Here is a 61,572-nt window from a genome sequence, read left to right on the forward strand (position 1 = left end):
CATCTCAAACGACTAGTCGAGATACTCGGTACAACTAATTTCAGATCTTGGCAATCTTTTTTTTTTTTTTAAATCAATACCACAAAAATTGCACCACCCAAAATCACTCACCAACAGACCTGGTCGCAGTCCCCACTGCACTAGCGCTCCGCACCACCACCGTCGCTGGTCACCGGTCACCGCTGTTGTGAAGCAAATCTGGAGCCTCCTCCTTGCACCGCTGTGAAACCCTAAGCCTTGGGACGCTGCTGCAATCCCTGTGAAACCCTAGCTTTGGGATGTTGTTGCCGCCTCTGCGAACCCCTAGCTTTGGGACACTACTCCAGCCACATTTTTCACGTCTTGTCGATTAATTTCTACTGATCGGATCTCTAGTGTGTAAACAAACCAAGGCTCTTTATACCACTTGATGGGAAAAATGCACGCGGAAGCAATACACACAATCATGAATCAACTGCAAAAAAATAAACAACACAAGATTTAACGTGGTTTGGTTGCCAACTGCAACCTACATCCACACGGGCAATGATTAGGTTTACATTATATCTTGTTGCACACCAATTACAAGTACAAAGATATCTTTAAATAGAGATAAATAGAGATAATAAAGGGACACAATGATCAAGCCCACTCACTAAAACATGGTGTCTACTCAGCCCCACCCAATTGGTTCTGGCTTCATACCCAACAGTGTATCCCAAACCTTAAATCACGAGGCAATATGTTGAACGTGTCACAATGAGTGGAATCAAAAGTTTCAATATTAAATATTAAATTTTGTTAGATAAAAGTTTCTAAGGTATAAATATAATTAATTATTCACACATGAACATTAATTTGCTCGAAGTTTTATTATATTATTTTATTATCTTTGTTTAATTATTATTGATAGTTACATTTTTATAAACTTTAATTTTTCTATTTTAATGTATATCAATCACATACACCACGAAGATAATATTAATTAACATTAATTCCCTAGTAACAAACTAAATACAAAAACTTAAATTTTATATTAAGTTCCAATTCCTTTTTTTTAGTAATTTTATATTTTTCATTAATTCTTAAAAATGTTGAAATTCTTTTATTAATGCAAATGTTATTCTCTACCAATTTGATACACCTAATTTTTTTTCTCAACATATGTGAAAAATAAATATTCCACTCCTATCTTTGTCGACTTAAACTTTCTACAACAAGTTGTTACCTCTAGGTTTGTGATCGTTTATTTTAAAAATTAGCATGATTTAATAATTACTTAGTATGTTTTTTTTTTCTAAGTCTTTTACAACCCATTCAAAGTATTTATTACCTTGTAGAATCCCGTTTATAATTTAGTTTTATTACATGAAAAATGTTATGTAAGTTTGAAAATTAAGTTTTTATTAATGTAGTTTTTTCAAGTGACGTAAATAATATATTTGGAAAAAATATTCTTTCATTCTATTTTTGAAAAATAAGTACATCATTACAACTAATACTTAAAATCTATTAATAAATCACAGACATTTGTATTATGATGTCAATTTTTTTAATCTTAGAATATATATTTTGATAAGGGTATTAACTAAATGCATTTTTTTAAAAATGCATCAAACATAAAATAATAAACAAATAGTAAGGTTTAATTTCTACAAGTATAATGGTTTGTTATTTTTCAAGTACATAAAAAAAAATCAATTTCACTTATTATTGTGTTGTTAATATCTGTGACATTGAACAAACAAAAAAATGTAATTTTAAAAATATTTAGTTAAACTTTATCTATGACTAAATAATTGAATATAATCCCTTATATGTATGGGTAAAAATAGAAAGAGGTCAATTTATACTTACTTGCTAAACTAATCAACAAGTTTCAATATAATTGAATTAGTACACGTATTTTCTATATTAAAAATATAAGTACAATTTATATAAAATTATTACTTAATTAAGTTTTAGATACAGTATATGTGGGTAATATATGGGCAGATAAAATCTACCCAGATATCCACAAGAAACTTAAACAAAAGTGTTTATTTATTTAGGTACCAAATTTAAAAGAAAATTTTATTAAATACTTAAAAAAAAATCTATGGCTTAAGAATTTTTTAAATTTAAAATTATTTATAGATAAAAGTGAGTATATATATATATATATATATATATATATATATAATTTACACTTCTATAAAGTTAATTCCTTTTCAAAGTATGTAACATTCAAACCCAAACACAGCTATTTTTCCCCCTTCAAAATATATAAAATAAAGGAGGAAGTTACATTATGCGGTATATATATATATATATTATGTGTATGAAAAATAATAAGTATAAAAAATAATACAACTGCTTAAACAAAATTTAAGTATAAGAAAAGTTAAATAAAATGCATATTTTAAATTTTTTTTATAAATAACCTGTATATTTCATTTAAAGACAGAGGAAAAATATTTAACTCCCCGTACTATCATATTTTAATTTAAATTTTTTTGCGACCATTACTATTATTAATAAAGAGAAAAAATAAAGTATTTTTAGAAATTTTCCTAAATAACATTATTATTTTAAAATGACATAAATAAACTCTTTTAAATATTTACAGATATACTGGTTATTGTTTAGAGATTAGAATTTAATTTTTTGATTTTTGAGATATTAAATTCTAGCTGATAAAAAAAAGATATTAAATTCTAACCTGTAAACAGTGTTTTCCATTAATAATGGTCAGTGTAGATTTTCTAGTACATATGACCAATGTTCATAGATTAGAATTGTAGTGACTTATAAACAATGAATATGTAAATAAAGTTCGAACAAATTTATTTATATAATTTAAAAAAAAAGTGATATGTATGGGAAAAAAATTCCACTTGGTCATGAATAATGAGTAATTTGCTGTATATCCTAATATTGATAAAGGAAACCAGAAAAAAAAAAGATAATGTTTGATACCGTGTACAACAGGGAAGAAGGAATTGAAATATGATGTGAAAATAAATATATCACTTTTTACATATTGTTTTTGTCAAAAACGAATTCGGATATTCTCATTGAATATACTTTTAATCCTCTTAAAAAAAATTATCTTATACTTAAATAAGTATCAACATAAAAATAACAATAAATGCACCCTAATATGAGAATTAACTAGTATGATAATTAATACTATGAAATATGATAACTTGTAATTCTTAAAAAGTTGTTATTTATAGATTTTTTCAATAACGGTCTTTAAATTAATAGTATGATCATTAAAGTTATTTATTTTTTTCATAAACAATCATTACTTATTTAATAGATCGTTTTATTCATAATTATCAAAATATAACAATGAAATTTCAATTATAAAATATACGCACAATTGTTACCGCAATAAACTATAAACATTCCCATTTTTTTACTCAATACAATTTTCATATGCATATATAATGGTTTTTTTTTGTTTTACGTCAATTATCTTATTTAAATCGTTTATTTTTTCATAAATAATCATTTAAATTAAAGACTCGATCGTTTTATTCATAATTATTAAATATAACAATAAAAATTCAATTATAAAATATACGTGTACCCATCGCGATGCACTATAGACATCTTATTTTTATTACTATAGATACAATTTTTATATGCATATATAATGGTTTTTTTGTTTTACATCAATTATCTTCACCATTATTAATGGTTATCTTGCTTCTACCTTTTCATTTTCTTTCTCTCACCGTATGACGTATAATTCTTTAGAGTAGAACAAGCTTTCTTATCTCCAAATGTAATGGCTTGTGTTTGTGTGCTTGGGACTTTGAGTAGCTCTTGAGTTCAAAATATAATTTGGTGTTTTGAAATTATCTTTTAAGCTTTGTAATTTAAAATATAATTTTTTATTTTAAATTGTAAAATTTAGAATGTATTTTACCTTTTTAAAATTATAATTCAAAATACAATTTTATATTCAGCATGTAAAGTTTAAAGAGTATTTTTAATTAAAAGAATTATGAAGGTGTAAAAAAAAATTATGAAGGTGTAGAAAGAAGAGGCCCACTGAAAATTATAATTTTTGTATTAAAATCCTAGTTCCTCCTGCTAGAGATACATGTAGCCTCTTGTTTTTTCATATACACACGTAAAATTCATCTACAAATTCTATGATGATCTTAGTTTAATGTAAGTATGTTTAATAGGAGTTTTTACAATATTTACATCTTAAATTAAGACCCTTCTGCTAATCACTTTTTCTTTAGTTTAAATTATGACAAATATTATATAAAAAAATATTTAAGATATTTTCAAGTAAATAAAAAGACTATTTTTTTAACCATTCCTTAATTTTGTGGGTGAGAGATTACCATATTCCAATTACATGTTTTTTTCCTGAATTTTTTAATTATACTTTTACATTAAAAAAATCATAATGTTACATGTTTAAGAGAATGAATACATCTTAGAATAAGAGATTAAACACGTCCTAAAAGCAAGTGTAGCAATTTTAATTTTCATGTACAAGTAATTCCAGATGAAAGTAAAATCCAAATATACAATTACACGTTTTTCCTGAATTTTTTAATTATATTTTTTTAGATTTTAAAAAAATATGTTACATGTTTAAGAGAATAAACACATCATAAAATAAGAGATTGGACACAAACACCTTGTATCGAGTTATCAAATGATGATATAAATGCAAAGCAAGTGTAGTAATTTTAATTTTCCAGATGAAAATAAAATCCAAATATGCAATATTTGAAGTAAAATGAAGCATATGTTACGGATTATTCACTTGATGACGTGACATTAGAGTGTGAAAGTGGAGAATTTTAAATGATTTTTGGACAATATATCAAACCCTCAATCTAATTGTAAATGGATAAAATCGATCTAATTTAAAATTAATAAAATTTATCGTCTCATTTATTTGTTCTAATTAACTTTTATTTATTATGTGACTAAAATCTTTCCGAATTCTTGGGAAAACAAAGAGTTTTTCTTATTAACGAGTGATCTAAGTAATTAATAAATTAAAAAAAGTGGTGTTAGTGAAGAAATAAAGAAAATTGTGAAAAAGAGGGAGATAGAGAGAGGTAGTAGGTGTGTTGCGTGGATATAGTATCAGTATCTGTATCTACTAGCATGAAGGAAGCATTAACTGTGCGCGTGCTACAAGCTACTTGATTTTTCTATTTATAGATAATAATGAATTCAAAATAATTTAACAGAGTGTAACATTTACGCTACCTGCAAGATCAATCAGAGCTTAAAGAGTAATAAAGTCTAAAAAATGTATAAAGAGGGAGAGAGAGGGACAAATTCCGACGATAAAAGTAGTAAAAGAAAAAGAAAATCTGCAGACAGCGACGGAGCATAGCCAAAATAATAATAATAAATAATGATTTGTTTCCGTTGTCATATTTTAATTTATAATAATGATTTTTGTTTCCATTTATTAGTTGTTAATTGGTTAACAATAATAATAATAATAATTTAAGATGATTAATCAAAAGTTGGGTTGTTGCTACTCTCGAAAACCCAAGGACAATCCACTCTTTATTATCCTTTTTTTTTTATATTTGAGAGCACTCGCGCACACACTGACTCGGTAAAATTGAATTAGGGTTTCATTTTCTTCTTCACCCCACTGTCACTGCGCAAACCCAGTTCTTCCCTTACCCTCTCCCTCGCTCCTCATCTTTTCCCGCCATTTCCCGCGCTTCGTTTCCCCTGATTTTGAATACTAGCCGTTAGATCTGCCATTTTTCATTTTTTTTATATTTTTTTTTCGTTTTTTTCGAAAACTTTCGACCGTTGCTCTAGCCGGAGTGAACGGGAAATGTCTGCATCTGAAGCGGAGAAGAAGGTGGAGGAAGAGAGCGAGGAGGTCAAAGGGGGAGAACTCTTGTTCTGCGGTGCCACGTGCTGGGATATCATTGGCCGGCGCAAGGGTGCCGTCGACGGCAACCTCGTCTCTCCCTCGCGCCTCCGTCCTCTTGTCGGGGTTGATATTCGTTTCGTTGCGTCCGGTTGCGGTAACTTGAACAAACTCGTTTGTTTGTTTTTTTGACGTTCACTTTTTAAGAACTTACTCTGTTGTGTTATGAATTATTGTTTTAAAGTGTGTTTTCGTTGGCGAGAGTGCAGTCTCGTGTCATTGCGTTGCATTGGACGTCGAAGGGCGCTGCTATACTTGGGGACGGAATGAGGTATGTTTATGCACACGCACTTAGGTGTTTACGTTATAGAAGTTTTTGCGTCTAATTTGTGAGATTTGGTGTGCAGAAAGGGCAACTGGGTCATGGAGATATGATTCAGCGTGATAGACCAACTGTCGTGTCTGAACTTTCCAAGTGAGTTCATGATTTGGTTTTGTGAATGCTGATTTTGTTTTGCCGGTTTTTCCCCATCTGGTTGTTATGAATATAGTGTTAGTTCCTTGTCTAGTGTTGTCTATGAGCGTTGACGCACTTTTAGGAAGAAGCAACAATTGTTGTTGCTTTTGGTTGGTTGTCTGTTCTGTGATTGTCTAATGGAAAGCATACACTCTTTTTTCTCTCTAACTTTAATATGACTGTTGATATTTACATCTTTCTATTTATAATCCCTACTCTATATAAGGGTTAATTTTGTATTAATCTGTAGTTTATTCTGTCATTGAAGGCACAAAATTGTCAAAGCTGGATCAGGGAGGAGCCATACAGTGGTTGTTACGGAGGATGGAAATTCCCTGGCCTTTGGATGGAACAAGCATGGACAGCTAGGTTCGGGTTCCGTGAGAAATGGTATGTTTTTGTAGTTATCTGTTAAATTCTGCAGTTTCTGCCAATGCATTTTAATAACACCCATTGCTTGCTTGAATGTTAGTGTGCCCCCATGTTCTTTCTTGGAATTGTTCTGATTTTTATGAGTGGAAATGTAGTCAAGCTTGTCAATATTTGATTATTCAAGGATGGAATGGAGGTTCTGGTGAAAGTTAGTAGAATGAAAAATGTATTCTTCCAATTTGTCCTTATTCCAGAAATCTTATTTTTCTTATACTATTTTATATTTGTGAAGTATTTTATTACTAATTCATGAAAAAAATACATACTATTTTCAAAGAATATCCATGTCACAAGTTGTGAAACAGTTGTGAACTGCAAACTTCAAAATGCTTAGAAGAAAGTAGCAAAAGAGCGAATTGAAACATGGGGGGAGGATGAAGTGCGCTGCTGGAGCTTCGGTACCAAATCAAACACTTTGTAGACCAAAAACAGGGTGATTTGACAAGGTTGATGCAGGTAGATAATGGTTCTAGAACATGGAAGAGGAACTTAATGACAATACTTAAGCAACAAGTAGAAAGAGTTATGGGAAAAAAAGTATAATGTTGTAGTTATGATAGCAACAAATATAAATTGGTTTCTCCTTTTCACAGTTCAGAGGTGAACATAATGGGTTACAGAGTGGAATGAAGTCCACCCAATTCTGTTCTATTCCAACCTATTTGTAAAACCCAAACCATGAAATTCCTTATCATTCTACTCCTTTTCACCCTCTATCATCAATCTAGACAAATAATTATTTTCAGTCTTCTACAAATAAAATTGGTATTGAATTATGGTTGCATTGTGATTAATTATTGGGATGCTGGTGGTAATTCTTGTTGCAACTCACTGCTATATATTGTCCTTCCAACAAAACGAGATTGATAACTGACGTAAAACTTCGTAGATCTTCCAGTTGTACTTTTGTTTGTGAACAGCAAGGATTGCTTTATCTTGTGGAGAATGACAATTTCATTTTCTTTAACGTGTCTTGTACAGAAATTGAGTCTTCACCTGTTCGCTGTCTTGTGTCTGAAGTAAATCATGCTGCTTGTGGGGGTGACTTCACTGTGTGGTTATCTTCCATTGAAGGAGCTTCTATACTGTATGGTTTCTGAATTAAGATTGCATTCTGTTTTCTTGATTCTCTGTCCTCAGGCATGGATATTCTATTTTTGCTTGGAATGCAATTATCGGTGATTCTCAATGTTTTTTTCTTTTGATTTGATTCCCAGAACTGCAGGGCTTCCCCAGTATGGACAGCTTGGGCATGGAACAGATAATGAGGTATGCTCAAGGATGATGTTTTAATTTAATGGTCTTTGTTGTCCCAAGATGTGTGTCCTTATTTTAATTTAAAACCATGGGACGCAGGAAGCTGTATTCTAGTTGTTGTAACTTGTATATGATCTATTATCTTCAGATTTAAAGGCCAGTTGATCAGATGCCGTGTGCTGGGGGCAAATCTTACAATTACAATGATTGAATTTTGATTTGTGTTTCCCTCTTGCTATGATAGGCATATGTTTTGTTTTAACACAGATTTTTTAGTGCTGTTTACTGCATCAATTTTATTTATGTTTTCTTTGAATAATTATTCCAGTATACTTAGTTTAAGTAAGTACTTGCAAGTTTAAGAATAATACTGGATTCCATATTTTAACGTTCAGCAGACTAGATATTTATGCATGCTACTGTTTTTCTGGATTTTATGGATTTAATTCCTTGATTAGTCCTACTCTTGGTTGAAATAATCTTTAATAGGTACTTTTTCCTGTGCTAGTTGCTTGATTTCCTTAATTAACATTTATTTGAAAATAACACTGTTAATTATGGTAGGAATGCTTAATATTTTTTGTAGTTGCATTGCAGATAAGCATTAGAAGATAATTATTATAAAATAATGAATGCTGAAAAAAAAATATAAAATAATGAATGAAGAGGACTGAAACTAATTAGTAATTATGTTTTGCATCAGACATTTGCTAAGTTCATTTGTCTTGTGAATTATCTCACTTATTCTATAGTTGCCTTGCCATCTATGACTGGTGTTTGGCCTGATCATCTTAGTGAGCTTCTTACATGCCAACATGAATTATGAGCATTGTATCACAATTGATGTAATAATGGGTCATTATTAGGGTTTATCATTAAGTAAGTTGTTTTTCTTCTAAAACAAGTTGTTTTTCTTACATTTAATATCACTAATTAAGTTGTTATTCTCCACACTTTTTATTTTTTAATAAAGTTTTTTTTATTCCCATTTGATTCTTGCTTACTCTAATATGCATTCACGTGCATGGAGCCGCCAAGAACAGGAAATTTTACCTAATTTTGCATATATCTGCAGTATAATTCCAAAGACAGCTCTGTGAGGTTGGTTTATGAACCCCAGCCACGCCCTCGAGGGATTGCTGCTCTTGCTGGGGAAACAGTTGTGAAAGTGGCATGTGGAACAAATCATACAGGTGGTTGTTATTCCTTTCTTTATCTTGGTTATATGACCTTGTTTACTATTTTTCCTTTAATGATTTTTTGTTTTGTTTTGGATATTTAGTGGCGGTGGATAAGAATGGCTCTGTCTACACGTGAGTATTCCTTTAGTTACCTACTTCAATGTTTTAGTTCCTTTGAGTTTAAAGTTATGATTGTTAATTATTTGTGTGTGCAGGTGGGGTTTCGGTGGTTATGGAAGGTCTGTGCTTGGTTCGAGATTGGGTTGGCAATGTTTTGAACTCCCAATAAACAGTCAAATACGAGATATTCTTTTTTGAAATGGCTTTTAATATTTGGTCCCTTGTGCTCAAAATTTCATAAAACTATGTAGGCTAGGACATAGGGAGCAGAAGGATGAGTGGGTCCCACGTCGTGTTGATGTTTTTCAGAATAGAAATATTTTGCCACCTGATGCCATTATTTCTGCTGGTTCTGTGAGTTCTTCATGTACTGCAGGTATGCTTCGCACTTGTAACTATTTTCTTCTATTGATACTTGATATTTGTTTTAAATTTGTTTAGTGGTTAGTTGATGGTTTGTTAAAAGAGCCTAACCTTTATGGTCTTTGCATGTGTACTTAATAATTTATAATTCATTACAAAAGGGACTGAAAAAGTCTCGTGTTAATTTTGCCAATGGTTAGATCTATTTATCCTACTGGTTATACCGAGTATGGATGGGGACTTTCCACAGAATGGCTTTTGCTTTCAGTTTCACCTCCTTCTTATTTACTTTCAGGTGGTGGGCAGTTGTACATGTGGGGCAAATTAAAGAACACCGGTGATGACTGGATGTATCCAAAGCCTCTAATGGATTTAAGGTTGTACTTTATTCCATGGTTTGGATAATAATGCTTGGTGCATGTTATTCTTCTTGATAAGTTCTTTTTTCCACCTCTTTTACTTGATGTTGATTAAGTCCATGTTTTATTTGATAAATAGTGGGTGGAATATACGGTGCATGGATTCAGGCAATATGCATCATTTTGTTGGGGCTGATTCCTCTTGCATAAGCTGGGGACATGCTCAGAATGGTGAGCTGGGATATGGACCTACTGGACAGAAGTATGTCTATGCAACTCTTTCTGGGCGGATAGGGGTGTGGGGGGGAGTAATCTCTTATATTTCGTGTTGCCTTAATTTTCATATTTTCCAATCTTGTTTGTACTTGTACTTTAGGTCCTCGGCTGTACCCAAGAAGGTGGATATACTTGAGGGTATGCATGTAATAAGGTAGGTAGTGAGCATCCCATTTTGTTCCATGTTTTCCTGCCTCTTTTTTGTGGATGTTGCGATTCTATTTAAAACTCTGAATTTTAAGTGGTTTTCTTTTGTTTCAATTCTCTTTTGGTAGTCACAATTTGGTTTTGGTTAAGTTATATTCTTCGATGCATCTTTTTATTCAAGTAAGATTTTTATCTATATGGATGAACAGAATGTGAAATGATCTAATGTTTCCTTGTTTTCTAACAGTGTTGCTTGTGGTATGGGTCATTCCATGGTTATTGTTGATAGAGCAAATGTTGCTGATCGACTTGACCAGGTAGCTTTTAAATCTTAGCAGTTCATAAGCTCACATATTTACTGTATCAAGTTCTCAAAGAATCTTTTATTGTATTTTTGGCTTTCTGTAGCAGAAATAATCGTATAGTAGTGAGTGTTGTTCCAAGCTATTTATCTGTTCAATACAGAAACCAGTAGATTCTTTGTAACAAGGGGTTTTGTATTTTGTTAGCATATTATTATATGTCGAGTATTATGAATAGATTTCGGAGGCCATGAGTTTTCTCTAGTATCGGTTTATATTATGGTGCAGTAAATTTACATCAATCTTGCATTTTTATCTCTAAAATGTTGTCCGTGACATGTCCTCTTCATCACAAGTCGGATGTAGTTCATTTTATACTATGTTACAATGTGTAGTTTACTTTATCTTGAGTTACGATGTATACAACGCCTGACATCTCCTTTGTGTGCAGCTTGATATATATGACGGGAAAGCTGTTAGTGAAGGTATGCTACTTGCTATAAATCAAATTAGCTTTAGGTCTAAAATACAATCTGTCCAAAATTCAAAATACCTCAGCATGTATCATTTTATGGCTGACTTAAAGGGGTGGTGGGGTGGAATCCTAATTGCTGTGGAGATATTTTCCTGATCCATCTTCAGTTGATTGACTGACTGTCCAAAAAGAGGACTTTTAACAATCTGGTTGGAATCTGAACTGGTGCTGATTTCATTGTGCTCTCTGCCTGCAGGTAATGAGGCTGTAAATACAACTCCAGTTCCTAAGCAGGCTGCAAAAAAGGGTGCCAAGGCAGCTGACAATTCGAAGAAGAGGAAAAAGTCAAAAGATTCATCCGAGTCAGAAGAGGAAGAGGAAGAAGAAGATGCTGAAGAAAGTGATGATGATAGTGAGGAGGATGAAGTTAATGGTGAGGCTGAGGTGAAAAGGCTGCGTGGTTCTGGTAAAGGCAGAGGTAAGGCATCCAAAACGTCCAGTGCCAAGGGAAAGGGCTCGGCTGGAAAGGGAAAAGGTGGTGGCCGAGGACGCGGTGGAACTTCAGCTAATAAGAACAGTTCTAAATCCCCTCCGGTGAAATCTGGTAAGAGAGGAAGACCCCGGAAATCATAACTTAGTTTTTTGGTTGAAAATTTTGTTCTCTATGTAACCACTAGAGAATTGTAGCGTGTAGTTCATTGGCCGGTGATTATACCCAGTGTTTCAGTACTCAAATTTAATCACTAACTACGCAAATTTTTGAGAAACACGTCGAATTTGCTGACTGTTTTGGAACGCGAAGGCAAGAATTGCCCGCTTGTTATTATAATTTATTCAAGGGGGATGCTTTTATTGCTTCAATTTCTATACAAGGGGAGCTCTTAATGCTTCGATATATATATGATTTCTGCTTACATGTGAGATACTTGTTCACTTTGAGGTGGATTAAGTCGTTTTTTTTTAATTATTTCGTTTTATATCCAAAGCGTGAGTTTTGGCACAACAGTAGAAGTTCAAATCTTACCAATCACCAGCAGTGGTATGGATATGGGCGTCTCAACTGAGTTCCATGCAATTATAAACAGCTCAAAAACTCATACTCAAAAGATATTAATATTTTATGTTTTTGGAAAACGTTTGTGTGCTTTCAATTTAAACATTTTTCATTTTACCTTGTATTGTTGCACCACGCATATTCAAGTTCTGACCAGTATGGGTAAGAGCCACTGTCGATCTACCTTGCGTGAATTGATTGGATGTGGGAGGGCGTGCATAGTTTGCTAGGGAATTGTTTTCAAACACTTAATTTATTAATGAAATCTCAATATATTTTATTATCTTATAACAATAGTGTATAATCATAGTTTAATAATAAATCTAGTTTTTCTATCTTTTGATTAAATACATTCTCGTGTAAGTCTTTACTTCATTTTTCTTCACCCTCAGGTCTGAAGAATCAAGAGGCTTAAATAACTTTTTCTTTCATCTCGTAAGAATTTCCTTTGGGAACAACATTAACAATGGCTGTGGTTGTAGATGTAAATTTTATCCCCCATATTATATTGAACTTTGCTAATGGGTGTTACGCTTATTAAGTTTTTTTGAAACAGTAAATCTTTTCTCAAATAGAATCATGTTTTTTATCTTCTTAACTCAATGCCTATTGCCATGATTTTTGTTTTTAAACTAACATATTATACATCATAAAAATCTTGTAGCTTTATTTAGTGGGTGACAGCTTTATTATGCATAGCACAGGTACTTTTGAATACAAAATTATAAATTTTGATAAAGTCATATACTTCAAGGTAAAATGAAATATAATTTTTAGCTCAAAGCTTTTGATAGTCTTTACAAACTCTTAGAAGCATTTTATTTCTATATTTGTCTTTCGTAATTGTTGAAGCTTTGAAATTCCAAAATTTGATTGAGGTGGAGAATGTAGGGGAATTTGAGTGCAGGAGTTATATCTTGAAAGTATATTCTTGTAGCCTCATCCTCTATGGTTGTGCAGTTTGTAGGTAGCTTTGCTATTAAGCATCCAATCATGATATTCGATTGAGGAAAAGATAGAGATAAGTAGATTTGACTGAAAGGATAAAATGAAATATAATTTTTAGCTCAAAGCTTTTGATAGTCTTTACAAACTCTTAGAAGCATTTTATTTCTATATTTGTCTTTCGTAATTGTTGAAGCTTTGAAATTCCAAAATTTGATTGAGGTGGAGAATGTAGGGGAATTTGAGTGCAGGAGTTATATCTTGAAAGTATATTCTTGTAGCCTCATCCTCTATGGTTGTGCAGTTTGTAGGTAGCTTTGCTATTAAGCATCCAATCATGATATTCGATTGAGGAAAAGATAGAGATAAGTAGATTTGACTGAAAGGGCCTTGTAGGTGTGGCCATAGAGAGTAGTTGTCTTGCCACACTATTGTCTGAGTGATGCTTAAGATAAGTAAATAATGATCTAACTCATCCAATCTTGGTGCTAGGTTCTTTGGAGATTTTAAGCATCTTATTTGTCATTACATCTCATTGTTCAAGTCGGAGTGATAGTATCGTTAGGGTCAATTACGGCATTTGATGTATTGTTCGTTTTGGAGGTCGGTGTTCCGTCACGATTTTGTCTTAAAAATTTGTCTCGATGGATTGACGGAGAAGGGAGTATATAAACTGACATTGGCCTCGACTTTTAAGCGATGTGAGACTATATTGACTTATGGGAGTGGATTCCCTTTAGCTGAGGCGCTAAGGAGCCTCTTCAGTCCCACGATAGCTATTGTTCCGACTTCAAGTCCGAGAAATAGCATTGCAAGTGTCAATCACCGCATCCGAAGTATTGTCCACTGTTCTTGACCTTGACTCCTAAGCGATGTGGACTATATTGATGTACGAGAACATATTTCATTGCTTTGTTTAGTGTTATAATCGGTTTTGTGCTGGAATACTACTGTTTCTGCATAATGTTGTTATAACAATGCAACATTCTAAAATTTGTTTGAGGATTTCGGTCGAACACGAGAGTGTCTGATTTTGGGCTTTTGTTATGGTGAGAGTTGTTGGGCTCTGAAGATGATTCTGAAAAAAAGTGAAGCATGAAGATCCAAAATCGAAAAGCAATGAGGTTGTTGTTGTTGTGTTTAGTGAAGGGTTAATGATTAGTTTGGGAGTGACGGAGCAACGTAGCATGTGAAATATGTCAGGTGGATAAGCTTTAAACTAGAAGAGGCCATGCACATGCACACAAGCTTTTATGATTCACTTGGCACGGTTTCTTCTCTTTATAATGGACGAAGTATTTGACGAAACAACAATGTTGTGGCTGGCTTTGTTGGATCCCATGTGACATTGGGCTCCACCACACCTACGCACTCACCATTAATTGCCTCTCTATAGTTGGCTTCTCATGTGCCCTTCTTCCTAAACGCCATTTCATTCTTCTTCATCACCTTAAATCTTCACTTTTTTTTTTATCTCGACTAGATATTGGAGTATTTCATAATATATAAGTGGGTGCAAATTTCACTTTATTGACGATTTATGGGATTGAGTTAAATTTAAAGTCCAGTTCGTAATACGGTATCCGAGTCATTTTCGGACTTATACTAACAAATATTTGTTGGGCTTATCAGGTCACTCGTTATCGAATCACCCATAATATATAGTCTCACGCACAAGTTGACAATCTCGACGTGAAAGAGTGTGTTGGAGATCTCATGTCGACTAAAGATTATAGTCTTTCATAATATATAAGTAGACGTAAACCAGAGTTGAATTAAGTTTAAATTTAATTTTGTAATAACTTTTTTCGTTCATATCATTATCCTACCAAAAATTATGGATCAACCTTATCAATCAAACCAAATTATTTACTACCAAAACATACATTGCATCTGCTATGTGTGGTAAAAACTTGTGGACCAAACTTGTCCCATATATCCAATAACTAATCATTTTCTCTCTCTTTCATTTCATATCATGCTCTTCCAACTATGCCCATCAAACAACGTACTTACGTACCATCGACTTATAGATAGTGGTTAAATACATTTTTTTTCTTAACATCAATTTCTCTTAGGGTTTCACTCACAAAACCAATCACTGTATGATTGAATAATCATGCTGTTTTTGCTTTAGGATCACCCATTTTCAGATACGCATTAAATAATTACCTATATCAAGTTAAGTTAGGCCAAGTTATATATTCTGGCTAACATACTCCGTCTTTCCATTTTCAACGCAATTGCAATGTAACAAATTTGAATTCAAAATCCTTTTACACTAAACCTGTTTTGTCTTTGTTTATCCTTGTATTTGGTGATCAATTATTTGTGATTTGACAAGTAAAGAAGCAAGATTCGAAAAGTGAAGTTACTAGCAAAGAAAACACTAGTCCTTTTTTTTTTTTTCTTGTCATTTGTCAATTTTTTCAAAGAAGTCACGTACAAATGAAAGGATCGGACACCAAACATGTTATACCATCTTTGAGAATCGTTTCGAAGGAAATAATAATTCTGCAGTAAAAGTATTTGAATTAATATTTTTAATTTATTTTGTTCCTTTAAAAATAAGGTAAAACGTAATTTAAACAGAAATAATAAAAAATATTAAGAGATTTTTTAAAAATATGTTTGCCGCTTTACATTTATTTCCGAATTCAATAGTTTGTATATATTTTAACTTTATTTTTTGAGTTAAATGTTTTGAAATTACATTTATCACAAATCACGCTGATAAACAGTTGACGAAACTAAGCCTTTATGAAGAGTTTTAACTTTCCTTTAAATATAAATTTGAATAAATGTTCACAGCGATTGAAAAGACATATTTTAATATAATTAATTGGATTTATAGGAAGTTTAATTTATTACATTTGATGATTTTAAAAGATGAAGGGTCTATTTCTTGGAAGTTAGGAGAAATAGTGATAGTAACAGCGAAAAATGTTATTTGAAAATTGCCTATTAAAATACGTAGTTTTTTTTCATCAATGACAAATAAATAAATGCAAATCATTTCTTGAATGGTTCAATCTTTATACAAAAATACAAAACCAACTACTAACTAAAATCTTCAAACTAACAAATAAAAACACTAACGAGACACAAAACATAAACTACATCAAACAACTATTCTCATACAATCTAAATGAGTCATACACCAACTAGAAAAAGGAAACGAGACAAAGCGAGATCTAACATTAATTCAAGATCAAACTTTTGCTTGCACCCGTGCACACACTTCAGACGCATCAGTCACTTGTTGAAGATAATAGATTCCTGTAAAAAAAAATACATAGTATAATTATGATTTAGGGTTATGAATGTATCAACACTTAATTTTAAATTAAAAAATCTATTATTCATTAATCAAATATGAGTAAGAGGATAATAGACCTTTTCTAATGTTGCATGATTCTGGTTGGAAGTGTGGGGGAAAGAGAGTAGAGGAGTTGGATGAAGGAGGGACATGATCATAAATAATTTAGTAAATAATTTAACATATAGGGTTGGGGTAGGTGGACCAATGTTTTTGTTTTTTAATAAAAAAATGACATTTTATTGAGATACGCTAACCCTCATAATTTTATTTATATTTATATTTATATTGATTAAGCTTAAAAATAATAGGTTGTTCCATGTTAAGGTGGAATATCATATGCTTTTTATTATGAATGAATTGTGTTGTATTATATGGCACAACAGCCATGTGCTCCTACATATCCAAAAAGTCAAGCCACGTGGCAAGCCAGGACAAAATAGTCATCAATCACCTGCTCTCTTCTTTATTACGTTATAGTCGAATGTCCATAGATACAAATATAGAATCTTATGCCATGTGATCTTCCTCTCTTTCTCTCCACAATTTTTTTTTTCTTTTTTCTTAATCTTTTATTACCATCTGCATTTTAATTTTATTTTCTGCATCTTTCTCACTATGCCAACTACGTTTTGAATTTTTTTTTATTTAAAAGTTGAAGAGTGGACACATCTTTTATCATTTCAGGGTGTAAGTTAATTTGAAAATTTGGAGTGGTGAGTGAAATTTGGAAACACAAGAACCATGTAATTTTTAATAAGCGTAAGACTGATGTGTTAGAAGTGTTCGTAATGGTCCAATTCAAGAAGTCTAGTTTTAGATCGTTTTCTTATTTTAGTTTGTGTTTGAACCCTTTGGCTTGTATGGATTGGTTTGTTGAGGTTTTCGGTGATTTTTACTATGATATTAGTGGTGTTGTCTGTTTGGTAGGTGGGAGAGTGGAGGAGATTAAAGCGCGATTATATAAGGGTTGAACACCCCTAAAATAATTCATATTTATTAATTCGTTTTACTGATGATAAAAAAAAATGTAAGTTAATTATAGTAAAATCAAATTTGATTCATTCATAATCCAATTCACTTATTTTACATTTGTGTGGTAAGTTGGACTAACTCATATAATTCATTAAAATCAATAAAAAAATAATAATTAAGTTTTCAATTTGTCATAAAATTAAATATTTTTAATTGTATTTCTATAAAAAGAATTAAATATTACAAAAAATTATAATTTTATCATTTAATTATTCCATAAACTGGTTAACGTATCTTTACTACGTAATTTTAATTAATTGTCTCCATGTTCATGTAATTTTCATGTGTTAAGAAATATAATTTTTTATATTATTGTTAATATAAAATAATAATTGGTTTTTATTGTTTTAATTGAAAACAATGTTGTTATGTTTTTCGATTCAACAACATTATTTATTGAGATCAAGAAATCACGTCGTTATCATCATTAATGTAATTGATGATGATAATTTTTTATTATCGAATACATTTTTAATGAAAATAATAAAAATTATTTATTGTTTTACATCAACCGTTATATTTTTTTATATTAATCATCAAATTTAATAATTTTTTTATTATGAAACAACCGTTCACCTAATTAATAAAGAAATTAAATGATAAATTCATAAAAAAAATATAAATGATGAGTATTAAATAAATTAATAAAAACTTATATTAAAAAATACTCAAATTTAAAAAAAAAAAATTAAACTTAATTAATTTAAAAATAATATAGTTTGAACATAAATAAATACGGAGTACAACAAAGAATTGTCTTATTTACATCATACTAAGTCTAAAACCTAACTGTTCCTCTCTTTTGGGTCTTCAATTTTTCCTATATTTTCATTTTTTATTGTAGATGAAGATAAAATAGATATTAAAAGTGACAAAGTTTTTATATATTTATCTTATGAAGATTTCAATTTTATTTAATATTTATGGACAAAAGACACTAAGATAATAAAGTTCTTTCTTTGCTATTTAATGTTGATGGGTCACCTCAATAGTTATATTTTGTTAAAAAAATTATTTTTTCATTTTAAAGTTCAAGAATACTGAGAAATTAATATTTAATTTTGTTAGACTTTTCTAAAAAATATGTTTTTAAATTTATATATTTTTAAATTAAGTTGATCAACACATTTAATTAACAACCATATGATTTACTGATAGAGAAAATTATCTTAAGGACTCACCAACAGATCACATTAAATTCATTTGTTCGTTAAATAGGTTAAGACATCTATAGTTAACCACTTTACATTAAGACTTTTAAGTTTTTTGTGTTATCAATTATTATTATCATTAAAGCATTTTGACTCTAAAATTATCTCAGAGTTATCCGTTCTCAATATTTTTTTTGTCTACCCTATATATAAAGTTGAATACATTAAAAGATGCATCATCAATTGGCTTAATGGATATTTATAGTTCATTTTTTACATAAATAGATATTAACTATAAAATGGCACCATTGAATTAGAAAAACAATTTTAGAATATTTAAGTAAGTTTTTTTTTCCATGTGTTTTGAGTTACAAGAAAATCATTAAATAGAAACCACTTTTTTAGAGACCAAAATAATTAGTTACAATAATAACTAAATTAGAGACCATTTTAGAAACTAAAAGAATGGTTTTAAATTAGTTTCTATTTTTGTTAAATAGTTTCTAAATTGATATCTAATTAGCTATTAATGTTTTAACTACCAATTATTTAAATTCTAAATTTGGTAGCAAAAATCTTGGTTGCTAATTAGATACCAATTTAGAAATCATTTAATAATAATATAAACTAATTTAGAAACCAAAAATTTATTTAGTCCCTATAACACTAGTGCAGAAATGTAAAACAAATGTGGCTATTTTAAATTTACAAATGCGGTCATAGAACCGTATTTGATCAGCACGCATTTGTAAATCTGGCATTTACAAATGCGGTCATAGGACCGCATTCATAAATCACATTTACAAATGCGGTTATTTTAAGTAACCACATTTGTATATTATTCTGAATGAGGGATGTGGGTTTGAGGTTTAGGATTTATGAATGCGGTCTTGGTAAAAACCGCATTCATAAATCACTATTTACAAATGCGGTCTTGGTAAATGACCGCATTTGTAAATAGTGTTTTTTTTTAAAGTGCAGTTTGTTTTGTGCAGAAACCATATATTTTAATAACCTGCATAATGATCAAACCCAACCAGACAAATACAGAAATATAGTAATCAATTGAAATCATCAAAATGTACATTTACAAGTGATCAAATTACATATAATAAAACCACTATTGTTTACCTATGCTAGAGTTATAAAAATTAATGAAATATGTGGACCAAGAATCTCTAACATATGAAATGCCTTCCTCATTCATTGGTGTTTCTTCTGTGAATAACTGCATTGCAAAGTTGACATAAATTAGTTTTTAGATATATATATATATATATATGTTCAAGAATTATAAAAATGATTTAACATATATAGTACCTCTTTCCAACCAGTTTTAACACCTAGTCTTATAATGGTAATCATCCATTGCATAATGTAATAGCCACACTCATAGCTTCCTGGTTGTTTATTACACTATAATTCAATAAAAAGTAATATGTTAGTATATTGATAAACAATGATAATAGAGAAAGAAAAAAATTACAAACCTTTACTCTTATGTAGTTCAAATTATTTGAACTGGATCGACCTTTTAGGATGTTATATCCACGCCATGAACTGGTTAATACAAAAAACCTCGTTAGTAGATGATTAATTAGTAACATACAAAGTTAAGTTTATACTATACTTACGTATCAATGATATCCTTAAATTTTGTGGGAATCTTCTTGTGTAGGGAACAGAACCACACAGCAGTCTTATCAACCATTGATAAGACAAGTAACTGCCAATGATGCCTATATGATCAATGAAAAGAGTTAGTAAATATTTAAAACATGAAATAATAATAATTGATGACATATAATTAAACTTACTCATTAATATAAGGGCATAAATAAATTTGTTTTCCCTCTTTTTCCAGGGTGTTAGTGATGTATGCTTGAGTCTCAGTTGAGTTTGGTCCAACGGGATTAGTATATGCAGGATCTAAGAATCCATACATATTTTCCTTCCCCTCAGTGATACAGACTCTATGCAAAAACCTACAAGTTTTTAGTTAAAGCATAATCAATAATAATTTAACATAAAGTAAATTGAATAATAGGTAAAGATACTTACATCATAAAAAATTGAATTATACTTATATTGAGCTCCTGTTTCCCAGATATAAATTCTGATAAATCTGTGTTGTAAATCATCAGTGGCAGTTCAGTGTTTATTTGAAAAAATATATTATCCCACGGAACTGGAAAAGGATCATTGCCAATCTGACTAGCAATGAGACGTAGGGAAGCTATAAGATCGTCAACTGGAACCTCACGCTTATTTTCCAGACTTGGTGGCTGAAAAGGTTTCTACAAGATAAACAACATTTGTATTAAATTATATGTAATATATAAATATAAATAAAAAATAATATAATGAAACGAAATTATTACATGAGGTTCGGGCATAGATCGAATGAGCTCTCTGGGCCAGGCAACGAATGTCTGAAATGCATCGGCCACAGTGGTTACCTCATCTGAAGGTAGTGGAACACGAGCATTAGGAAATCGTACTTTTTCAACTGTTACCTTTGCCACATCAGGGGAGAGAGGAACGTTATGTAAGGTGGTGGCGTTTTTATAGACTTTTCCAAGTGCCACCACCCGAGGAAGTTTGCCGCCCACTACCAGTAGCTCACAATCCTCTGTCTGCCCATTGATATCATCCCTTGATGTTGGAGGAGCCGCACAACTCCCCTTTGTGCTCTTGGGAGTGGGACTAACAAGGGGTTCAATCGGCTCAGCACAAACTTGTTGCGATAGAAACTCTTGTCGCATTCGATCATTCTCCTTTTTCATCTCCAGCCACATCAAATCAGTCTCCTTTCTCATCTCCTCCATTATTTCTTCACGTAACTTAGTCTTCAGTTGAGTTTCGTTCTTGGAGGAGGAGGATGGTTGTCGTTCTGAAACTCCAAAATAAAGTTTAATTCCGACCCCTTGTCCAGCTGCACGAACACGACCAGAGTGTTCAGGTCGTCCAATTGCTTCAACCAGGATATCGTGACGACCTTCAGCAACAAATTTACCGTCAGATTACAAGGAATCCTGCAAGAGTACACAAAAATCATATTTTCAATCATTAATATAATTAATGCTTTAAAAAAATGAAAATAACAAAAATAACTTACAATTTTTTCGATTATAACCCCAGATTGCTCAGAACTTGGTGCACCCGACTTTTTAATTTGGGCCCTCTTCCATTTTACATGGCGAAAAGGTGGTGATGGAGGAGAAGTGACCCCTGTTTCCACATTCTCAGACAACGCCCCCTGTTGAGATTTCTCCTTTTCCACCATCAGTGTTTGCTCAAGTTTTCGATACCCCGAACGAGACATAACGTGCGGGGTAAGATTCTTCAAAGCTATCTCATGAGCTTTCTTCCGACGATCCAGTCATAATTGAAATAAAAAAACTGAAGTAAATAAGATAAACTTATTAATGTTATATAAACAAAAAAGTTACTTCACTTACCATCCAAGCCTCATTTTCACGGCTTTCTCTAAAAAGACGCCATGTCTCTTCATCAATATGTTGGTACTTTAAACATGGATTTTTGTCTTTAAGGTCGCCAAAAATGTATCTCGAAGTCAGTCTTGACTTAAAGGTACGAAATTTGAGTCCGATATTGGATATAATCTTTGATCGAAGCGGTTCCACATCAGGAATTTCAAAGTTTGCCTGCAAAATAACATCAGCAAATTAAAATTAATCAATGAATATTAAAAAGCATTATATCAAAATGTAAAGCTTACCAGAACATCCTCCCAGATCATGTTCCGGTCGGCCTCTGACACCTCATCCCATGAATTAATCAGAATGGAGAGCCTCTCACGAGAAACAACTCCAAGATAGCTCATAAACTCATCTGCCTTAGGACCAAAAGCCACTCCAGTGTTGACGTCAATGTCAACACGTGTCTTCTCACCAGCAGCACGTCTCAATGCGAGACGCTTCAATCTAGTAGGTCCTCTGCTGCCTCGTCCGGATCGAGGTTTGTTTGGGGTCTGATCGTCAGCCATGTCTCTGTTAAAAAAATTAGGTAACAAACATTAGTTAATCTGCATCAAATTAAAATCTTATAAAAATAATACATAAAAATGTAAATAAAAAATGCTTATTTACAGGTTGCATGGAGGTTGAAAGTTCATATGTAAATTCCTTCACTGTGGTCTTTACGGGTTGCATGTACATCATCAACTACATCGTCATCTTTATTAATTATCTTTGGTGTGAATGAACAGGGGTCACCATTTTCAATATCATCTATGGTCTCCCCTTGTTTTTTGCCGTGTAAAACGACATACCAATGTTCTGACGTAGGATCTTTCACGTAGAAAACTTGAGATGCTTGTTGAACCATTATAAATGGCTCATCTCGATACCCTATCTTTCGAAAGTCCACTAGTGTGAATCCTGAATCATCAATTTTAACCCCACTTTTATTGTCAACCCATTTACACTTGAAAACTGGAACGGAAAACTTAGTGTAGTCAATCTCCCATATCTCTTCTATAAACCCATAGTATGCCATTGATCCAAGTACTGGATTTGTATCTTTCGAAGTCGAAAACTGCATTGACTCGGCTTCAAGAGTAACACCGGAATTTTGAACTGTACTCTTTTCATCCATGGACTTCGTGTAAAATATACAATTATTCACTTCGTACGTTGTACATGAGATGACATCAAACTTCAATCCAGCAGCCAACCAGGTCAAGGTCTCTGATGCCGTTGAATCCTTGAACACCTCGTCTTTAAACCAAGGCATGAAAGTTCTATTATGTTCCATCAAGACCCATTTCTCTGCTTGTCTTGGGTTATTTGCCTTCACAATGGCTTTATGAGCTTCTATGTATGGTACAACTTCATCTGTGTTATTCAATATGTACAAATGTGCTTGCAAGACTTCTGATCGAGATTTGTTTACAATATTCACACCACGTAAACATTTACTTGTAGAACGCCTGTGGTGCCATGAATTAGCTGGAACACCTATTGGATTTGCTTTTGTCATGTACTCTGAACAAAATTCAATACTTTCTTCAGCTATGTACCTTTCAATCATTGAAGCCTCTGGACGATAATGATTTTTCACATAAACTTTCAAAATTTTCATATACCGCTCAACAGGATACATCCATCTTAAGTACACTGGTCCACACAATCTAACCTCTCTTACCAGATGCACAACTAGATGAACCATGATGTCAGAAAAAGACGGAGGAAAAAACATCTCCAATTCACACAAGATAACAACAATTTCATTTTGAAGTTCATCTAGTTTTGAGGGATCAATGACTTTACAACAGATGGAAGAGAAGAATGAGCACAAACGGGTTATGGTATGTCTAACATTTTTTGGTAAGATCCCAGGGATAGCTACCGGCAACAACTGTTGCATCAAGATGTGACAATCATGAGACTTCAACCCAATTAACTTCAAATCTTGCATTGACACTAGGCTCTTCACATTTGAGGAATGTCCTTGTGGCACTTTCACACCTTTTAGACATTGACAAAAACTAATTTTTTCATCTTTTGACATTGTGTAACAGGCTGTGGGCAAATATGTACGCTTACCCATTTCTATGGGTGCCAACTCGTCGCGTATGTTCATCTCAATCAAATCTAAACGAGCATTTAGACCATCATTCGTCTTCCCGTTAATGTTAAGAAGTGTACCAATTAAGCTATCACACACATTCTTCTCAACATGCATTAATATAAATTAATTGTTTCCGTAAATAATTTATTAAATTATATATAAATTATAATAAACAAAAATTCAAAATACACAGAAATATATAAATTATTAGTTATTAGTTATAAATTCCAAGTTGTATTAGTTATTAATTAAATATATATTATAATACAAAAAAATAAAAATTCAAAATACTAAATAAAAATTCAAAATATTAAATATAAATTCAAAATATTAAATAAATATTAAATACAAAACCAACCTTTCCGTCGTGAAGAAGCTTGATGGTGATCGGAGTGGAAAACAAAGGCGAAGGCGACGGCAGAAGCTGTGGCGGTGGCGGAGCAAGAAAACAGCAGCCAACACCAATGGAACAGTAACCTAAGTGCCACAAACGAAGTAAGGAAACGAAAATGACAATGGCAACGAAGTGAATAATGAATGATGCGAAAACGAAAACGAAAACGAATGAGTGAAACTGAAACTTACAAAACGCAGAGAGAAGAAACTGAACTGAGCGCAAAACGTTGAAACGAAGAGCGGAGAGGAAAGTGAAAGTGAAAATGAAACTGGCGCGCTTCAAATTTTTAGGGTAAAATTATTTTACAAATGCGGTTGTAGGGTAAGACCGCATTTGTAAATCAATTAAAATGATTTACAAATGCGGTCTTACCCTACAACCGCATTTGTAAAACAATTTAATTTCAAAAATGCCACCGCGTTTTTTACAAATACGTTTAAGCGCTAAGCCGCACTAAATAAATGGTCGTTGTTTTACATTTCTGCACTAGTGTAATGATATCTAGTTTAGTTACTATAGTAACTATTTTTTTTTTTAAATTGGTTTCTATTTGATGATTTTGTTGTAGTGTATTGATAAATTATATATATAAATAAAGTTGGAGTAGCTGTTAAATATTCAATGTTTATTTTATTTTATTTTTTTTTTACAAAAAAGAATTAGAAATCTCTAAAAACATTAAAAATAATAGAATGTTCCTTTGCAACTATTTGTGAGAAGATGGATGAACAACCTTGAAGATAAATCTACATAATTATTACATGTCATATTCTAATTCATCTCATTTTTCGTTTTCAGGGTATAAAACTGCACAACTTTAAGTCAGCATGCATTCTCAAATGCTATTAATGTCTAAATAAACTTTAATCAATACCGAAATTGTGGTAAAAAATGTATTACTCACCTTATACTAAAAAATAATATATATATATATATATATATATATATTTATTAATATTATTATTTTTTTCTTTTCTTTGTGATGATTGACAAACACTCATTTTCCAATTCTCTAGTAAACGATCATCCCCCAGCAATAATATAAATTTTTATTTCAAAATATAAATTAAAATTTGAGAAGAATCAACTACAAATTTAAAAATATTATTTTTTATTGGATGTTTTATAAGTGTAGGAAAATTAAAGGATAAATTTTTCCTTTTTCTTTATATTCCTAAATTCTAATATAACTCTTCTTTAAATCTCAAGCTTCCATTTCTATATAGAAATTAAGCATCATAAAAGGTTGACAAAAACGACATTGAGTGAGAAACTGGAGTCATGATAACCTAAAAGTTACATTATAGAAAAGTTTATCTTCATTAAGTTGCGTATATATCAAGTAAAACCCATTACTATAGCTTAATTAAATAATGATTATAATAACAACAAAGTTAATGCTCTCATAAGTATGCATTGTAAGAACGGTCACATTTAAGAAGTTAAAGTATATATATAGGTTTGATTTTTTTTTTTATATATATTTTTACAAACTAATCTTTAACGAGAAGCGTTAAAAAAACACAATCACATATCAAACTAAATGTGGAAAAAACAGAGAAATTAGAATTCGTGATTTTGTGAGTGAGGAATATTTTTTTTATAAAAAGTTTTTATGTTAGGTATCATTATATTATTTGACATTTCAGCTAGACTGACAGCTCAAATAACAATAATCATTTTTCATCCCATAAAAAAATATTATTAAAGAAAAATACAAAAATATGGAGGGACTAAATCAAAACTCATATTAACAAAAACAATATATAGGTAAACTATATGTTGGAGATCCCACGTCGACTAGAGATTAGAGTCTTTCATATATAAGTGGGTGCAAACCTCACCTCATTCAGCCGGTTTTATGGGGTTGAGTTAGAGTAAAGTCCACTTCGTAATATGATATCAGAACTGTTTTTGAGCCTATCCTAGTGAATATTTGTTGGGCCTATCGTGTCACCTGCTATTGAGCCACTATCTCGGCGTGAGGGGGTGTGATGCAAACCTCACATCATTGAATCCATTTTATGGAGTTGAATTAGACTTAAAGTCCGCTATCTCGGCGTGATGGGTGTGATGGAGATCTCAAATCGACTAGAAATTAGAGTCTTTCATAGTATATAAGTGGATGCAAACCTCGAACCCATTTTATAGGTTGAATTAAGCTTAAAGTCCACTTCGTAATACTATACTTATTAATAAAAAATTATAACATAATAGATAGAAACCAATAAAATGATTCTTTATGAATAAATCTTAAATTAACAAACTTATTAAAAGAGATATTTGATATTGGACGCAACTCCCACGACAATTTATAGTATATTGAGGTAATATTGTTAAAAATAATTTAAAGTATATTGAAATAATATTGTTAGAATTAATGATATGAGTTATTATCTACATCGATTCTGAGCGAAACTATATTGAGGACACCGATAGTAAAACTTATGATCCCTTAGTTTCGTATTAGTCAAAGTTACTTACGGTGTAAAAAACTTGCATTAAAAGGTCTTGTTCCACACGAAAAAGAAAAGAAAAATGAATCGTAAGAATCTGAATTTAGAATGGAAGCTTTACTTTAGAAGAAGGTAAGGGGACCACAGGGCGCTGGATCTTAATGGTAGTGGTAATGGTCCTATCCTAATCCTAATCCTAATGCAGTGCATTTAAAAAACTTCAAATTTCTATAATGCAATTATATATATTATATTAGAATATATAAAAGGTGAAAGAAAATAAAAAGGAGGAGATTGTGTTTTTGTTGATCCATTTTATTTGGGTAGGTGAAGGAGAAGGGAGACGAAGTGATGCGAAGAGAGAAACGGAACGCGGACTCCAAGGCAAAAACAGAAGGCAGATTTAAGGAGGGAGTTGAGGTCCGTATATTTTAAGCTTATTACCTTTCTCTCTTTCTATTTCCATTTTCCAATACGGTAACCAACCGCAACACAAAGCTCCTCTTCTTTCTTCCTTTCCCACACTCAGAGCCATGGGCAAATCTACCTCCTGCTTCAAGCTAATCACTTGCGGTGGCGATGCGCCTGAGAAAGACGACTACCACCAAGTCTCCGAGGTAATTAATTCCTCTCTCAATTCACTTTAACCACTCCAACTCTCTTTCATCTTCTCTCTGCATCTTTGATCCCACATTCTTTCTCTTTTTCTTCTCCAATTCACGCTCTAGGGCTCACTTCTGCATCCTGCTTCATCAATAACTTCATCCGCCTTTGATTCCCTTCTTCTTCTTCTTTTTTTCCCTTTTTGGATAGCTTATTAAATAATCTGATGCGGTTTTTCCATCATTGTGTTTCCTTTTTCGTTTGTCCTTCACTTTCATTATTACCGGTGGATGTTGAGGGAGCTGTTTTTTTTCTCTGTTGATTATTGCAATTATTGTGCTCACCTTTTTAAGTTTGTTTTCCTTAATGTAGAACTTTTTGTTTACATCCTACTCATTGAATTGCCAATGCATGAGAACGATCCCGAAACTGTTGATTTTTTTTTTTAAATCTGGCATCTAGTAACTTCGTTAGGATTGTGACATTTTACGCTTTCGATATGGAGTTACTATCAACTTTATTTTTAGATCTGTGCTTCTTGGCTCATTGTGTTTTCGCTGGATGAAGTGTACGCATTGCACATGTGACTTCGAATAGTTGCACATTGCTTTCTGGTGAATTTCTTTGAGTCAGTGGAAGTTCATCTAAAGGCCTTTTGCTGTTGGCATTATGAATAAGAGTGCATGCCTTAGATGCATTAATCGTTAGATCATTGAAGCTGAATTCGTTTAGGATTTAAAAAAAAAAAAATAGTTCGTTGAATGTCTGTCTCCTGTCGTCTTTTGTGACTGATGATATCTGTCACGTGGAAAAATTGTCTGTATTTCTCTTTGTTTTCATTTTTTCAGTTCCACTGTACATCTGATTAAAAGCTGGATTTGAAGAGAACACTGTAGAAGTATGTTTCACGAGCTGACTTCTCTTTTGCAAAATTGCAAGAGTTAGTGGTTTTCTGCATCTGAACAAGATTGGATCCTTTATGATTGAAGCAGCATTCCGTTTCATTCTTACATTTCAGACACAGAGTCAATGTAGTTTTGAAAAAATTATAGGAAAAAATAAAAATATACATATTTTAACTTGCATAGAGGAAAGTTATTATTTGTAATTTGCTGTTGTTTTCCACTTCTAAGTTCCGTAGTAAAATTATCTGAAAGCTGAAATTAGAAGGAATACCATAAAAACTTTTGAATACCAGAATTTGTTTTCGCGAAGTTAGAATAGTTAATATTTGGCTGCATTTCAAACATCATGGTTCTGTTATGATTGAAATAACATTCCATTTTGGCCGTATGAATTGGACACGGAATATGGGAACTATTTTGTAGTTTTGAATAAACATGTATTAGAAAATGCTTATCTAGATTACCGATAATCAGCAATCCCACCCTAAGTAGGATTTATATTGTGCTGTTTGAAACCGAAGGGTGGGATGTAAACATCATCGTACTGAATCTCTTTTTAGTGCTAAATGTAGGGAGTAGCAATTGCGCACAAAGCTAGGAATGGAATCACCTTCCTGACTTCTTGCATGTAATTCATGCTCCGGAAAAATATAAATTCCAGCAAATAGTCTTGTGGAGGATGTTTGGTCAAAAAATATTTATATTCACCATTTATAGTTTTTACTTTCTTGCTAGCAGTAAGAAGAAACTGAGGTTATCCTTGCTACTGTACCTACATGTATGGCTCCAAGTTTGTTTTTCACACATTTTTTTTAAAACATTATTCCAGGTAAAGGAGTCTAATGATAAACGTGGTTGGAGTTTCCGCAAGAAATCTGCAAGGCATCGTGTGCTTAGCAATACTGTGATAGCAGAGTCTCCATCTTCGGCAAATAAGGAACATTCAGAAAGTACTAATTTTAATTTTCAACCACTTCCTGAACCTAATGTTGTTGAGAAGATTTACACAGCAAATTACTCCGATGAGAAGCCCCAGTTATCCTCCTTTGAAAACTCACAAGTAGCAGAAACAAATGTAATTGAATCTGAGAAGAAGGTAGATGTGAATCCACCAGAGTCTGATGTCATCATCATCCAGGCGGCTATTAGGGGGTTATTGGTATGTTTTACCTTTGTGGAATTTTGCTAATCCATAACCTTGAAAGAAGGAACAATTATTTATAGCTTCCTTTTTTTTGTGTATTGTTCTTGTTGATTTCAGGCTCAGAGAGAACTGCTACAGCGTACGAAAGTAGTGAAGTTACAAGCTGCCTTTCGTGGGCACTTGGTCCGGAGGCATGCTCTGGGAACCCTGCGTTGTGTTCAAGCCATCATCAAAATGCAAGTCCTTGTGCGGGCTCGACGTGCTCAGCAGTCACATCTGGAAAATCCTTTAGATCACAAGGACGGCAAAAAGGATTCCTCAGAAGCTTTGGTACTGTTATTTCAAAATTGAAATTTCTGATTGGCAATTGATTTGTCCTCTGTTCTAATAAGTTTGATGATTCTTGCCCAGTTGTTACTTGTTTAAAGTTGCTTCAACTTGAGAAATGATTAGTCCTTAGAATTTTCCCTCCTTAATACATTGAGCATTCAATACGATTACTGGAAGTCTGGAACACAGGATATCTATTTCATAGTTTAATAGTTGAAGTTCTTTAATTTTTAATTTGCAAGAGCATCATATGATCTGTAGTATCTTCAGTTGATGCTCTGTGTATGACCCTTTATTTTTACATACCTTTGTTTAGGGAAATGAAAATCTGATGACCAAATCAAATGTGAATTACACTTCAATTGAGAAGCTGCTTAGCAATAGGTTTGCTAGTCAGGTATGCTGAATATGGATATGTTTGTTCCCCAGTTCGTAGTTCCTATATTTTTTTATTATCCCATTAAATCTCTTCCCATCTTTTATTTTTTACATTCAAGCTGTTGGAATCAACACCAAAGAACAAACCTATCCATGTCAAGTGTGATCCATCTAAAGGCGATTCTGCTTGGAAATGGTTGGAAAGGTGGATGTCCATATCATCAAAAGATATTGCAAATTGCAATGAAACTAGTTCTCTAACAGAACAGTCAAAGGAAAGCAAGGATAGCGCTTCTGTGTTTCAATTTGAAACGGGTATTCCATCTGAACCCTTTCCCCCAGCTGCTAACACTATACCCACTGTTGAAGATTCACCTCTGCCACCTGAGGATGAAGAAAAGTCGATTACTTATGATCCTAATAACTTTGAGTTTCAAGCAAGCTGCTCCACACCATCTATTGTAAAAGATGACATGGAACAGGTTCCGGCTGAAGAAAAAACTGCATATGATGCCAAAGTTACCTTAGCCGATACCGATTCCTTCCAAAATGACAATTCGGCATCAGATGCAAGTGCCCCACCAGAGCTTTACTCTCTTCGGAAGGGACCTGAAATTGCCCCACCATCTGAACACAGCTCTCTTCATGGGGAGCCTGAAATTGCCCCACCACCAGAGCTTAATTCTTTTTATCAGAAGCCTGAAATTGACAGTGAGCAGAACAAACGATCCATGAAAAGATTTGCTTCAGACCAACTAGAGTCTGAAGGAAAGAAAACTATGAATGGATCAAAAAAGCTCAGTAATCCTGCATTTATCGCGGCACAGTCAAAATTCGAAGAGCTGAGTTCAGTAGCAAATTCAGGTAGGACAAGCAATTTGTCCTACCAAGATTCTGCAGTTGAATCTCAAGGAGACACCTTTTCTGTTGGCAATGATGGTGCATATAAAACAAAAGAGTTTGCATTTGAAAATCCTGCTCTTTATCTTTCTAGGCTTGCTGGTTCTGATTGTGGCACTGAACTCTCCATTTCTTCCACTCTTGATTCACCTGATATATCAGAGCCTGGCGTAATGGAAAGTGAACGAGATGCCAAAGATTTAGTGGAAGGGATTGGTAATATTGAGAACACAATAAACCGTGATGATGAGACCAATGTTTCATCTGCCATCCCAGCTTCTAACCTAGCTACTTCTGTTTTGGATCAGTCAGAGGTTGTGGATGTCATTAGTGGCAATTTGGGTCACTCAGTGGTGGCTGTGGACTCTGGAGAGCCTGCTAATAGTAATACTGAGAAAGATGCATCTGATCTGCAGAGAGAACCAGCAGAGTCTGCTCTGCAAGATTTAAGATCGTCTCCAGAAGCATCACCTAGAAGCCATTTAACTGTCCCTGAATCACAAGGAACCCCTTCAAGTCAAGTGTCTGGGCAACCTAAAGAGAGCAAAATCAACAAGAGTAGATCTGGCAATAAACGTCGGAGTCTATCCTTAAGTAACAAATCTCCTACAACTCCAAATCAAGATTCAGGATCAGGAGGCAGTAGGGAGCAACTGCCTAAAGATCAGCAGAATGGAAAGAGGCGCAGTTCCTTTGGCTCAGTAAAGCCTGATCACATTGATCAAGAACCTAGAGATAATAGTACTAACAGTAATTCTGTTCCCCATTTCATGCAAGCTACAGAATCTGCTAGGGCCAAGATTAATGCAAATAACTCTCCAAGATCAAGCCCAGATGTGCATGAACGGGACGTCGAAGTTAAGAAGAGACTTTCCTTACCTGGTGCCGCTGGTAGGCAAGGATCTCCACGTATCCAACGATCAACATCTAAGGCACAGCAGACTGCCAAAGGGAACAATATACATCCTCCTCAAGGTAAATTTTAGAGTATAAGTAACTTCTTTTGCTTGGATTTTGAAGCTTGAATCTTCTTGTTATTATGAATGGATCATTATTTTTTACTTCATTGAATAGTGTAAGGGTTGTTGCTAGTAAAATTATGATTAATTGATAAGCTGTTATTTTGGCTGTCTATTGCATTGTTGTGGTGTTTGACATGCTAGTAGTGGACAAGCTTCGATCAATTAGGGCTGTGCACTTTGCAAGAATCCAGCCTATGTTTACAGATTATGTCTTGGTTTGGTTTGCCAAAAGTTAATGTTTATATTACTTAAATTTTTGTTTTTGACCATTGGGTTGTTTGGGGGCGGGGTGAACTAGAATGTGAATGACTTTTTTTTATCGGTTTTCGAGGTTTGTTCTTAAAAAATAACGCTGGAAATGCACCACATTTTGAGCTCAACTGGCAATGGAGGCATCTGGTTAGGAAGGAGATCTTAAGCATATTTTCCTTATTAATGAAAAAATGTTGTTTTAACTTTCTTCTTAGGCCACCATCCTTGTGAATATATCATTGCTGCTCTACCTTGAAGATATTTGTAATGTATGAATCTGTGTTTGATCTCTTGTGCTTTCTTTGCCTCACCTTCTTTCTTATAGTAAAAGTCAGAATATTGCTGGTTATTGAGCTAAACATACTGGGGGTGTCCAGTGTCCAACCTTTCTTGTGGAGAACATATATTTTGTTATGAAAAAAGAGAAAAATAAAATCTGCTCTTTAAGTTGTACTACTTACCACTTGATTTCTGATTCTTCCAGAGAGAAAATGGCTGAGGTGAATTGATGGCGGAAGTGTGCTGACAAGCTTCTACAATGATTTGATTTGTTAATTCTATTTGAAGCATAGCTGCTCCGTTTTACATGCTTTTTTTTTCTTTAAATATTTCTTGACACTTTGCATTCTTTGCCTCCCTTTTCTGCTTCCCCAAATTTGAAGGTGCTCAGTTTGGTTGTGACCTCCGGGAACATTCATGTGTAAAAGTGAGTGAGGCTTATATATGTAATGTACATTGTTTGTTGCTCTGGTCATTGTTATTATTGTGCCATACCTGTGAGGCGCACGCGATTTGTAAGTTTCAGAGTTCGAACTTTATGAAATATTTAAAAATGTTTGTTGAATATATTTTTGTTTGGTTTTTGACCCAAATGGAGGATTATGTTACGGAAATAAGCTGAATATCATCCTGATTTTTTCCCTTTTTCTTATTATGACTTGAGTGAGGGGGAAAAAGAGCCAAAGATCAGCTGTAGTCAGACAAAGTCTTTGTTAGCCTGATTCTTTTGACTGAATTGAAAGTGTATCGGAATTTTTCATAAGTAGTGCTGTCAATTTCTCTTAGATGATTTGAGATGTCAAAAAACTATGAGTGAGATTAATTAAACAATTTTTTTGTAGTTTTATAATTTAAAATAAAATTAATTGGTAATAAAGAAAGTATTTAAAAGAGTTTTCTTTCATTAGTCCGAAGATTAAATGAACCAACTATGAACAAATTACAGAAATTTGTAAATCATCAGCAAATAGTAACACTGAACCAACAAGAGAAAGGAACAGAGTATCAGAACAAACATTCTGTTCGCCGAGAGTGTGGTGAAATTGAATACGTAAGATTCATAAGATGTCTATGGGTAGGTGCTCCTTCGAGGATAACAGTGTTTAAAGAACGAATTTCACTAACCACCTTTAAATAAAAGAAAATTTAAAATGAATTATTGTGAAATGATAATTTGTAAAAAAGTAAATTAACTTGTATTTATAATTTGTGTATAAGTTAAATTTAGTTTTGAAAGAATATTTCATTTTCTAATTTTTCTCTCTCAAAAGTATTTATGTAAAAAACTCATCCAACCATACCTGCTTAAAAGGAACTCTAAGTTGAATGTGAGTTTTATAATAATCTTCAATCAATTATTTGAAGTGAAAAAACTCTACCATTTTTAATTCTAGAATGTTTTAAGTAATTAATTTAAAAAATCAATTTTGTTAATTAGATCTCAATTATTTACGATCATTTAACTTTGAGAAAAAGTTATTATTGTAGCTAAAAAATATTATTTGTATAAAAAAATAAGGATAAAAGTACACCAGACTATTCATTAAAAGAAACTAGATTGAAGAAAAAAATAACTAAAAAACTCCAATTTAAAAGAAAAATTAAGTGTCTGGTTAACTCACCAACTATAGCGTATTAAAAGGAACCAAACTTATTATTTTGAAACTTACTTATAATTAAATTGGATTTATTTGATCCACCATTTTATACACCAAATGGAATGAAATAGAGTAAAATGTTTGACACCTCTTATTAAAAGTCATCTAAAAAGTTGTATACGTGTAACTACATAAAAAAACACTGATAAATGTTTAAATATAATGTTGTTAAAGAACTAAATACAAGTAAAAAAAATTAGTTTTGAGTAAAATTTAACGGTGGGAAATTAAACCGATGAACTCTTTTAGTAGCAAGAATTATATTTCTTTGGTCAAATATTGATCTCCCAAAAAAGAATTAAAGTTTATTCCGTTAATAGACTTTTATTATAACTATATGGTAAGTTAACTGATTTTTATTGTAAATGCATGCATATTATACGAGTTTAATCTTTTCCTTCCCACAATAATTAACTAAGAACATTTCTATTATATATATATATATATATATATATATATATATGTAGAAAAATTAATCCCTTTGCCATGGATAATGAACTATTAAAATTAATAATAGTTAATCAATCACCCAAACTTTCTAGTTTTAATATCTTAATCATTATTAAGAAAACAATTAAAAAAGACATGCTAATTATTATATATAAGGTTACCTTAGTAGTAAAAGTGTTCAAGTGACAAACTTTAGTTTCTTTTTAATTTTCATAACTTATTAAGAAGAAAAAAATTAAATACGTAGTTTTATTTTGTCTTCTTATCTTAGACTCTTTTAAAGTACACAACTTTAAGGAATTCTGAACTGTAACGCGAATAAAGCGAATAATACAGTTTAAATGGAAGTTATCTTAAAATACTATCTCAATAATTCAAAATCCAGTTCAAATTTTTTAAAAAATAAACATTTGAAGTAAAATAAATCTAATTAAAACATTTTATTTATAAGTAAAAATATACAAGAGTTTAAAATTAATAAAAAAAATTAAACTCAAAATTCTCTAATTTTTATCAATAAAAAATCATATAAATATATTTAATTTTATCTTTTACATATATAAATTATTGGTAATTTTATCAAACATTTACAATTTAAAATCCACTTGATTTAAAGTCTATGAGACTCAGACACTATTCTTAAATGATATATCTATGTCGGACACACGTATCGATACTAATATTATGACAAGTATCGGTGAAGTGTTAAATTTAAAAAATACTTATTAAATTTTTAATAATTATAACATAATTCTAATACAATTTAAAAAAAAATTAATGTATAAATTTTTATTATCATTATAAAAATAAATAACAAATTTTTTGAATTAGTTATGAAAAATATTTTTTTACTTTAAAAAATCTAAAATATATGTACACAAATTATAATTTATATAATATATAAATTTGTATATTTAATCTTCATATTCTACATTTTAAAAATTAGACGTATTTTTTTTTCTTATTCGTATTTTGTTAGAGGTTAAGGGTAATTTGGGCTGTGACGAGAGAGTGACAATGAGTGAGAAAATAATTAAGTATATTATATATGTAGAGAGAAATATGGAAAAATAAAAAGAGAAAAAGCGGGGGCGATAATTGTCGCTGTATATTCCAATTTGCAAGTTGCGATTTGGTGAGATTTGGGTGAGTGACGAAAATTTGGGGTTGAGAGCTTTAAAGAAGAAGGGCAAGCTGGGAAAGAAAGAAAGAGAGAAAGAGAGAAAAATGTTGTTAGCATGTGAAGAGCGAAGAACTGCGAAACATCCATAGATCGATAGATAGGGGTGCGTGTGGGAATGCGTGTGCGTGACGGTGAGGGCCCTTCCCAGTCATAAATAGCTTTCTCTGGTTAGGGTTTACTCTCCAATCTTTTCTTCCATACTCACACACATTTCCATCCAAGAAGCTTAACGATCCATTCCCTAATTATGCGCCGATTGCAAAAATCCAAAAGAGTTTCATGGGCCTCCGATTTAGATCTTTGTCAGGTAAAATCATCTGCACAATCCCAAATCCATCATCCCTTCCTTCCTTCCCATGCTTAACATCCAATACTCGCTACTCTTGTAAACCCTTTTTTTTTTAATTTATGCCTTTTTGTCTTCCATTAACCTCACTCTGTGTTCTTCTCTCTGTTCGTACTCCGTAATCTACCGTTCATGGATTCCGATTACAATAATCTCATCACTCTTGTTTGCTCCTATCTGTGAATCGAGGGTTTTAACTTTCGAAGTCCAAGTTAACACAGATGCAGTGTAATGGTGTCGGACAAGGCACGGGATTGCCCTAATTGAAATTGTAAACCCTGGAGGACTTTCTCTCTCTAACTTGTTTTCAATGAAAGTTTAGTCATCATCAACATCATAGATTAAATTTTTATAAAATAGGCTTTTAAATGATTGAAGAAAAAATGAAGAAAGAGAAAGGCAAATTGTTTCAGAATACGAAAGGAACTAAAGTGAAGTATCTCTCATGGCATTTGAAATTCCTGATGAGGTCTTTGTATGTCCTGCTTCTTCATTCATTTGAAGCTACTGGTAAGGTCGTCAGGCAATGACAAAAATATCATTTCACAACCTGAGAATTGAGGGTAGTCACAGTATAGTTCTGACAGAGGAAGGAATGGCCTTAACTAAAATTATAAATTTTGGAGGACTTTCTTCATGATTTGTTTTGAATGAAAGTTAACTGGCCATAGATTAAGATGTCTATAAAATAGGTTGTAAATGATGTGAGAAGAAAAAAGAAGAAAGGTTTTGTTTCAAAATGCAAAGGTACTTGAAAACCATCATAAGCTGTATGCTGTCTTGCTTCTTTATTCACTTGAAGCTACTGGTAAGTGGTAAGGTCATCGGCCAATGCAAGAAAGATCATTTGAACAAATGAGTCTTTGGCAAGTGCATCTTTGACTCTCCATGCCATTTGCAATCTTATAGACTGTAGGAGAATGACATGCAAGAGAAAATAATTACCAATTAGTTTTGCTTGAAGAGCTCTATTAAAAGTCACGAAGAAGGTGATAATGTAATTAGCAAAATGCATCTACCAAGATTTTCTGGCAGAAATACAGTATATATTATATCCCTACTGTCCAAATTTTCGTCCACCAGGATAACCTCAAATTCCTGCGGCTTGATGACTAAATTTGATTTCTGAACTGTTTGTATGTTTTAAAAAATTGAAATTGTTGTGTGAGATAGTACTCCTTGAATGTGTAGGTTCAGTTTCGTGGAATGCATTATGTTGTGGAGTTGATGTTTGTTGTTGTATGATTAGAAAAAGCTGTTAATAGCTTACTGCAATCTGTAATTTAATGCATAGTTACATGGAAGACTTCATGTGTAGGGAAAAGAAATTTCGGTACCTATGTTAAATTCCATTTGAAACATAATTTATTCTTGGAGAGTGAATGCCTTGTATCAGCTAGTCAGTCAATTTCTTTGTTTTTTAATAAGTCCCCTTTTGTGCAATTTTTTTCAAAATTTTCAGTTGTACTTTCATTTTCACAGGGCACTACCATCAATATTTCATATAGGATGTCTTTCTGCTTTCCACAAACTTAAATGACACTGGAAAAGTAAAATTTTCCATAATTGGATCAGATCTTAAATGTTTTAATGGTTTGAATATATGTCCAATTATACGTGATACTGCAATTGCACATTATATTTTCAGACATTTTTTAAGTAATTTGGGGTGTAGATATGTGGGATTAGATTGCTTATGCTGCCCTCTAGTGCTTTATTTTCTGAATAAATTTATACTGGTCATCCTAAAGTTGTCTCTATTTTCCTTCTGGAAGGATAACTTTGGGAGTTGTTTTAGTTATTTTGTTAACCTTTCGTAATTGCTCAAGTGAAAAAGGGGCCATTCTTCCGGGTATTTTCTATTTCTTTGAGATGTATCCTTGTGTGTGACTGTTAACTTGTATGCTTACGCTTTCTGTCTATAACAATGGATTAGTTGATTCCTCTGACTTCTTTTGTTCCATTGGTGGTGGTCTGTAATATTCTTGTATGCCGCAATTGTTTCTATAAAAGAAGATAATATTAATTTCAAAGTGATGCATTGATCTGTCCAGCTATTTCTTCTGTGATGTTGGTTTTATTGTTATGATTAAAAGAATTCTGCATAACCCTTATATCTGTACTTTTCAGTTCCTTTTTTTTTCATAGATTATGTGTGGTTGCAATTGTGTCCGTGAGTCCCTGAAGAGTTAAAAAAATAGCAGACCTTTTGTTTCTTCACTGCTATTACTAATTACAATGGACTTTTGTTGTTGTCCAATTGAATTGGTAGAGTTCTGCAGCTTAGACATCTTTGTTGTCTTTCACTCTAAAATTTTGTTATTTTTCTGTTTGAAAGGAGTCTAAAAGCAAGACCTCAGCCACTTCCAACATGGGAGGGCCAAGTCACAGTGATATTTTCTCAAGATGTACTGCTGGTGCATTCAGAATTATCAGAGGAAAAAGGTGACAAGTTTTTGGTTGGCCGGCCTACTAACTCAGATAATAATACCTTTCAGAGTGTGACTATATAAGTTCTATGCAGTCCAAATCTGAGAAGAAGAGGTGGAAAGATATAGTCAGAGATGTTTTGAAACTGCTTGCCCTTTGGATTTAAGAATCTGTTATTTTTCCTAATCAGGGATCATAATTTGGTGTTACCCCTAGTATCAGTCTGTGCACATTGGACAAGGTGTTACTCACTTGTGGGCAGATATTTTTGTGTGTCCAGTTTTAATGAGACGCATCAGTATCTTCCCTAGTACTATGGCAAGATTGTAACTTTTGGTTTTATTAGTCTTTCCATCCAGGGTGGGGTATTCTGGATGCAGTTATTCCTGGAGTCTACAGTAGTAGGCTTTGAAAATCTTAAAGAATACTAAGGAATCGAAGATATTGGATCTTGGCCTTTCATGTACCTATTGGATGAAAAATATGATTGTGTATATAATTTTGGATGGGAATGTGTTTCTGATATGATTGCAACCACTCCGAATGCTACTGCATCTATTAGTTTCATCAGAATATTTTAGCTAACTGTGTTGGTTTTTATGTGGCAACAGTTCACCTTCTATCATAGTTGACTATTCTTAGATGAAATATTTCATGATTGCTTGATTGTGTGTTTATAATGATTAATGTTGTTTTTTTGGATGCGGTAAGTGTAAGTGATAATTATGTCAGTCTGAAGGAGTTTATTTTATCATATTGAGTGGTATTTAATTTTTCTATATTCAAGTTTTTTACTCAATAAGCTCATGTTCAATGACCATATATTTTCGCCTCAGGTTTAAGATGATTTTCTTTGTTCTTCAAGTATTTGCTTTTAATAATCACCTAATTGAGTTGATAGTGTCAATAATCAGTTACTGAAGAATATTCTACCTGATTATTGGATTTGTGAATAAATGTTGGAAGAGTGTCAAAGGGAAAAAGACTAATACTTTTTCATTGAACAGGTTAGGCTATTCTTATCAGAAGACTCCCCTTCACAGGTTGGGTTAAATTCTCAAGATCACCTCCAAGCTAAGGCATCATTGGTGTTGCCTCCAGGTGTATCAGGTTCTGATGACATTCTGCCTCCTGGATTTGAGGGAACTCATACTTCAAGTCAGTTTGAGATTAAGCCATCTCAAATACCAGTTATTAAGTGGATTACTCCTCCAAAGGTAGTTTTTTTTAGTTCTCTATTAAGCATTTTTCCTCTGTAGTTTTCAGTATTATCTATATGTCAAAATAGGTGAAAGAAAAGTAAGAAAAAAGTGGTTCCATGAGTTTGTCTTCGTTATTACATCTTTTTTAGTCAATTTGTTATTCTCCCAGATTGTGCTAAATCTCACATGGCAAGTAGTGTGTGGGGAAGAAAGCAACGAGGTAGAGGATCAACGACAGAGGGAGATGAGAGTACTTGAAGCTATTTATCCTCGCATATCTTCCATTCCTCCAAAGTTTGTGTCTCGTCTGTGCCTTGTACTATAATATTTCTTGGTATCCATATTTCGTCATATAAGATTTTTTCCCCCTGCATGCAGCCCTTCCGTTTCAGTGGATGCTGAAGATTCAAATTACACAGACGGGCAACCTGCTTTGATACCAATAACGCCAATTGAAGATGAAGATGCGGCAGCAGAAGCATTAACGGATTCCTTGGAACCATTTGATGCTTCACAATCTCTTGAATTACCTCCTGGTATATTGAAGAATTCAAACTCTGTTACAAGTACGCAATTTGCTCGTGGTCTGACATCTGATGTAGCTGCTGCATCTGTTGCTTTAACTAACATTGTGAAGAGCAACGAACATGGGAAATTGATCGACCATGACTTACTTAATAATATTCTCAACAATCCAGAAGTGATTGAGAAATTGGTTAGAGATTATGGAGCTACTAATAATTCGCAGAGTGTACATAATGTGGCGTCGTCCGGTGCGGTTTTTTCAAATCCTCCTATTCCTATTAATCAAGGAGAAACCGCTACACCTTCATCGATTGCTTTTTCAGCCACTTCTTCCTATGCACCATCTACTGGAGGTCAGGTGGTACCCGTTTCTACCCAATGGCCTCCTAGGCCTGCAGCCAGTTCAGCTATTGTTTCGTCTCCTGTTGAGGTCCCTGCTGCGAAAGATGTTAACTACTATAAGAGTTTAATTCAACAACATGGAGGAGAAAAACAAGAAACACTTCCATACTCCAGTAAACGTCAGATTCATCAGCCAGTAACAAGTTATGAGCCAACATACAATCAAAGAGCTAAAGTGTCAAAACCAAAGATAATGAAGCCTTGTATCTTCTTCAACAGTTCTAGAGGATGTCGGAATGGAGCCAACTGTGCCTACCAGCATGACACATCATTTCAGCCGCGAGGTAATACCGTGCCAGGGATACAAAGTTCAAAGAGGATGAAAATGGATCATGAGATTAGCAGTTAAATGAACTCTTGATTGGTGGTGTCGATTGCCGTTTAATTTGATGGTGGCGGCTGAATGCAGGTTCATTAACTTTTAATTTTATGAGCAATTGTGAGCCTTGTTTGCTACTAGTTCCAAATGCTGCATGTATAATTTTTTAATGAAAGGCTCCTCTTCATTTTGTTCTCTTTATTGAGAATCTGCCAAAATTACTACTTTTCTTGGTCAATCTTTCGATGATTGTATTTTAGATGGAGACTGATTGCAGGCACCACCAGCTGGATGATGACTCTTTTTTTTCTTTACTTTCTGGCAATATAGTTTACATTTTTGTGGAATTTAATCTGCCTTGACGTTATTATTAAATTTTTTTCTCAGTGTGGAGGACATGAAATTGCCAATTTAAGATTAGACATGGCAGTAAGCAACAAATGTCATAAAAACATAATTCATGGATTATGATATATTTTTATGTATGGGGCGTTTGGATTGTTAAAATATTCTATTTTTATTTATTACTTTCATTTTCCAAAAATAGTTTTTATTTTCAATTTGTTAAGATTTATAAATTTTTGTTTGGTTTTACTTTTTATTTTTAATTTCTTGTTTGACGCACCACTTCTCTCATGTCGACCTCAGCTGCCGTCTCTCTCCGCACCATTATCTTTTGGTTCCTATCGTAAAAAAAATGTGACATCACATTTACTAGGGTTTCGGTAGAAGTTTATGGCCATCTGGATGTGTATCGATCATTGTTGTTAACACTTCCAATATGGTGGTGGTAGTAATGAGAACTTTTCTTTATTTTCTGCTTTTGATCTATGTTAAAACTATTTAATGTTTTTTTTTTTAAATTTTGAATCAAGCATATATTCAACTTTACTCATAGAGTGAAAGATAAAACAAATTCTAAGAAAAACATCCCTTAAAAGGATAAGAACTTATCAGACATTTTGCATCATTTTGTTCTCAATTCTGGCTAACACAATTTGTATACATTTGGTTCATTAAATATATTCATGAAGTATAACAAAACCTTGTATACGTTTTGCATAATAATTGATTAGTGATTTTTTTTGTTTTTATCATAATAATAAAAATAATTAAGCAAGCAATATTAAAAATAACAGATAAAAAAACATTTTAGTTTTTATCCATTTCAATTTTTTATGTAAATCAAATAATGCTAATTTTCTTCTTTTTTTCACTTTCTTATTTTCTAGTATATCAGCCAAATAAAGTGTTAGATTAAATAGGTCATCAAACATATTTTAAAAACTAGGGGTAAAATAATCCTATAAATTTTGCATTATTTTCTTCCTCGTCAATTATCACAAGCACATTAAATTTGTACATGTTTAGATTGCATGTGCCATTAAACACAGACTCTTTCTTCCTACGCCTCCATACCTTCTTATGCCACCCCATACTAAATGTGAAAATATCATTTTATCCTTTTTTTTCACCCCCTTGGATTTGAAATAATAAGTCTATGGACTATGTAATCTGGATATATTCCGGATTACATAATCCATAAGTCAATTTCATATTGAGAAAAGATTTTCGGATTACATAATCCAGAAACTAATAACACATCTAAAAAAAAAGGCTTCCAAATTACATAATCCGGAAGCTAATCTTATGTATAAAAAAAACTTTCAGATTATGTAATCTGGAAACTAATCACAAAATACTTCTGAATTAAATAATCTAGAAGCTAATTCTGATCTAGAAAAAGACTTACTGATTATATAATCTGAAATATTGAAAAGGGTATTTTTGGAATACGAAAAAATTTATGGGTGTAGCACAAGAAGGTATGGAGGTGCAGGAAGAAGCAGCGTTAAACACATCCCGATTATAATGAGTGAGTTGTGACCCAATTCTTCCAAGGCGTAGGATAGGGACCAGGACCACACAGTAAAAGGTCACTGAAAGTCCTCTTTTTTTTCATGGATTTAAATTATCCTTTTAACATGTTAGTGTTTCAGAGCTAATTTAAATTTATAAAAATAGTTTGTGATTGTATAGTTTTTTCTCGATGTATTTTTACAACAATTTCTTAGACTAATAATAGCAATACTTTGTTTTAATTAAACACTCGCTGTTATTAATTGAAAATGATAGAAAATCACCAATTTATATTGGTCTCACTGCTTATTTAATGATTTCCTCACCTTATTTTAGTGAGATTCAGTAAATTTAAATCAATAAGATACAGTGGTAAAAGAGTATTAGAGATAATATCTATCTTTTGGAGAGTTTATTGATTTTTTTAGTTTAGTGCATTGAGTTTGTTGATCAACCAGGCTCCCGATAATAGGTTTAGGCACCTTTATCTACCGAGTATGTTACTGATACAACACAGAAATAAATACGAAGATATGAATAATATAAAAATGTAGAATATGGAAATACACATCTATATATTATATAATTATGAATTATATAATTTGACAATAAAGATTTATGTGCATAAGTATGTTATAGATTATTTTTTGAAATAGAAAGATGTTTTTCATGACTGGTTCAAAAAGATTTGTTTCTTATTTTTATAATTATAATAAAAATTTATATAATAAATTTAAGTTTTTAAAAAATTAATGTATTTTTTCTTTTTAAAATTGTGTTAGAACCGTAATAGAATTATCAGAAATCCAACCAATACTTTTTGAATTGGACACTTCACGGATACGTGTTCTATAAGTATCATATGAGTGTCAGTGTCTGATATGAATATCCAACATCGACACGTCATTTAAGAGAAGTGTCTGAGTTTCATAATTATGTTATCATAAAATATCTACCTATTTAATTTTATCGACTTTTATTTTTTCAAATTCTTTAACTAGCTTTTACTCGCTTAAATAATTTATTAAATAATTTCTTTAAATATAATGGTATAAATAATAAACTTATTTTTGTCTGAATATTATAATTAACAATAAAATTAAATATAATATTGAATATTAATTACAGTAATTATTAATTAGATAGGTTGATAAAGCAAAAATTGGAATTAGGAAACCCTAAACTCATCCATCCCCAGAAGCTTTCTTGGGTTTTTCCTTTTACGTAAAAAAACCATCTTGATTAAGGTTTTGGCGTTCGTTGGTTTTGGATTTTACGACGCCGAGTCGGATAGCACAATGTTGAAGTTCCTGTCGAGAGTGAGAATCGAGTTCAACGCGTTGGATCCGCGAACGGCGTCGTGTATGGAGTTTCTGGCGCAATGCAACTCGCGTAAGGCGAAGGAATCGAACCCGGCGTGCGAAGTGGAGGTAAAGCGCGGTAAGGTAGAGTGCGCGCCGCAGATAACGGTGACGTTTGTGAACGGCGTGGAGGAAGTGTTCGACGCGACGGCGACGCCGGCACAGAGCATAAGAAACTTGATTCTGGAAAAGGGTCAGCAGCTCGAGACAGAGCAGATGTTCCGTGAAGCAGGGGAATCTTGGCCTGTTATCATCCCCGACGAGGAGCTTTCTCAAATTGCACCCCCCACCAAAGTGAGTTCTCATTTTCAATTTTATCTGTTGGTCCTGTAATATTTTTACACCTAAGTAATTTAAGTGAAAAGGCTTCATTAATTTTATTATGTGATACTTCACAATTTAGATTGCGTTTAGAGTGCAAACATAGGTGATATAGTTAACATATACCATAGTCCTTTATGCATTAGAAAGTTCCTCTCTCAGACCCTTGTTTTCGGTAAAAGCATCTATGAGAAGTCTTCAATTCTTTGAATAAATCCTCATACTTGGGGGATTAGTACCTGATTCTAGGTGGGCAACCAAAAAGATGGTGCGTAGAGTTTTGTCATGCCAGTGAATGAAAATTTTGTAGAAGGAAGAGTAGTGATGATTTTAAAGTAAGGTGTGGTTCGTAAAATTGTTTTTAGGTTTGTTAGTTTTGGTTATGAGTGTGTGCACCATAACCGGAGAATTTTGTGGATTCGCGAGTTGTGCTATGAGGGAATGTGTGGTATTTTTTTGGGTGATACAATGGACTTAATGTGTTTTTATAGTAATGGTGTTGCAGATTGATCAATCGGAATACTCGGTTTGGATAAACTTATTCGCAATCATTTGTGAGAAAATTGGGAGTTAAAATGAATTTAGCTTCTTCCATAAACTTATGCACTCAACTTTTAAAGAAATTTTCTCATTTAACTTTTCCAAAACTGAAGTGCATAATTTAATTTTAACATATTGGAGAAATTCAATTTATTTTACCTAATATTCTTCTCCTTTAACTGGTTGTGAGGAAGTTTATCCAAACATTGTCTAAATATGTTAATGTTATCACTGTTGTTTGATGGATTTTTTTTATGTAGTTACTTATGCCTGTACAACTACAGTTTATGTGCTTTGGTTTAACAACTTCTGTTCTGATAACTCAGCAATTTGGTTTAGTGTTGAATTCGACTTTTATTTATTGTCTTCACTACGGCTTCTATCTGTTGTGAATGAAGTATCTATAGTTACAACAGTTCTAATTAATTTGTGTGCTTTATATGCCTTTCTTTCAGCCAAGGAAAGCAGAAGACAAGAAGCAATAGCTAAAAACTGTTGAGCTTATTAACTGCTGGGGATTGTTCTGGCTTTTCTTGTTTCCTTTTGGTAGGCATAGATAAGGCATTGGATTGCTGCTGCTGCGTGCCTTACTGTATTTCAGAATTTAATTATTGAATACATGACTGCATATGTTTTCCATAATCTACCCCTGAATTGCTGAATTTTGAAACTGTAATCCTTTCATGCTTGCTTTTTGCTTTTTTTTTTCTCTGGCTTGCACCTACAGTGTTTCTATGGGAATGCTCTTAGCCTCTATAAAGTTCAATGTTGTGAACATAAGCTGCCAAATGACATCAGATTATTGATTCAGAAGCACAACACGCAGAAGCACAAACCTTTGAAGTTTGGCTGTCAATGTTCTTATACTTCGGGGGATAATAACTGTTTGCATGCGATGCTTATTGGCCCAACTGCTAATAATTTCGTACCATCCCCGTTATTGTTGCTGCTAATGCTAAATCATGATTTTCCTGCTGTGTGAGTGCGTATTTCAAATCTTAAGCACGAATAAGTGTAAAACTGTCCCAAACGGACGGAATTGGGAATTTTTTTTAGAATGAAACTGTTTTGCTATTCTTGAGAGATTCTGTGAAAATGTATTTTGCTGAAATTGATTTGGTATTGTGGGTTAGTCCTTGGGCTCATAGAAAGTTGTCTTCCTTGTTTTCAAAGTATGGATAAAATAACTTTGGTTTTAATACAATTGTAATATATTTAGTCTTTTATAAGTTAATTTTCATGATTTGATTGATCAGAATTTAAATTTTTAATATTTTGGTTCCTCCACGAGAGTAACGAAGCGAAGCTAGATGGTATAGGTTATAGTTGATGGAAAAAGATTAAGGAGTAGAGTGAACTGTATAATTGATAAAAAGAACATGCAAGGTGATAAAGTGTATATATCTTTAATGGAGAAAAATAGGTTTTTATTTTAATTATATTCAGATTTGTCTTTCTCAGTTTAAATTGTTCAAGGTCTCCTTTATCAGGTTTTCCCATTTTGAAATTCAATGAAGAGCATATTAAAGGATTGAGAAGGTTAGTTGCTAACACCACGAATGAAGTAGCGAAGATAAACTTAATTAACTTCAAACAAGACAAAGAGCCTAAAATGAAACGATAAGGTGGAAGGAAGTGGCCTTCAATTCATGAGAGACACTGCGTTTTTCTGTGCACCACTAAAATTAATTGCACGCAGCAGGCGAATAAATGAAGAGCTCACGTGTAATGTAACGAGCAACACACACACACAATGTTCCACTCGGTGTCGCGTTTCTCTCTGACACAAATCAATGTAGTGTTCTTCTTCACTCTCCAATTCCCGTTGTGAAACCAAGCCAAGAGATGGGTTCCGTGTCTCTGAAAATAGGCGACGGAACTGCCAGATTCAGAAGAGCAACCGTGTGTTCCTCCGCAGTTAACATTCTCATGATCTTCTCCGTCATCACCACCAACCTCTTCGCCCTCTTTGCCTTCACTTCTTCCCCAAAAGATCTTCACACACACCACCTTCTTCACAAAAACTTCTCCCTCATCTCCGAACAAGTCACCCTCATTCTACGAGAGATCGATTTGTCGCAAAAGAAACTTGCCCAAATAGAAAAAGACCTCCTCGGCTACGAAAGCATTGACCTTTCCCGAAACAACACTGCCAACGAACTCAAACTCTTTCTTCATCGCCACCACCTTCCTCTGGGCAAAGACTCCAAAACTGGAATCACCGAAATGGTCTCATCCGTGGGCCATTCCTGCGACAAATCCTCGGACTTGTTGTCTCAGTACATGAGTTACAAGGTTTCTGGACCCTGCCTCAATGATTGGAGTGTGGCACAGAAACTCGTTTTGAAAGGGTGTGAGCCTTTACCGAGAAGAAGGTGTTTTGCTAAAACTATTTCCAAGGTGGGTCTTCTACACCCTTTTCCCACATCGCTTTGGGAACCTCCAGTTAACAACACTGTTAACTGGAGTGGTTTAGGTTGCAAGAGTTTTGAGTGTTTGAAGGGTAAGAAACTGAGTAGAGATTGCATTGGTTGCTTTGATTTGGTTAATGGGTATGAGAATCAGAAGTTTGTGAAGTCTAGGAGTAAGAATGATTTTCTAGTTGATGATGTGTTAACTTTGGGAGGTGGTGGAATTAGGATAGGGCTTGATGTTGGAGGTGGGTCTGGGTCCTTTGGTGCTGTGATGGCCGAGAGGAATGTTACTGTGGTTACTACCACTTTAAATGTCGGTGCTCCATTCAGTGAATTCATTGCTGCACGAGGACTTTTCCCTCTATTTTTGAGCTTGGATCACAGGTTCCCGTTTTATGACAATGTGTTTGATTTGGTGCGTGCTGCGAGTGGTTTGGATGGTGGGGGGAGGCAGGAGAAGTTGGAGTTTTTGATATTTGATATTGATCGTGTTTTGCGGGGCGGTGGTTTGTTTTGGCTGGATAACTTCTACTGTGTTGATGAAGAGAAGAAAAGGGTGTTAACTAGGTTGATTGAACGGTTTGGGTACAAAAAGTTGAAGTGGGTTGTGGGAGAAAAGGTTGATAGTCTTGGATCAGGTAAGTCACAGGCTGTGTTATCAGCAGTGCTTCAAAAGCCTGTGAGAGTGTAAAGCTTCGGAAAACAATATGACACGATGAAACAATAATGCTCTTGTTTCTGCTGCCTCTGATGAATAATAAGTGCGTGGATATGACTGTTTAAAAGTAATGGTTTGTATATTATTCGGGTACTGCAAACTATTTTATAGGTGATAACTTGTTAGACATAACTGCTAGCTATTAAGTCTTGATTTTAATTTTGTGCTATGAAGTTCAAAGGATAAATTTTATTAGCTGCATAAGTTCTGCTGTCCATATGGATGTTCTGTGTTAATTTTTCATATTATTGAAAATATTAAGAACCGAGGCATGCTTGTGATGAGTGTTTTTTTTGTTGTCAAAACCTAGTATAATTTCTGAAAAAGCTTGTTTCTGTCTCTTTCACTTCATTGACCCGAATTCAGCCATCTTAACGATTACATGACTTGAAGATTCTTAACTGTGGAAACTGCCTTTGCTCAGTGGATATATTTGGGGTTCAAACCTAGAATTGGAAATTCAAAAGGAAAACAATTGAACTTGGAATTTCAAAAAGCCAATTTTGTCTGCAGCATTTACTTCATCTAATTATCACTTCATTTACTCTTTCATCAAACCTAATTTGTTATCATTCCAAGCAATCTTGGGTGATATCCGAGCTTATCAACAATTGGATGCTTAGAACATCTGAGGTTGGACCATGTTTTGAATTTTCGAAACTGACAACATATTTTTTTTTATCTGTTGTCTGTAAACAATAGTGTATTGGTGTCTGTTGATAAACTATATATAAGGAACATCGTTAATGATTTATAGAACATCAAATAGTATTTGCACTTTTTTTTTTCATCAGTAAAACGAATTAATAAATTTGATTCACTTCAGGACTGATTCAAATTGTAGTTTAACCTCTTTCATCCTCCCAAGAAGTCCCTACAAAACAGACAAATATAAAATCTAAGATTCACAAAATCTACGAATAACATCAACAATCCAACTTCATACAAGTCAAAGAGTTCAAATACCAATTAGGGATAAGTTAACGACCTAAATCGAGACTTAGAGTAAATAAAAGATCAAACCTTGACTTGGACCATTACAATCACTTCTGACACATCATCCTTATCCTTATTAAAAATTACGTTATTCTTCACTCACCACTCCAACCCATATTGCACCCCAAAATTCGTTAACCAAACCTGAAACATTACACATCCCGAACTGAGAAAAAGTTGATGCAGGATCAATGTGGATCATAGTCATCACGCCAAACCACTCAAAACAGGGACACCAAACAAGACAAGCAAATCTGCAGTCGAAAAATAAATGTTAAGTATTCGCACCCTTAATTAAGGAAGAAAATCTGTAGTCGAAAAACAAATGTTAAGTATTCGCACCCTTAATTAAGGAAGGAGGAATACAAGGCAAATGGATTTTAACATACTTAAAAAAAAAAAGCTACACTGAAGGTGTTGTTTTCCATTGAATTTAATCTGCAAAATCAAATAGTTAAAATTAGCTAGGCAGATTATGAATAAATTAATATGTAAATGTTTTTTCTAAGTTCTCGTTTATAATTTATCTATAAGTTAATTTTAATTTATCAAAATAATTGTTTTCTCTAAAATTATCTGCAGAAGAGTTTATTCGAACATTAAAAAACTAAAAATGGCAAAGAGTTTGAGATTAGAGTTACAAGAAAATATTGAATGGAAAAAAATGGGTTAATGATTTATTGGTCTTATTTACAACCATGAGCCAAATAACATACAACCATTGATTCCTTGCAAAACACCACTATTTAGAAGCTTCATCCTCTCTACACTCATCTGCTGAACTTGTGTAAGTCTAAATTAGGCCTATGTAAGTCTAAGTACTTTTAATAATGATTCTAGATATTGTTTACTATTCATTCTTTCTTAATCGTATTTAATCATTAAACATTCATTAACTTTCAATGGGTGTCGAAAAATCGAGAGGCTGAGAGCAAGAATGATTGACTTCTTGACATCTCAGCACTACAATCACTCTCACTGTCACTGGATTTTACACTACCAAATTTTTTTACATGTATTAGTCACGGATACTTAACATGAAAAATTAATTTTTGCTTGATTATATAAATTGTAAATGTAATCACCACAATCTAGCACTTGGATTCCAATAAAAGTAGCAGCAACATGAAATGCAATTTCATCAAATTTTTTGTCCAAATTCATATTTCTAATAAGAGACGATCACAATTTAAATTAATAAAAAATAAATTTTCAAATATAAATTTTGAATAAATTTATTTTTTGTTAATTAAATTAATTTTTTTTTCTTATTTAGATGAATTAGTTAAATGATCTGATACTATTTTTTTCACCATGTGTAATAAGATATTAGTAAAAAAAATATTAATCTTTTAATTTTTAATGAAATTTAAATTTTAAGCGTATTAATAAATTGACTAATGAAATATTTTATTATTATATATATAAATTTTAAAGGTACTATTCTAATTTAAAAAGTGTACAACTTAGTTGCAAGTTTTCCCAAGAGAATCCTCAAATCATGGTTTGCGAAATTTGGAGCTCTATCCAACACTAGGCTTGAAGATAAACCATGATGATGTATCACTTCTCTAGAGAAGAGTTTATCCATATCCACGAAAATGGAATCAAAACCTTTTGTTGTCCTAGGAAGCTCTAATATGAAATTTGTGTCTTCCCAAGGATCATTTGCAAAAGGTGAAGGAGTATAGAGTTCTTGAGACATTGCCTTAGGTGTAGTTTGAAAACAAGAATTGTACCTAAGGTAATGTCTTTGAACCTCTTTTCTCATGGGGGACAAAAGTTTTCCTTTTAAAAACGCTAGAGTTTTATCAACTCTAATTTGACCCATGAGTTCTCCTTCATGAAGACTTTCTCTCTTATGTGTAAAGATAGTCTCGTTGTTACAACCATTGTTTATGAGAATTTGTACACTTGGCAATGGTTTTCTCAATAAGACATGACAAGTTTCTTTAGGCACTACCTCACATAAAAATTTGTTTTTATAGATGCTTATAGATAACTTGACATTCAATTGGTGATATCCTAGCACATATGAGAAATAATCTACTTTATCTTTATCTATGCAAGCTTCTTTTAAAGACTCTTCTTTTTTGCTTATGCTTGCAAGTGTTCCTTTACAAAAGGTAAGGCTTTGAGGTTGTTCAACAAGACACATATTTTCAAAGGTATTTTTAAATCTTTTGTCTTGTTGAATGACCTTGTGGGGATGAACACTCTTCTCCCATGCCTTTTGTTTCTCAAGGGTCTTCTCATGCTTTTCTTTTTCTTTTTCTTTTTCTTTAGCTTCCCTTTCGACTTCCTCTCTTTTCTTTTGTATTTTTCTTTCCTTTCTTTCTTTATGGGAAACAAACAATTTTTCTACCCTTATTTCCCAATCTAGGCAAGCTTCTATATTTTCTTTTCCATGGAAATGGGGTTGGTCTACCCTAACCTCTCTTGGGTTTTCTTGTTCTTTTCTATCTCTTCTATGTCTTCTAGGGGGTGCTTGATAATAATCATTTATTCTAAGGCTTCCCTCCCCAAAAGAATCATGATCTTTAGAGATAGATGCATGAGAATGTAATTTTTTTAAAATGTGAGACTTCTCATCCTTTGCTTTAGTCAATTCATTAGTTTTAGCCTCATTCTCCAATTGTTTAGATGAAATTGATTGCATATCCTTGGAAAGTTGTTTCAAAAGAGATTTCAAGGATTTCACCTCACTTTTAAGAGATTTAGAGGAGTGAGAAGACATGACTAAAGCTTTGTGTTTAGAAATGTTTTACTTTTAAGAAAGAGGAGGGAAGCTAATGAAGGTAGTTTTCCAGGTAAGAGAGGTGAGTCACAATGGACTACTTAAATACCAAGTCTTTGCCTTAGCAAAAAACTATCCCTCAAGACCTTCATACAAATCTTTCTTTAGGTAAATCACTTGAAACACAATGAGAATGTAGAAATCAAATTTTGAATGCAAGAAAACAATGCAAACTATTTAACAAACAAAACAAATAATCAAAGCTTTAAACAAGACTAAACAAAAGCAATTAACAATTGCTAAGCTAGAAAGTTCTAAACTAGTCGGCCCTAGGTGAGGCTTCTTGGACACTTGGAGCCCTTGAAGACACACTCACCATCTAATTGCGTAATTAAAGAAGTAATTAACAAAATTTAAGTTGCAAAGAAAATTAAGAAAACTCCCTTTGTTGATCTTTTTTTTTTTTGCTATTGACACTTCCTTGGTTGTCTTTTCTTTGTTGGGCCCTCCAAGTGTTTGTGGTGTTTTTTGGTAAGTAATTGTTTCTGCCCTTGCCTTTGTTCCTCTTAGAATTAGGGACTTAATTCTCCAATCCAGCACCTATCAAGAAAACTAGACCTCACTCAAGTCAAATTTCCACTCAAATAAGCACCAATTAAGAATCAATTTCAGCACCAAATTTAGAGGCCAAAGAATTAAAGCAAGAAACAATTTAATTGGAAAAATAGTACCACACAAATGGAGTTAAATTGTGACAACTAGAAAGAGTTCCAAGAAATATTAGACAAGCAAATAAAGGTACTCAAATAAAGGTAGGCACACAAAATGAATCCTAAGAATAGAACTAGAATTAGATTTCAAAGTAAAAAACAGCACCACTGGAAAATTGTTGTGGGCCAGAGAACGTGATTTTCCCCAATTTATGCTGAGCTGCCCTTTTAAGATTTGATTCTGAAATTTTATATGCAAAATATTCAAGATCTTAACTAAAATCTGGCGTTGGAATCACTCCAAACGCATGAACCATTTTTTTTAATAAATTTTTCAAATTCAGTGTTCAGTTACGCCAACTGTAGCGCCCAGATTGCACACTGTTTTTAAAATATTTATCATTTTTTTTTCTATTGACTCTTTTGAGCTGATTCTTTTTTTGTCTTTTCTGTAACACCTCAATCTTGCATAATCCAGGGAATCAAAAATTTCCTATGAGGGAAAATAATTTTCTGAAACAAAACAGCCAGCACAGAGTATGTAAAACAGGGGATTCTGGAAAAACTGGAAAAAAAAACAGCAAGAGACCAAAAGATAAACACAATGGAATTAATGTAAAGGAATTTGTGTAGATCTAAACACAAATATGAACTCAAACTAAAAATAAAAGGCACCAAAAGATCAATATCACAGCAGTTTCAAATCAAGCAAAATTACCCAAAATCAAGAAACAATCAAGCCAAACAAAGGACTACTATGAGTTGATGACATTGTGGATGAACATGACTTGAAAAAACATATATGGATTCAGAAATTAAAAGACTCAAAGAGCATAAAATGAACCAAATAAAAGTGCAATAAAGACTCAAATACCTAAAATAAAAAACAGCAACTCAAGGTGTATGGAATCCTATCACAAATTGCACAAGGGTTGTTCAAGATCAATTGAACAATGTGCACCAGTTGGATCTTCCAAATAGCACACCAAATCAAAGTAAAAATTAAAAAACAGCAAGACAATTATGGAAACAAGAGGAACAACATGAAATAAAGAAGAACTCAAAATGAAAAAGACCAAGAACTACTCATCTTTGAAGAACCTATGCTCATGATACCAAATGATGGCAAATTCATGAAGCTCTTCTTGGATGTTGTGAAAAATGGTGCGGAAGCTATGGTTGTAAATGTGCAAGATCCTCCTAGGAGCTATGGTGATCTTGAAGGTGCATGATGTGTATGGAAGTAAGGAGGTTCGGCTAGCCCTTTGGTAGGTGATGAAGGTGAAGATTAGATCCTAGAAACTAGGGAAAAGCAAAGTATGGCACAATATTGGCAGCATAACTTTACTCTCATTAATCTTGCAAAATACAAGGGATGGCTTCTCCTTTTATAAGCCAAGGAGGCCGTAAATCCTAAGCTAAGAGAAGATGAAATGCTTCTCAAATGAAATGAAAATGAATCCACATGGTAGCACATGGGAAAAATACTAAAAATACTCAAAAGTAATTACAAAAGAAAGACATCCAATGATGCTTAGTTTGCCCATATCTTCTATTTGTTGGGCTTGAGTTGAAGCTTGAACTTGTATTTGGGCTTGGGCTTGGGCTTTTTCTATCATGGGCTTGGGCCTCTTCCATCATCCCCTCCCTCTTGAAAAGGATTTGTCCTCAAATCCAATGCTTCTTCTTCTTCATCATTATGTGGATGTATGTGGCTGGATGGTTTCCATCAGTTCACATGGCTACCAAAACCGTCCCTTGATTAGTGAAGGCTTCTAGAAACCTTTGCTAATCAAGGTTAACTCCTCCTTAATTCTAATGTGCAGAAAAATAAACACTTGTCCACATGGCTATGCTATTTACACCCCAATTAAAGCTAAACTACACTTGTTGGGCCTTCACGGAATATGTGCTAGTATGCCACTCTCCCATTCATAGCTTGATCCAAGTCTTCTTATCCTAGACGCTCCTAGCTTGTCCTAGACGCTTCCTAGCTTGGTCTTCTTGTCCTAGAGGCTTCCTAGCTTGCCTTAGACGCTCCTAGCTTGGTCTTGGACGTTCTTGACTTGGCTCTTGCCTTTCATGAAAGGTTGTGCTTGGCCCTCTTCCATCAATAAGGGTTAAGATAACTTAAAGTATTTCATTTAATTTCGTATATACATTATTCATAAATAAAAATTGTATGTTAATCACGTACCTAGATGAATCTATATGCATGATAACTGTTGGGAAAAACGGGTAATTTTCCCACTAAAATTACCCTAACAGAGCTACCCGACAAATAATATTGAATAAACAGAGCAGAATAATAAAAGAGATAAAGAGGAAAAAACACACCAAAAAATTGTTAACGGAGTTCGACCAATTTAGCCTAATCTCCGAGCACAGCCCACTTTTATTATTATGGGAGAAGATATTACAAATTGAGATATTTAACCGTGAAAGAGGAGATGTTAATTTATAACCCTCAAACCTCCTTCCCAAACAATGAACCCATCGATGTGGGACTTGGGATTAAGCCAAAATCAACAAATCTCCACCTTGGCTTAATTTCAAGTTCCACCTAATACAAATCTTCTCAAAATATAACAAAAACAAACTTTGCAGTGCTTCAAATTTGCGCCTCCGAGCGCCAACTTCAAATGTGCAAGATATTAACCAAGTCTAAACAATGTTCAAACTTGGCCCTTGTAACCACCTTGGTGAGCATATCTGCAGGATTCTCCGTAGTGTGAATCTTCTGGAGAACAATCTCTTCTTCGAGAATCTCACGCACAAAGTGATAGCGAACATCAATGTGCTTCGTCCGTGCATGAAAGACTTGATTCTTTGCTAAATGAATAGCACTCTGACTGTCAGAATATAACTCAAGTTGTTTCTGACCAACTCCCAAGTCTTTAAGCAACCCATGAAGCCAAATTGCTTCCTTCACAGCCTTTGTAATCGCCATATACTCTGCCTCTGTCGTAGACAAAGCCACCGTAGACTGCAAGGTAGACTTCCAACTAACTGGCGCTTTTGCTAAAGTGAACAAATAGCCAGTTGTAGACCGTCGCTTATCCAAATCACCTGCATAATCAGAATCACAATATCCAACTATGCATTGACCAAGTGATTCATCTTGCTTAAATGCCAATCCAACATCTAAGGTATTTTGGAGGTACCGTAGAATCCATCTCACAGCTTGCCAATGACCCTTGCCTGGATCATGCATGTACCTGCTAACAACACTCACAGCCTGTGAAATATCTGGTCTCGTACACACCATTGCATACATCAAGCTTCCAACTGCATTTGCATATGGGACTTTCGCCATGTATTCTCGTTCTTCATCATCCGTCAGAGATAAACAGCTACTCAATTTCAAATGAGGAGAAAGTGGGGTACTTACAGGTTTTGTATCTTCGTGTATACCAAAACGTTGTAGTACCTTCTACAAATACTGCTTCTGTGACAGCCAAAGTTTTCCCCTCTCTTTGTCCCTGTTTTTCTCCATGCCGAGAATCTTCTTGGCTTCCCCCAAATCCTTCATCTCGAACTCTTTACTCAACTGAGCCTTTAACCTGTCAATCTCAACTTGGCTCTTTGCTGCAATCAGCATATAATCAACATATAAGAGTAAGTAAATGTAGGAACCATCTTCAAGTCTGCGCAAATGCACATAGTGATCATATTTGCTTCTTTTGTACTTTTGATCCTTCATGAACTTATCAAATCGTTTGTACCACTGTCTCAGAGATTGTTTCAGTCCGTACAACGATTTTCTAAGTTTACAAACCCAATCTTCTTTACCAACAACCTTGTATCCTTCTGGTTGAGTCATATAGATTTCCTCCTTCAAATCACCGTGTAGGAACACAATTTTTACATCAAGTTGAGCTGGCTCCAAATTCAACTATGCTACCAAGGCCAACAAAATTCGAATGAGGAATGTTTAACAACTGGAGAAAATACCTCATTATAATCAATTCCCTCCCTCTAAGCAAAGCCTTTAGCAACCAACCTTGCCTTGTAGCGAACATCTTCTTTATTAGGAAATCCTTCTTTCTTTGCAAATACCCATTTGCACCCAATTGCCTTCTTGCCTTTTGGTAATTGTGTCAGCTTCCACGTCTTATTCTTCTTCAAAGACTGCATCTCCTCTTCCATCGCACCTGCCCAATTACCACTCTCTGAACTCAGAATGGCTTCTGGGTAAGTGGATGGAATGCCATCAACAAATGAAAGTGCATAGGCAACCATATCCATGAAACGAGCAGGCTTCTGAATATCTCGTCTCTATCTTCTAACTGCAATTGGCGCTGATTGCTGTTGAGATTCTTGGGTAGGAACCTCTTCCTCATCTGACTCTTCTTCTGCCATAGGAGAGTCACTTGTAGTATTTCGTGTTGGGATCACCACTGTCTGCTCAAACTCCACCTGCTTCCGGGCACACTCCACCTGTTACGGAGTACTATCAACTCCTTCTGGATTTACCTTCTTTAACATGGCAGATTCATCAAAGGTAACATCCCTGCTGATAATCATTTTCTTTGCCTCTAGACACCACAAATGGTATCCCTTCACTCCAGGACTAAAGCCCATGAAAAGAGCCTTCTTTGCCCGTGGATCCAACTTTGATTCAATCACATGATAATATGCAATAGAACCAAAAACATGCAAAGAATCATAATCAGTTGCAGGTTTTCCAGACCATACCTCTAACGGGATTTTGCCATCTATAGCAGATGACGACAAATGATTGACGAGATGTTGAGCGTATGTCACAGCCTCAGCCCAAAACTCTGCCTAACTCAGCATTAGACAACATACAACGAACTTTCTCCACAAGTGTCTTGTTCATACGCTCCGAAACCCCATTCTGTTGTGGTGTTTTTCTAACAGTGAAGTGCCGAACTATGCCACAATCTTGGCATACCTTCAAGAACGGATCACTCTTGTATTCTCCTTCATTGTCTGTTCGGAGAACCTTAATCTTCCTTCCTGTCTGGTTTTCAACTTGAGCTTTCCACTTAAGGAAAATTTCAAGCACATCATTTTTGTTCTTCACAGTAAACACCCAAACTCTCCTGGAAAAATCATCCACAAAAGTGACAAAATAATGCCTACCTCCGATTGACGAAGTCTTGGCAGGTCCCCACACATCTGAATGCACATAATCTAGAATACCCTGGGTATTGTGAATTGCAGTGCCAAACTTCACTCTTCGTTGTTTTCCCATAACACAATGCTCACAAAATTCAAATTTGCAAGCCTTTGTACCTTTCAACAATCCCTGCTTGGTAAGAATTTGCAAGGATTTCTCTCTAGCATGTCCCAACCTCATATGCCACAACTTCGTTGCCTCAGCATCCTTCTTAGAGCTAGAAGTTGTTGTCGCTTCTGTCCCCACCATTGTACTACCTTGATAGTAATACAAATTATTCTTCCTCTCGCCTTTCAACATCACCAGTGCTCCTGAAATTGCTTTAAGAATTCCATCTCGCATCGTCACAACTAGGCCTTTAGATTCTAAAGCCCCCAATTAGATGAGATTCTTCTTCAACTTTGGCACGTACCGTACATCCCGCAAAATTCTGGTGGATCCATCATGATTTCGCAGCTTGATTGAACCTATCCCAGTTATCTTACATGGATTATCATTACCCATGTAAACAACCCCACCATCAAGTTCTTGAAATTCAAAGAACCATTCCCAAATGAGACACATATGATAGGTACAACCTAAATCCAATATCCACTCATCTGGATACGATGATGCTGAAAGCGAGACAATTAAAGAGATATCTGATTCAACATCACTTTTGCATTTTGCAACATTTGCATCTTGCGGAGCCTTCCCTTTCTTCTGCAGTTTTGGACAGTCTTTCTTCCAGTGTCCTTTCTCATGATAAAAAACACACTCATCTTTGGCAACGACTCGACCTTTAGACTTAGACTTCCCTCTTCTCCCTTTTGCCTGGCTTTGCTGACGACCTCTTGCCACCAATGCTTCTTCTGATGTTGTTGATTTGGTTTTCATCTTTTCTTGCTTTCTCAATTCATGACTATATAAAGCAGAACAAACATCATCTAACGACACATTCTCCTTCCCGTGAAGGAAAATAGTCTCCAAATGTTCAAATTCATCAGGAAGAGATGATAACAACATCAAAGCCAAATCCTCATTCTCAAACTTCACATCTAAATTCAATAGGTCTGCTATTAATTGATTAAACATAGTGATGTGTGCATTCATAATAGTACCTTGTTGGTAGTCAAATCGGAACAACCTTTTCTTCATCAGGAGTTTGTTCTGACCACTCTTCTTCAAAAACTTGTCCTCCAATGCCTTCCACAGTTTGTGTGCAGAAGTCTCGTTTTTTACAACATACTTCTGCTCTCTAGACAGGCAGGATCGAATAGTTATGCATGCTAACCGGTTGATGATGCTCCAGTGTTTCTTCTCTACCTCTTCTGGTTTCTCTTCTTCAATAGCAATATCAAGACCCTACTGAAAAAGAGAGTCCAAGACCTCTCCTTGCCACATGCCAAAATGTCCAGTGCCATCAAATATTCCCACCGCCAATTTCAAAGTGGACACCGGGAACCTCAACCATGATGACGAGGAGCTCGACACTCTGGATACATCCTTCGCTTCTTCTTCTTGATTTGCCATTACAAACTCAAAATATAATATTCAATATTACAAATAATTTCAAACAACCCAATGGCGAACCTTCGGCTCTTGATACCACTTGTTGGGAAAAACGAGTAATTTTCTCACTAAAACAAAACCCTAACAGAGCTACCCGACAAATAATATTGAATAAACAGAGTGGAATAATAAAAGAGATAAAGAGGAAAAAAACACACCAGAAAATTGTTAATAGAGTTCGGCCAATTTAGCCTAATCTCCGAGCACAACTGAAACATCCCACTTTTATTATTATGGGAGAAGATATTACAAATTGAGATATTTAACAGTGAAGGAGGAGATGTTAATTTATAACCCTCAAACCTTATTCCCAAACAATGAACTCACCGATGTGGGACTTGAAATTAAGCCAAAATCAATAATAACTAGCTAACCATCATATCAATTAACATGCTTGTAATGCATTTATTTATTTATTCATAAATTTTCTCTTTAAAGAATGCCGTCGAGTAAATATTGCTTGATTGGGGTAATCCAAGTAGATTCCGTGTCGGTCGTCAGGCATTCCTGTAGGTCGATGCTTGGGCGTGCAAGCGTAACATGGATGACCGACCGATGCATTCCTTTACACTTCGTGGTTGCTAACCGGGACAAGGCGTCCGCGCGGGTATTGTGATCGCGTCGAACGTGCTGCATAGAAATTTCAGAAAAGGTGCTCATCGACTGTTTGACTAAGTGATAGTATCGCTGTAAAAAGCTTTCTCGGACTTCATATTCGTCGTTAAGCTGACCGATGACAAGCCGGGAATCACTTTTGCAAATTAACTTAGTGATTTCTAATTCTTGAGCGAGACGTAGACCGGCTAATATGGCTTCATATTCGGCCTGATTGTTTGAAGCTTTGAAGTCGAATTTGAGGGCTTGCTCGATGACAATCTCGCCGGGGCCTTCCAAAACAACTCCAGCGCCGCACGACCTCTCGTTGGAGGAGCCATCAACATATAATATCCATGATGAATGTTCGGTCTCGGCTGAAGAAGTAGTGAGTTCAGCTGCGAAGTCGGCGAGAGCTTGCGACTTGATCGCTCCGCGTGGTTGGTACTGAATATGGAATTCGGATAGTTCGATCGTCCAACTGATCATTCGTCCGGCTAAATCTGGCTTAGTGAGGATCTTTACAATAGGGTAATTTGTCCGAACAATAATCCGATGATTCTGAAAATACATACGCATTCGTCGGGCGGTAATGATGAGGGCCATGGCTACCTTTTCGATCGTCTGGTATCGGATTTCGGCACCATGAAGGGCGCGGCTGACGAAGTAAATCGGTCGTTCTTCAAAATTAATTTCTTGCACTAAGACTGAGCTGATGGCTTCGTGTGAAACGGCGAGGTAGATTATGATGGGTTCTCGTGCGTCCGGTTTCTGGATGACCGGTGGGGTTGATAAAAAAATTTTCAAATCGAGGAAAATTTCCTCACATTCGGTCGACCACTCGAAGCGGGATGCTTTTTTCAGTAGTCGGACGATGGGCCTCGTTCGTTCGGCGAGTTTAGGAACAAATCTGGATAGTGCGGTGAGTCGGCCGATAAGTCTCTGAATTTCCTGAATGGAGTTGGGACTTCGCATTTCGGAGATAGCTCTGCACTTCTCGGGGTTAGCTTCTATGCCTCTATGAGTTAGCATAAAACCTAAGAACTTCCCCCCCCTCGACGCCGAACGCA

The 61,572-nt window shown here is 33.8% G+C and overlaps 5 protein-coding genes across 12 annotated transcripts; all 5 read left to right on the forward strand.

Annotated features, from left to right (window-relative positions):
- Positions 1–5,270: 5,270 nt before the first annotated feature.
- LOC137820077 (Regulator of chromosome condensation (RCC1) family protein) lies at positions 5,271–12,135 on the forward strand. 2 transcript variants are annotated; one of them, XM_068623861.1, is made up of 16 exons: positions 5,271–6,002; positions 6,115–6,176; positions 6,253–6,320; positions 6,631–6,752; positions 7,776–7,881; positions 8,012–8,063; positions 9,127–9,244; positions 9,334–9,364; positions 9,448–9,471; positions 9,604–9,728; positions 10,011–10,092; positions 10,214–10,336; positions 10,451–10,504; positions 10,745–10,814; positions 11,251–11,284; positions 11,531–12,135. In XM_068623861.1, exons 1-16 carry the CDS (start codon positions 5,807–5,809, stop codon positions 11,905–11,907), a joined length of 1,644 nt encoding a protein of 547 aa, XP_068479962.1. In that variant the 5' UTR covers positions 5,271–5,806; the 3' UTR covers positions 11,908–12,135. The 2 variants fall into 2 exon arrangements, with proteins under 2 accessions (XP_068479962.1, XP_068479964.1); XM_068623863.1 differs by having other exon boundaries at positions 5,553–6,002; positions 6,090–6,176.
- Positions 12,136–27,298: 15,163 nt separating this feature from the next.
- IQD32 (IQ-domain 32) lies at positions 27,299–33,606 on the forward strand. 3 transcript variants are annotated; one of them, XM_090295023.1, is made up of 8 exons: positions 27,299–27,396; positions 27,554–27,646; positions 27,756–27,843; positions 29,564–29,893; positions 29,996–30,208; positions 30,525–30,605; positions 30,706–32,461; positions 33,245–33,606. In XM_090295023.1, the coding sequence occupies exons 3-8, from the start codon at positions 27,760–27,762 to the stop codon at positions 33,262–33,264; spliced, it is 2,484 nt and encodes an 827-aa protein (XP_090151149.1). In that variant the 5' UTR covers positions 27,299–27,396; positions 27,554–27,646; positions 27,756–27,759; the 3' UTR covers positions 33,265–33,606. The 3 variants fall into 3 exon arrangements, with proteins under 3 accessions (XP_090151149.1, XP_068479969.1, XP_068479968.1); XM_068623868.1 differs by lacking the exon at positions 27,299–27,396 and having other exon boundaries at positions 27,419–27,646; XM_068623867.2 differs by lacking the exons at positions 27,299–27,396; positions 27,554–27,646 and having other exon boundaries at positions 27,653–27,843.
- Positions 33,607–36,209: 2,603 nt separating this feature from the next.
- On the forward strand, positions 36,210–41,901 carry LOC137820344 (Zinc finger C-x8-C-x5-C-x3-H type family protein). Of its 5 annotated transcripts, none has more exons than XM_068624383.2 (5): positions 36,275–36,461; positions 39,015–39,121; positions 40,114–40,323; positions 40,478–40,602; positions 40,687–41,901. In XM_068624383.2, exons 2-5 carry the CDS (start codon positions 39,083–39,085, stop codon positions 41,582–41,584), a joined length of 1,272 nt encoding a protein of 423 aa, XP_068480484.1. In that variant the 5' UTR covers positions 36,275–36,461; positions 39,015–39,082; the 3' UTR covers positions 41,585–41,901. The 5 variants fall into 5 exon arrangements, with proteins under 5 accessions (XP_068480481.1, XP_090151331.1, XP_068480484.1 ...); XM_068624381.2 differs by having other exon boundaries at positions 36,285–36,637; XM_068624380.2 differs by lacking the exon at positions 39,015–39,121 and having other exon boundaries at positions 36,210–36,637.
- A 2,682-nt stretch (positions 41,902–44,583) lies between these two features.
- LOC137821458 (39S ribosomal protein) lies at positions 44,584–46,298 on the forward strand. The gene is made up of 2 exons (XM_068626066.2): positions 44,584–45,069; positions 46,092–46,298. The coding sequence occupies exons 1-2, from the start codon at positions 44,713–44,715 to the stop codon at positions 46,119–46,121; spliced, it is 387 nt and encodes a 128-aa protein (XP_068482167.1). The 5' UTR covers positions 44,584–44,712; the 3' UTR covers positions 46,122–46,298.
- Positions 46,299–47,244: 946 nt separating this feature from the next.
- LOC137821706 (putative methyltransferase At1g29790) lies at positions 47,245–49,054 on the forward strand. The gene has a single exon (XM_068626427.2). The coding sequence runs from the start codon at positions 47,482–47,484 to the stop codon at positions 48,739–48,741; it is 1,260 nt and encodes a 419-aa protein (XP_068482528.1). The 5' UTR covers positions 47,245–47,481; the 3' UTR covers positions 48,742–49,054.
- The last annotated feature ends 12,518 nt before the right edge of the window (positions 49,055–61,572 follow it).

The sequence above is a fragment of the Phaseolus vulgaris genome, chromosome 9, assembly GCF_051622355.1.
Source record: "Phaseolus vulgaris cultivar YP4 chromosome 9, ASM5162235v1, whole genome shotgun sequence".
Lineage (NCBI taxonomy): Eukaryota > Viridiplantae > Streptophyta > Magnoliopsida > Fabales > Fabaceae > Phaseolus > Phaseolus vulgaris.

Coding starts and splice junctions, on each gene's coding strand:
- IQD32 (XM_090295023.1), top strand. CDS start 27,760: ATGGGCAAATCTACCTCCTGCTTCAAGCTAATCACTTGCGGTGGCGAT. Junction 27,844..29,563: donor ACTACCACCAAGTCTCCGAG/GTAATTAATTCC, acceptor ACATTATTCCAG/GTAAAGGAGTCTAATGATAA. Junction 30,209..30,524: donor AGGATTCCTCAGAAGCTTTG/GTACTGTTATTT, acceptor ACCTTTGTTTAG/GGAAATGAAAATCTGATGAC.
- LOC137821458 (XM_068626066.2), top strand. CDS start 44,713: ATGTTGAAGTTCCTGTCGAGAGTGAGAATCGAGTTCAACGCGTTGGAT. Junction 45,070..46,091: donor AAATTGCACCCCCCACCAAA/GTGAGTTCTCAT, acceptor CCTTTCTTTCAG/CCAAGGAAAGCAGAAGACAA.
- LOC137821706 (XM_068626427.2), top strand. CDS start 47,482: ATGGGTTCCGTGTCTCTGAAAATAGGCGACGGAACTGCCAGATTCAGA.
- LOC137820077 (XM_068623861.1), top strand. CDS start 5,807: ATGTCTGCATCTGAAGCGGAGAAGAAGGTGGAGGAAGAGAGCGAGGAG. Junction 9,245..9,333: donor ATGTGGAACAAATCATACAG/GTGGTTGTTATT, acceptor TTGGATATTTAG/TGGCGGTGGATAAGAATGGC. Junction 10,337..10,450: donor TATGGACCTACTGGACAGAA/GTATGTCTATGC, acceptor CTTGTACTTTAG/GTCCTCGGCTGTACCCAAGA.
- LOC137820344 (XM_068624380.2), top strand. CDS start 36,578: ATGCGCCGATTGCAAAAATCCAAAAGAGTTTCATGGGCCTCCGATTTA. Junction 40,324..40,477: donor AGTGGATTACTCCTCCAAAG/GTAGTTTTTTTT, acceptor TTATTCTCCCAG/ATTGTGCTAAATCTCACATG. Junction 40,603..40,686: donor ATATCTTCCATTCCTCCAAA/GTTTGTGTCTCG, acceptor CCCTGCATGCAG/CCCTTCCGTTTCAGTGGATG.